Here is a 72,089-nt window from a genome sequence, read left to right on the forward strand (position 1 = left end):
TGTCTGATCTCTATAATTTGAGATCCATCACATCTGGTAAGCTGCGCTGTTTTACCTTTTTGATTAAGAGAAAAATCATTTGTTCTCTTGAGAAGTTCGCCCTTGTTGTTTGCATCGGGTCAAGCACTTTGTGGACTACAAAGCTTAATATTGTTTTCATTCAATCACAGCACATGTTTGCATTTATATATGCAGAGTTTTTTTTTTTTTTTTTTTGGTTTTATTGGTTGAGTATTTGTATTTGTTGTATAAAGAATACCCAATCACATGCAAGGAAAATTAAAAAAAAATCATTCTTGCTTGCACATGATTGGATGATGGAAGCCAGCAGAGCTTCAACCCATTTACTAAACGCTGGAGCAACCACACTTGGCAAAGTACACAGTCTATTTGCCTTCAAAAAATGAACCCCTCAAAACAGACATGAGTTCAAATGAGATGATTTTATTATTATGGTTTACTTACACATTACTACACATGAACAAGAAAGGAATGTAGGACTTTGAATGAGGTGATTGACTTGTGGCGGTAGAGAGGTGGTTAGTAAACATTATTTATTTGTGACAATAGTATGAAACAAGTAAAAAATTCATTATATATATATAGGGCACCCCAGGGCACGAATATTATTGCGCCTCATGCAATTCTCCATTTCATCAAGTCGCATAGCATGCTGTTCAGTGAGATGACAGTTAAATCTCAGGTCCCTCTGCATAGGTATCATGTCATCCTTCACTGTGCTCAATCTCCCTTCCAGGGCAGAGGCCCTCTCTCTCTGAGTTTTTGCATATCATGGCGGACAAATGTAATTTCAGCTTTCACCCCTTTTATATCAGCAGAGAGAGCAGTTATGGATTGATTGCATGAGGTAACCACAGAAACTATGTCTCTCAGCGTGGGTTCTGTCACATCAGCTTTAGGGGAGTGAATTTGCGACCCAGGGATTTCGCCATTGGGGGTACTCACTGTGTTCCATACCGTTGGCAATCCATCTGCATCCTCCAAGGGGACAGTATCATCAGTGTCCGGAGACCCTCCAGGGGTAGCCCCCGATGTAGGCTGGCCAGCCAGGGCATCCTTGTACGATTTTCCCCCATACAGGAGTTTCTGTGCGGTCTCCTTGTAACAGTCTTTTGCCGCCCGCCGCGCCGGCGCCATCTTGGTCAGGGGGGTCCGTCAGGGCCTTGCTCCCGTTATGTCTTTTTTTTTACATTTGAAAGATTTATTGGCAAATGAAAAAACATATTACATGGGTATGCGATAGACACTATACAAACAAGACTATGTTTAACAAGATCAAAACTGTGTCGGTAACATTTCTTAGTTGGCTATTGGGGAATCCTCTAATACAATCAAGTCCCTCCATTGCAGGCCCTACCGAACCTAGGAAGGTAGATCATTATCCAACTCCGGATTCCACCAGGAATCATTCGCTCCCAATGAACCACTGAAAGATATATCAGGATAAACTAGTAGTTTACTAAAGAAACCAAGTTTAGGGATAGACAGAGATTGGAATGGAGAATGTAGAAGAAGAGAAGGAAAAAGAAGAAGAGCGCCTTATTCCAGAAGCTCCATTAAATTAACAGGAGCAGTGTTAGTGTGATATTAAAGCGATAGAGAACGTATTGTCAGGATACCGCCTCGTATCAAGCTGTCAGGCTTCGGCCTGTGTATTCCCTAAAGGACTGAGAGTACTTGAAGGCAAGCCACGGAGACCAGGTCCTATGATACCCATCCACCCGCTCATCAGATTGGGCCGCCGTGTCTTCCATTTCACAGATAAAAGCAATTTTGAGCAGCCATTCTCTTATAGTAGGGGTTGTTTTGGATTTCCAATATAGTGGAATTAGAGAATTGGCTGCATTGATCATATGTCTGGTGAGTGACTTCTTGTATTTCTTAAAGGAGGTATTGGTAATGTGGAGTAGACAGCATGCCACATCCAGCCCTAGGCTGGTCTCCGTGATTCGCCCAATCAACTCCCTCACCCCTGACCAATATGGCTGTAGTCGGTCACATTGCCACCAGATGTGGAGTAGAGTGCCCTCCTCCAGCTCACATCTCCAGCACCTATCAGATGAGTGCGGAAACCATTTGTGAATTCTCTCCGGAGTGGCATACCACTGGGTCAATAATTTGTAGGACGTCTCCTGCATTTTCGTGCTCAGTGAGCATTTGTGCGCCAAAATGCAGGCCCTGTCCCATTGGTCATCCGAAATCGGCGTGCCCAGAGCCCAAGCCCACTTCTCCCTGAGCCTGTGGTCCTCACGTGGACCCAACGATCTCAACCAGGCATATGCAAGCGTAGTGGATTTAGGGGTGGGTTCACCTTTCAAGCAAACTGATTCTAGGTCTGTCACTGTTCTCGTTAAGTGCGGTCTACGCGCTGCATCATTGCAGTAGCTTCTAAGTTGGAAGTATGTCCATAATGGTAGTCGTGGTAGTTCATTGTCAACTTCGAGGTCTGAGAAATCTTTTATCATGTTGCCGGCAAAACAGTCCATCGCTAGGAGCGGCCTGTTCGGTTGCTGTAGTCTGAGTAACGGATTCTGTAAACCCGGCGTAAAATCCGGATTATCACGAATTGGGGTCAAGGGGCTCAGAGGGGTGGAAAATTCAGGTTGTTTAGCTAATACATGAAAAATACTGAGAGTAGTACCTATAGTGGGATGTGCTAGCATAGATCTAGGATATCGAAGCCGAGGGATCCATGGAGAGAACTGAAGATTAATCGTGCTGGCTTCCTCCTCCAAGAAAACCCAATCTTTGACCTGGGAGTGGCAGTGCCAATCTATAATATGCGCAATATGTGCGGCGTAATAATAAAGTTTGTAGTCAGGCAAACCCAGTCCCCCCCTGTCTTTGGGCTTTGTCAATAGGGACCTTTTCAATCTGGGGGGCTTTCGCGACCAGATAAAGCTTGTTTGAAGGGAGTGCAAGGATTTAAAAAAGCTCATGGGTATCCTAATGGGCAAAGTGCGGATCAGGTAAAGTACCTTTGGCAGTACAGTCATCTTACAAATGGCCGCCCTGCCAAACCATGAAAAGTAGCCCGCTCCCCACCTCTGAAGATCCTGTGTGATGCTTTTAAGTAGGGGGGGAAAGTTCTGCTCATACATCAGTGAGAGTCTGGGGGTCAGCCAAACTCCCAGGTATTTAATAGCTGAAGCTGTCCAGTTAAAGGGCGTACCGGCCTTGGCCACCGACAGTCGGGCCTCGGGAAGAGACACATTCATGGCCATCGACTTGGAGTAATTTATTTTAAAGTTGGAAACATATCCAAATCGTGCAAATTCGTGTAGAAGAGAAGGAATAGAAGTGAGAGGTTCCGTTAAAAAGAACAATAAGTCGTCGGCGTAAGCCGCGATTTTGAAAACTCTCTCTTTGAGTTGAAATCCCTTAATCGATGTGTTCATGATGGTGTGTCTTATAAATGGTTCTAGTGCAATAATGAAAAGCAGGGGCGACAGTGGACACCCCTGCCTTGTGCCATTTTTGATATGCACTGCACCTGAGAGTGAACCATTCACTTTAAGCCTAGCAGAAGGATTCCAATACAGTGCTGAAATCCAAGCCATCATGCCGGGGCCCAAGCCAGCACGCCTCGAGCATATAATCCCAAGCTACTCGATCGAAGGCCTTCTCCACGTCGGTTGACAGGAGAAAACCCTCGATCTTTCGCTGGTGCGCCGTATGTATCAGGTTTAGGGACTTCGTCACATTATCTTTTGCCTCCCTACCCGGCATGAATCCAGCCTGTTCGGGTCCGATCAAGTCGTGGAGTAGGGGTTTCAATCTGTTAGCTAAGATCTTTGCTACCAGTTTCACATCCGTATTGAGGAGGGATATGGGCCTGTAACTGGAACAGTACAATGGATCCTTCCCCTCCTTGGGAAGAACCGTAATAAAGGCGGATAAGAAGTCGTTTGTACTCGGTCTCTGGGTTGTCAAAGAGTTCATTGCTTTTCTAAAGGGATTGAGTAAAATTTCGGAAAATGTCTTATAGTAAATTGCGCTAAACCCATCAGGCCCCGGACTCTTGCCCGTTTTCAACTCTCTCATAGCCGTCTTAATTTCAGAGTCGTCAAAGGGCCTGTCTAACTGGTTACTGTCTTCTTCTTCGAGTCTGGGGAGATTAACTGCATCTAAGTAATTCCGAATCACTCGGGCCCTGTCTCCTCCCAGGTCCGGCGGTCTCTGCTGGTTTGGGAGGTTGTATAAGTTTGTATAGTATTTTTGAAAGTGTTGGGCAATCTTTTCAGTTTCAATATCTGTCTTCCCTTCCTCCCCCCTAATACCCCTGACATGATTGTGTGTTATTCGAGCGTTCAGGGCCCTCGCCAGGACTTTACCCGTTTTGTCCCCATGCTCATAGTATACTTTCTTTCTAAAAAATAAGAACCGTCTGGTGGTATTGTCTAAAAGCTGTTTAAGAGTTTTCCGTGTCTCAAGTAATGATTCTGCTGAGTGCACCGTGAGTGAACGTTTATGTAACGATTCAAGGGATCTTATTTTCGCGGTCAAGTCATTAATCATTTTATCTCTCTCCCTTTTTTTCCGAGATCCCATGCGTATCAGCTCTCCCCTAATGTGACATTTGTGGGTTTCCCATATCACTAAGGGGTTCATCCCGGGTGTGTCATTTAGCTTGAAAAATTCAGACAATGAGGAGACCAAGTCCGGTAGTAGCGTGGGGTCTGTAAGTAGTGACGAATTTAGTCTCCACGTATTATGTCCGACCGGGGCATTCGTCCAGTCTAGTGTCATAGATATTGGAGCATGGTCAGAGATTGATTGTATCCCGATGTGGGCATCGCTCAGCTGTGACAAGTCTCTCTGAGAGACGAACATATAATCTATTCGCGAGTGGCGGTTATGAGGAATTGAAAAAAAGGAATAGTCCCTGCCCTCAGGATTCAGATGACGCCATGAGTCCACAAGACTCAAGGAGTGCAGGAGCTTCTTAATGCTCTTTAGAGCCCTGTAAGGAATGGCGGTTTTGCCACTAGAAGTGTCTTCAGTCGGTATGAGGGGTACGTTGAAGTCTCCACCCAAAATCAGTCTACCCGAACCGAAGCCTTTCAGTTCATCTGTCAATTTCCGGCAAAAAGTGAGTTGAGCCGAGTTGGGGAAGTATACGTTTGCTAGAGTCAAGGGGGTCCCTCTGCATTTCCCCTTGAGGAAGAGAAACCTCCCCTCTGGGTCGACCAGCGTTTCTGTGACCTCAAAGTCAGCATCCCTGCTCACCAGTATTGAGACCCCTTTTGATTTGGATCCAGGGCTGGTGGCATGGTATGCGTCCCTAAAGTAGGAGTCAGTCAGTCTTGGTGTGTGTCCTGTCTTGAAGTGAGTCTCCTGTAAAAAAACAAAACTGGGCCTACCTTTTTTAAGTTCTCTTAGTAAAGTGGTTCTTTTTTCGGGGATGTTAAGCCCTTTAACATTGTGGGAGACTACCGTTGGGTTACGTCCCAAATCAGAATATGCCATGGTTCAGACTCAGGGAGGTGCGGGATCCGACACCTGCAAAAAACAATCTTGACAAGATTTTAGAAGGTTATAATACACACAGTAAGCAATAGCATACAATATATTTGCACTGTCGCTTGTTTTGTGGCAAGGCGAAATAAAGAGAAAGAGAGCAGTGAAGAAAATAAAGAAGATGAAGTGAGATGAAGACGGAGTTATAGGGTACACCCCCTTTAGATCAAATACTGCCCCAAGGGGGTCAAAACTAGTGCGTGAGACTGGTCCTTCAGTAACCCGCCTGGAGCACTATTGTGGGGTTCGGGAAGGCCCTCCCCGGAGATAGCAACCCTCACCGTACAGACCTCCTCAGGTCAATGAACCTGACGTCTGCACTGAGAGGGTAAGTATCTAAAGGTACCTCGCCGTCGTCTACGGCAACGGTAACTCAACTATGAGTGTAAGGGACCGTCGTGTGCGGCCCCATGGAGCCTATGGCAAGTGCTAAATGGTCTGTAACAGCAGCAAACCTATAATGCAAACTGGTATCCGATTGATAAAATGAGAATACAATAAACTAAATCCAGAACCGAACTGAAAACCTAAGATATAACAAGCAGGCCTATCAATTAGCGATAAATGATAGATTGATTAAGGCACTTTCGACCTCCTAATGCCTCCTACCCACCCACCGCCCGTTTGAAAACCTGCTGAAGGGGCCATTGCAACCCCCTGCAAGCATTCCCGCCCATAGGACACAGTTCCTTGAATGCCATCACCCTTCCAGGGCTGCCTTACTCAGAAAGTCAGCCATTGTCCCACGACCTAGGAATCCCAATGTAGCGATTGTTTAGCACTGGTGTGGCAATTTCCTATGGAGCATCTGTGAATCAGGGGTAAAACGAACGGAGCATAGTCTCTGGTAGATTAGTTTATGCGACACATATGCATACTCGTAGAAACGCTCTGTGGTTGGTGATGGTGGAACATAGACCGTGGAGCCCCCAGGGACTAAATGGTGATCAGCTGGAAGAGGAGCATCATTGATGTGTCTGGGCAATAGGTAGATACGAGAGCACACATATTCATGCTTCCATCAGGTTCCTGGAGGAGTGTGGACGACTTCGGGGTGTCCCCCTTGGCGAGAAGTCCCTTCGTCCCTGCCTCTGTCGTTTGGGGAGGTGCTTTTCCGGCGAAGCGAACGGTGAGAAAGGTGGACTTCTGTCCTTAGTTGGCAAGGAGAATTCCTGATACCAGTCGGGCAGTACGATCGGTTCAAGCTGAAGAGCAGCGCAAAATTCCGGGAGTTCTGCAGGCGTTCGTAGGATATGTTGTTTGCCACCATACGGGACCAGCAAAGCGAAGGGAAAGCGCCAAGAATAACGCATGTCTTTCTCCCTTAGCTTATCAAGCAGGGGACGTAGAGCCCTTCGGTTCCGCAGAGTTATTTGGGACAAATCTTGAAAAAGTTTGATATTCTCCCCATTGAACACTATTTGGTCGTTCCTGCGTGCCTTGGCCATTACATCCTCTTTAAGTGCGAAGCTCTGCAAGCAGCAAATTATATCACGTGGGGGCAGTGTATCAGGGCCTCTCGCTCTGAGCGCCCTATGTGCTCTGACGAAGTCAATGTCGGTGTCTTCCGGACATTCGAGTAAAGTATTGAATACTCTCTGTAGAACTGAGGTGATTTGATCGGACGCAACGGACTCTGGTATTCCGCGCACCCTGATATTGTTACGTCTCCCCCTGTTATCCAGGTCTTCTAAATGTCTGTTCATCTCTATGAAATGTAGGGAGTGAGCTGTAACAGCCTCGTCAAGTCTATGTATCGACCTGTCTCTCATCTTCCCCGCCGTCTCCACAGCCGCCATTTTTTCCTGCATGACCAGGAAGCTAGTCTTTAAGTCAGTGATTGCTGCAGAGAATGAGGCCTTAATGTCGGCTGCAAAACCGGACATATCCTCGTAGGTAAGTGGGTGAATGGAGCGGGAGCTGTGCCTACAGTTGTCCTCGGTGGCTGATTGCGAGTCCTCGCTGTAGATCTCGTCCGCATGGGCCGGCGCCATCTTGTCTTCCTCCGAGGCCTGTAATGCTGAGGCCTGGTTCTTAAAAATGTCAGAGATGTCCCGGCCTGAATTGATTGCCACCGAGCGGCGGGGTCGGGTTGGATGCTGATGCTTGTTTTGTTTGCTCATTTTTGTGCCGTTGCTGCTGTAATCAAACGTGCTGGGGCCGCTTTCCGACGGAGCTCTCCCTCTAGGCTGCCATCTCCGTTGCGCGCCAAGCCACGCCCCCCCCGTTGTGTCTTTTAGACATGCTCGTGGTCTTTCAGCGGGTGGTGGCAGAGCCCGCTCGTCTCCCGGTGTCCGGTGGAGCAATCCTGGGGTGTACCGCTGTCCGGAGGAGGTCTGGGGAGGATAAATGCACGGATGGCCGGCGGAGCCCCCGGGAACACACATCCTTCTACATTCACTCAATACATTTTGAATGTATGAAGGTATATATGGGCCATTGAATAGGTAATGAGCCAGACTTGGCTGAGCACCCCATGGAAACTCGACGCGCTTCATAGCTATATGCCATTCATCAGGAGTTGGATACAGAGATAAACTGTAAATACAAATGGATATATAGTATTTGTTAATATAGTCTACTCCTAAGGGGAGAAAATATCTCATGGGGAGAAAGGGATCTATACTCACAGGTTGGCTAAAACACTGTGCTAGCATCGAAGAAGATGGAACCCAAAACATTACAACATATAATTTTTACAGCACAATTGTGATTTGACTCATCGACATCAACAGATGAGGGTGGCTGTGGATATGGTATACCTGGATTTTTCATAAGCGTTTGACACAGTTTTCCACACACGGCTCATGTGTAAAATCTAAAGGCTTGTAAAGATCAATTTGTATTGGATAGAAAACTGGCTAAAAGACAGAATTCAGAGAGTAGTGGTTAATGATCTTTACTCTGAATGGTCTAAGGCTATCAGTGGTGTACCCCAAGGTTCATTGTTGGGATCCTTACTTTTTAATATATTTATAAATGATATTGGGTCTAGGATTAAAAGTCACATTTCTCTCTTTGCAGATGACACGATTCTATGCAGTGGAATAACGTCCTTACAGAATGTATCCAACTTACAAGCCAACCTCAATGCACTAATTTGGCAACTATGTGGCAAATGAGGTTTAATGTTGATGAATGTTAAGTTATGCACTTGGGGGCTAAGAATATGTATACATACTAGGGGGGATCTGTAGTGAAGAAGGATCTGGGGGTTTTGGTAGATCATAAGCTCGATAATAGCATGCAATGCCAAGGTGCGGTTTCCAAAGCGAGCAATGTCCTTTCTTATATTAAAAGAGGTATGGACTCCAGAGAAAGAGATATCATTTTGCCCCTGTACACATCATTAGACGTCATCTGGAATATGTAGTTCAGTTTTGGGCACCAGTTCTCAAAAAGGGAACTGGAGGAAGTGCAGAGAAGGGAAAACAAACTGATAAGAGGCATGGAGGAGCTCAGCTATGAGGAAAGATTAGAGGAACTGAATCTATTCCCTCTTGAGAAGAGAAGATTAAGGGGGGGATATGATCACAATGTACAAATGTATAAGTGGTCCATATAGTGAACTTGGTGTTGAGTTATTCACTTTAAGGTCGTCACAGAGGACTAGGGGGCACTCTTTACGTCTAGAGGAAAAGAGATTTTCTCTCCAAATACAGAAACGTTTCTTCACAGTAAGAGCTGTGAAAATGTGGAATAGACTCCCTCCAGAGGTAGATTTGACCAGCTCAGTAGATTGCTTTTTAAAAAGACCTGGATTCTTTCCTAAATGTACATTATATAACTACATGGTACTGACATTTATAGATAAAATTGATCCAGTGAAAATCGAATTGCCTCTTGGGGTATCAAGAAGGATTTTTTTCCCCTGCTGTGGCAAATTGGAGCATGCTTTGCTGGGGTTTTTCACCATCCTTTATATCAACTGTCGGTGAAGGATTGTGTATATTTTTGTTCAACCTAACTATCTAACATGTTACGTTTGTTTTGCTAAAAGCAAATAGCAAGAGAAAAATGTCCCTGTGTAAATGAAATAATTAATCCTATGACAATATCAATAAACACCTAGGACTTCAAATGATTCCATATAGTCCATTCTAGTTTTCTATAAAAGTAGGGATGCTCTGCCTTAAATAAAATCAAATACTGGACAGACATCTCTGTGTGTGTGCTGGTTTATTCTAGATTATTACTTGCTGTTTAAAGTATCTATTAGTTTATTTGTTTTCAACACTGTCAGCAAACAATTATATAAAAGGATTCTTAAACTATTATATATAGAATCATTGAAATAATCTTTATGAGATATATATTTAAAGCACTGTATCTCCCTCATCAGTTTCTTCTTTTTACTTTTTAGATTCTTTTGAATGGATTTCCATATCATTATGATACTTTTACTACTAGTAAAATGTGGTATTTGATCCTGGCTAATGTAATGCAATTATATTTTTGCTTCTATTCAGATACAATTAATGCATAGTTACCCATTTCAAACTTTCACAAGGCACATTTCATTTTCCAGTAGAGTGATATCTAATTAGGATATTTGAAGATAGTTGCGTATTGCCTTTTAACCTTTTGAGTTTGCTTTTTGTTTTGTCTTATGAAACAATCTAGAGAAAGAACAGAGGATTGCCTTTGGATTTTTACGCTTCTTCCCTTAATTGTTTCCTCCCTTCCTCCTTTGCTTCCTTCCTTCAGTGATTCAATTAAAATACTTTACATAAGTTGCACAAAGCTAGTTTGTAAAATTCTACTCTCCTGTCTTCAGGTTATGGATCAGAGAAACTTCTCTAGAATTACAACAATCCACCTCTTAGGATTTCAAATCCCTCAAAATATTAAATTTTTGGTGTTTTTTCTTTTCCTTTTGATTTATTGTGTAACAATATGTGGAAACCTCTTGATCATCACAGTGGTGTCCTACAGCAAAATCCTCCATTCTCCCATGTACTTCTTCCTCTCCCAGCTCTCTGTGTTGGATATCTTGCTAATAACTGATATTCTTCCTAACACGATGCGCACTGTTTTGGTAAAAAAGACTATCATGTTATTTTCTGATTGCCTCACTCAGTTTTGTTTATTTATTATCTCAGAGTCTTCAGAGTGTTGTCTTCTGACCGTGATGAGTTGGGACAGATATTTGGCCATCTGTAAACCATTACATTATACTTTGAAGATGAACTACAAGGTATGCTGCATTCTTGTTATCCTGTGCTGGATTTTAAGTATCGTTGTAGCTTTTATTTACATGTTAACCTTATCAAAATTACAATTTTGTGGTCCAAATATTATGGACCACTTTTTTTGTGACCTCGAACCAATCCTACAACTCTCCTGCTCTGACATCACAGCTGTTCAATTTGAGTTGACAACTTTGATTGTTATATTTGTTGTCACCCCATTCTTAATCATCATTGTATCATATGCTTATATTATATCCACCATTTTTAAAATCCCATCTATTACTGGCAGACAGAAAATGTTCTCAACATGCAGTTCACATCTGACTGTGGTTTGCATCTATTATGGTACCCTAATTTGTGTATATTTGACACCAAATAAGGGACAAACAAAGGCCATGACTAAGCTTGTTTCATTATTGTACACTGTAATTACACCAATGATAAATCCACTTATATACAGTCTGAGGAATAAAGAACTAAAAAAAGCTGTAAGAAAATGCATTCAAAACTGTTTATTCAATACGTTTTATTGAACAATTTCATTTAATTGACATACAAAGTTACAAATGGGACACATTTATGTAAAATGCTATACAAGTTAGAGTGCTTAATGAGCACGGCATTACAGAGGGCAATGGTTATCTTTTTTTAGGTGGAGGCATCTTTCTTATCCTTTGCATGGTGTTTTGGATGTTTTGGATGTTTGATCAAGTTTTTCACATAATGCATGTAGCAGGAGCTGCTGGTTTGATTGGGCTTACCGTTACCTTCTCCTCCTCGATTTGCATCTAGGGGTTCCCTTGGTAGATTGCCCAGAACTTTAGAGACTGATGACAGATCCGCTTAAAGGGATTTTATTTGCAAAAAGCATAGTCAACGAACAGTCTCTTAGTATAGGATCAGAGGGTTATGAGGAAAGTTCAGGTACTCTTAGTGTCAAAGTCAATAATGAAGGACTTGCTTACTTCGATTAAATCCAGAGAATAGCCATTCACAGCTGGATGTTCACTCTAGTTAGATAGTCCCTCTCTCACAAGGCCTAACAACCAACAAGGTGCTTAAATCAGGAACAAGTCTCTGCCACAGACGTTGTTGTAGAACATGTAGAAATAAGTCTCTGCCACAGACGTTGTTGTAGAACTTGTAGGAAACTAGAACTTGTAGAACACTCATGTGATACCTGGATCTTTCAGCCAGTTTGGCGATACCCACGAAATTGGATTCACTTAGGTCCCTCAGCCTCACCAGGCTCTTGCTAAGAAGCCAACCCGTACGTGGCCTTCTTCTGAAGAGTCCTCCCCTGGATAGCTATGAAGTTGCTGGGCCGCTTCACAATCGGAGACAGCGCTGGACCACCTCAGAATCCTTCCTTTAGTTTCCCTGTCTCCGGCTAGCCAGCCCCTAGACATAAAGTCAGGTGGACCCACACCCCAGGCCATAGACTTCCTGGGGGCTGGTCAGGAGGACCAGGACCATGGAATCAGAACATACTTCTGGACCGGAACCCTGAACCATGTGACATCTGCATCTTAAGTACCCTCTCCCAGAAAGCACAGCAAGAGTGACACTCCCACTAGGCGGGCTCTGAGAGAAAGTAACCTTAAAGCACCCAACCAAACTGTAGTTTTATGCCTGCCAGAAGAGACAGTGCTCCACGGTGGTCAGGCTGAACACCCTATAGTCCAGTCAGACTGATACTGAGGTCAAAATTTTGAATAATTATACCCAAACCAAACTGCAGTTTAAGTACAACATTAAATTTCAAAAAACGTAGTGCGACCCATTTTGGATCTGTTTTTTCATCAGATATCACATGTTTTTGGACTCACTTTTTTGTTTTTTTCTGTAAATGTTTTTTTCTGTAAATCAGGATTCACTTGTTGATTATTAAATTTTTGTCTCTTATGTTTATTACCATTACATTTTTTGCCATCAACCTTTTGTCATCACTGTATACCCTTGAGACTAGATCTCATTAATCCATTTATATATACAGGCAGTCCCCTAGTTACAATCATTCGACCTACAACTCCTACTTACAAACGGAGGGAGACAACAGGAAGTGAGAGGAAATCTACCCTTAAGAAGGAAAATTCACTTCTGTAAAAGTTATTATGGGAAAAAAGGTACCTCCACTGATGCTTTATCACCAAGGTGTTTCTCCACAACAACCTCAAAATCCAATTGTCATTGGGACAGAAAGTGAGGTGGAATCTTCTGAACATGGGCACAGACAGCAAAAAAAAAAATGTTACAGGGGTGTTAACCCTTCTCAATGCTATCCAAAAAGCTTAAACATAGTTTTTTGGCTGGAGCTACACTTCAAAAATATACCTGTTCCCGACTTACAAACAGATTCAACTTAAGAACAAACCTACAGTCCCTATCTTGTTTGTAACCCAGGGACTGCCTGTATATTCAGTGTTATTTTTATAGTTTTTTTTTGTTTTTTTTTACTTTTCTCATTTTTTTTTTTTTATTTATTAGTGTTCTCATTCACACGGTATCATGTTTGTTTTCATCTGCCTTTGTATTAATAATTTGCATTTACCGTTTGCCATTGGTAAGCGCATTAGCTTATTTCCAACGGTTTGTGCCTTTTAAAATCAATCCTTAGTGCAGCTTCATCATGTTTTATATCTGTTTGGCGTCTTAAAACGCCTTGAGTTGCAGCTTGACCCTTTATAGATAATAGCCCAGTCTTCTTTTTAACATAATGGTTATCTGCACCCTTCAGCACAGATGACCCACATGGTGGGCTTCCCATCATTGTGACACTGGAGGGGTGGGGTTTGTCCCAGCCTATATATATATACAGGCATACCCCACTTTTAAGTACACAATGGGTATTATTTACTAAACCTGGAAAGTGCAAAATCAGGCTCACTTCTCCATAGAAACCAATGAGCTTCTAACCCCAGCTTGTTCAATTAATCTTTGCCAATAAAATCTGGAAGCTCATTGGTTTCTTTCAGAAGCGAGCCTGATTTTGAACTTTACAGCTTTAGTAAATAAATCCCAATGTGTACTTAAAAATGGGGTATGCCTGTAGTCTGTTAGGTCTGAAGGCTGCCAGCACCAACACTATTGTTCTGGATCTGTGGGCATCTGTTCACCATGAAATTCATACTTTTACATCTTGGATGGTAAGTATCAACGATATAGGAAAGAATATTTCGATACATAGCACTAAACTTTGTTTCCTACCCGAAACCTATATGGAACTTGTTTCATTTATTACCACTTACTATCATCACAAATCTTGGCACAATTTCTTGTAACTCCCTTCCTATTGGAACCCTAAATGGAATTCTTGTTAAATATGGCTATTCACCATTATCACAAATCTTTGGAGTACACAGTATTTCTCTTTCAGCTATCTGGCACTCCTACAGTAAAATAACTGTAATCAACCTTACCACTCCATTTATCTATATACTGTATTGGGTGGGCTTAATGCCCGTTTCCTTACTTGTTAATATTCACATTGTGACCTTCCTGGTAGGTATTACCAGGTCATTTTGGCAATCTCCAGTATGAGAACTCTTGTCTCACAATACACCTTACTTTTCACCTCACTTCTCACCCCCATTCATGTGCACTTGGGGCTTCATCTGCTCATATCTTTTTTGGCCTAATGCCTTCACTTATGGGTTTTCTTTGTTTACCCAATTTCCAGACGTATTACCGCCCCACCTCCATGAGACAGCAGAGACATCTCAGGAAATGATCTGGTCTCTTCACCCACCCATCACAACTCCTGGAGTGAACAGTGCGGACCATTGGTCAATTCCCCCTGTTTTTGCTGAGCCCTCACCCATGCTTGTGAGGTTTATGCTACAAAGTTACCCCACGCATTATCAAACATGGATCAAAATTTAATATTTTGCCTGAATTGTAAATATGTTTTTCACTACGCCTGTTTAAACAGGTATGATTGTTTTTTTTTTGTTTTTTTTCTCTTCTAACAACCTGGTCTCTGCTTTCAGATATTTAGATATAGCTCTCCTGAAAAATCGAGAGCTATGTCGCAAAATGTGTTGAGATTACATTTTTCTGTTCCCTGGATCAGCAGCCATGTCCTGATTCATGCAATTATTGATCTCTTGTGTGCATAAATCTGGAAAATGTGTCCTAAGACTTTTTAATGTGACTAAATATTTTAGACATTTTATTTGAATAAAAATTATACTTGTAAAAATATGTTTAGTGTCCATTAAGGTCCCATGGCCACTCTTGGGCTGTATTTCTCTTTACAAGTCTTCACGATAGAGTCAATAAATAAGTCATAGTGTTATAAAATAATAGTCTCCATTAGTGGCTGTTATTTTTTTACTTTCAAGCACTGGGTCTCAATATTCATTCTTCTATGACTGTTAGATACTGTCACTTGCTTTAGTGTTACAACACTAAAAATACAAAATTATCATCTTGTGGAAAATCAACAATGACATAAGAGGGGGATAAGTTTATCCATTAACCACTTGCCGACCAGCTGCTGCAGTTGTACTGCAGCAGAATGGCACAGCTGTGCGAAACTACGTTGTTACTTCGCTTCGCCCTGTGGCCACTAGGGGCTGCTCTCCCTGGAGCCAATGCGGGTGCCCGGTAGTCACGATCACCGCCGGGCACCCGTGATCGCTGCTGACACACCGAGAACCTGGATCTGTGTGTGTAAACACACAGTTTCCGGTTCTCTGAGGGGAGAAGAGACAGATCGTCTGTTCATAGAGCAATCTGTCATCTCCCCTACACAGTACCCTCCCCCCTTCAGTTAGAACACACACGAGGGAACACAATAAACCCCTTGAGCGCCCCCTAGTGTTAACCCCTTCCCTGCCAGTGACATTTTTACAGTAATCAATACATTTTTATAGCACTTATCGCTGTATACATGTCAATGGTCCCAAAAATGTGTCAAAAGTGTTCAATTTGTATGCCATAATGTCGCAGTCCTGATAAAAATTGCAGATAGCTGTCATTACTAGTAAAAAAAATAATAAAAATGCCATAAAACTATTCCCTTATTTGTAGATGCTATAACTTTTATGCAAACCAATTAATATACGCTTATTGAATTTTTTTTTACCATAAATATTTAGAGGAAAACATATCGGCCTAAACTGAGAAAAAAAAATGCATTTTTAAATATATTTTTGGGGTATATTTATTATAGCAAAAAGTAAAAAATTGCTTTTTTTTTCCAAATTTTACGCTGTTTTTTGGTTTATAGCGCAATTTCTGGGAAGAAAAGGACATCAATTTTATTTGGGTAAATGTCGCATGACCGCACAATTGTCAGTTAAAGCGACGCAGTGCTGAATCGCAAAAAGTGCTCTGGTCAGGAAGGGGGTAACAACTTCCAGGGCTGAAGCAGGAGTAATAATGAAATGAAGTGTCTGGAATAAAGATTGAAGCGTAGACTGGTGAGCATAAATATGGTAATGCTGTGGTTTTTTGGGGGTTTATTTTAGGTGTGTTTGGGTGGGGATATATGTGGGAATTGTTTTGTGTGTTTTTTGAATTGTTGTTGTATTATAAAAAAAAATGAATAAAAATAATTTGATTGAAAAATAAAAGAACTCAATGATGGCACGAAAAAATAAAAATAAAAATATCATAAATAAGGGAAAAGTACGAAAAAATATAAGATGGGATATGAAGATTTACACAGCTGGGGGGAATCACTATTTTCAAGAAGCAATCAATGCCCGTATTGTTGTAAGATCATGAGAACTTGAATTAGGAGCTAAGTAATATTTGGCACAAGGTTCCCATATTTTGAACAAATCAGGCATGGCATCAGCAAGTTTAACATTTAATTTTATAAGATCACATCACATTCCAAAAAGGTTAAGTATCTATACCCTGTTTCCCCAAAAATAAGACCTAGTGTGATTGCCGGTGATGGCTGCAATATAAGCCCTACCCCCCAAATAAGCCCTAGTTGAAGTCCTTGTAGATCTTATTTTCAGGATAGGGCTTATTTTTGGGGAATAAGGCTACAGTTTTCTTTATCTGATCAAATACTAAACTGTAATTAGTCAAAAAAGTGACTGATTAAAAAGAGTCATGGCAATTATTGGATTTATGTCCCAAACATTCCTTAAAGTGTTAGTTCACCACTTAAGGACCAAGCCTTTTTCTGAAATTTGGTGTTTACAAGTTAAAATCATTTTTTTTTGCTAGTAAATTACTTAGAAAATTGCAATTGCAATACTTTCTGTCAAACCGTATTTGCGCAGCGGTCTTACAAGCACATTTTTTGGGGAAAAAATAATTTTTTTAATTAAAAAATAAGACAACAACAAAGTTAGCCCAATTTTTTTTATATTGTGAAAGATGATGTTACACTGAGTAAATTGATACCCAACATTTCACGCTTCAAAATTGCACCTGCTCGTGGAATGGGGCTAGATTTATTGCTCTTGCTCTAAAAATTGCGTGGATATCTCACATGTGTGGTTTGGACACCGTTTTCATAGGCGGGTGCATCTGCATGCGAACTGTACATCCCTTGTAATAGAAAGCATGACAGGACCTCTTAAATATGAGATATGGGGTCAAAAAGACGCCAGAGCTCATATTTACACTAACATGCAATAAAAATAAAGTCATTTGAAAAAAAAATATTCCCTTTAACAGCTATGGGCGGAAGTGACATTTTGACATTTTTGAATTGTTGCTCTACATAAAGATAGCCTAGGCTATAAGAAGATTGACAACACCCTGAAACTGAGCTGCAGAATGGTGGCCAAGACCATATAGCGGTTTTACAGGACAGGTTGCACTCAGAACAGGCCTCGCCATGGTCGACCAAAGAAGTTGAGTGCACGTGTTCAGCGTCATATCCAGAGGTTGTCTTTGGGAAATAGACGTATGAGTGCTGCCAGAAGAGGCTGAAGCGTTGGGGGGGTCAGCTTGTCATTGCTCAGACCATACACCACACACTGCATCAAATTGGTCTGCATGGCTGTCATTCCAGAAGGAAGCCTCTTCTAAAGATGATGCACAAGAAAGCCCGCAAACAGTTCACTGAAAAAAAGCAGACTAAGGACATGGATTACTGGAACCAAGATAAACTTTTTTGGTTCAGATGGTGTCAAGCGTGTGTGGAGGCAACCAGGTGAGGAGTACAAAGACAAGTGTGTCTTGCCTACAGTCAAGTGTGGTGGTGGGAGTGTCATGGTTTGGGGCTGCATGAGGGCTGCCGGCACTGGGGAGCTACAGTTCATTGAGGGAACCATGAATGCCAACATGTACTGTGACATACTGAAGCAGAGCATGATCCCCTCCCTTCAGAGACTGGGCCACAGTATAATGACCCCAACACACCTCCAAGATGATCACTGCCTTGCTAAAGAAGCTGAAGGTAAAGGTGATGGACTGGCCAAGCATGTCTCCAGACCTAAACACTATTGAGTATCTGTGGGGCATCCTCAAACTGAAGGTGGAGGAGAGCAAGGTCTCTAACATCCACCAGCTCCGTGATGTCGTCAATGAGGAGTGGAAGACAAAGTAATGTAAAACAAAACAAAGTAATGTTTAGACATTAATGGCTGTGTGTTGAGTTATTTTGAGGGGACAGCAAATTTACACTGTTATACAAGCTGTACACTCACTACTTTACATTGTAGCAAAGTGTCATTTTTTGTCACATGAAAAGATGTAATAAAATATTTACAAAAATGTGAGGGGTGTACTCACTTTTGTGAGATACTGTATATATATATATATATATATATATATATATATATATATATATATATATATATATATATATATATATTGTAACATTGGGGTGTTTAGCTCAATTGGTAGATGCATTTTTTTAGTTCACATCAGGCAGGCGTTTAGGGTTAAGGGCCTGGTAGCCCACGTTTATTATAAGAAAACAAAATATTAGTCCATCCGGAAATCCCACGCAGGGGTCCAAGCTTAAATTAAATACAGAAAAATCCAAACGAAAATGCTAGCCCACCTGGCTACTCTTCAGCAGTAGTGCTGCTATAGGTACTTGCCCCTCAAACGAGCTGCTTGGATACACACAGTCTTAGGCTCCTTGGACGCACACAGCTTCAAGCCCTTCAACACACAGCTTTTGACTCCTTGGACGCACACAGCTTCAACCCTTCAAAGCACACAGCTTTGGGCTCTTTGGACGCACACAGCTTCAACCCTTCAACGCACACAGCTTTGGGCTCTCTGGACATGCACACAGCTTCAAGCTACTCCACTCCACCATCCCTCACACTCTACTTCCAACAGCCCCTTTGTTTTATGGCCTGTGTGCAGCTGGGCACACACCCTGCTCGTTATCACCAAGACCTGGACACAGGGTTGGAGATCCCTCTTTCCTCCAATTTCACAGGGACAGAGCCTCGCTCTGTCACAATATATATATATATATATATATATATATATATATATATATCTTTTTTTTTTTTTTTTTTTTTTTTACATACTGTAATCAGTCATTGTCCCTGATCACCACCACACCAGTCATATAATAGCACTGTGCTGCTGTAGTGGCAGTGTGTAAAACATATATATTCTGTATTAGCTAAATTAATCAGTTATATATTTCCTAATGTTATTACTATAGAGGAGATTTTAGGGATGGTTTAATTAAGTATTTTTTATTCAGGGAATAACAAAGCCACATGGTTGGATCTTGGCCCTGAATTATCTACTTACCTCTCTATACCTTCCTGGTAACAACCTTTCTTTTACCCTATATTATAAAAAAAATCTCCTCCAACCCTAAACTTTGAAACTACAATTTTTACTATGTATCTAATCCAGTTATTAAACGTTATACATGTTTATCTTTAGCTAAAATGTGTTAAACTAATATATCCCAAATTACATGACTGTTATTATAGTATTCACCTCCTTTTAATATACTGAGAAGCCTCATTTCACACTTTTATACATTCTACTTAACTATAAATCTATTGTATGACTCTTTTTATTGCATTATATTCAATAAAATATTTGAAAAAGAAAAAATATATATTCAATGTCTTTGTTTTCTAAAAAATTGTTACAAAACATTACAATTTAAAAAAAAAAAACTCACCATGCCTCTTACCATATACCTTGCACTGTCTACTTACCAAAAAGGGCCTTAGGAAATGAGATAGGCAATTAGTACATCAATATTGATCATTTTTAAAATACAGAAAAATACAGTAGCATACACTTATCTGGGTTGTTTTTGCCAAGGGAATGTAGCAGAAAATATGGTGGGCTAAATGTATGAATAAAGATTATTTATTTGCAAAATTTTATAACAGAAATTATGACACTTTTTTTTTTAAAGTTTGGTATTTTTTTGTTTATATAGTAAAGTATACTTTCAAAAGAAGTCTCTGTCTTGAAAAATATAAAACTTTTATTTGGGTATAGTGTTACAAGTAGTAGTAATTGTCATTCAAAGTAAGACAGTGCTGAAAGCTGAAAATTGGCCTGTGCGGGAAGGTGGTAAAAGTGTATATTATTGAAATGGTTAACTTATTAGGAAAATGCAATGTGAAATTGTGAAAAAATAATTTCACAAACCATACTACAACTTTTGTGCCATGAAAGGTCTACCAGTTTCTGTCCTGGTCTACTTTTTTTTTTTTGCTGTGTCATCTATAACAACTGCCTTTCCTATAGGGCTACTATGCTTTCCAATACTTGGATGCCCATAGTACTTAATTGCTTCAAGATGTGGAAAGGCACTTATCAAAAGAGAACCAAACCCCCAAATCAACTAAATTGTAATTGTCAAATCCCTTAGTAGAAAAATATCAACTCAAAACACCTTTTATGAAAACACTACTGTTATAGGGCTACAATGAATAACTAACATCTCAATACCAATTTTTTTTTTTGTTTTTTTTCTCTTAAATTTTTTTTATTGGTTTATTAAAAAATTGCATGGAATAACAAACATTTGAACCAAAATAAGAAAAAAACAAAATACAAAATACAGAGTACAAAGAATTCCAGTACAGCTTAGAAACAAATGCATTGCATATTCTAGTGGGAAAACTTCACTTATTTATTTTTGCATATACTCCACAACTTGGCAAAGGTGGCATATTGCAGGGCATTAATTGCCAGGAGGCGGTCAAACATATAGATTTGGTCCACCATCTTCACCACATCAGAGAGGTTTGGGGCAAGATTAAATTTCCAATTTCATACCACTAAGAGATGGGCTGTGAGAACCACAGATTAGAACTCTGCTGGATATAGATCTATTCCTATGTCGAGTATGGCTAAGGCAGGGTTAGGTTTTTTTAAGGATCCCAGGGCAACGGACGAGTAATTGGAAGACTTGTTTCCAAAAGCTGGTGAGATTGGGGCATCCCCAGATGGTGTGTAGAAGGTTACCTACCTGTCCACAACTACACCAGCAAAAGGGGGATAAGGAAGGAGAAAAGCTGGCCACTCTAGCTGGGGCAATTTTTTTTTTAAGATAGAAGAAGAAAATATTCGAAGAAATCGACCAGCTGTTTTATACAAACATAATACATAATAATACTACAAACACAAAGGAATACCTTCTAATCCTAAAACAAGACCCTATCTTTGAATTTTTCAGTATGACCAGAAATCTTCCTAGATCACATGCTTGACAATAATCCTTTATGTCCAAAGAATGAATATTTTACATAAATTAAAGGTTTCTTCATACATCAAAAAATAAAGATGAGCCTCTCAAAAAAAAAATATTTTACGTAATAGTCCATTAAAGTAACAGCTCTTTAAAGTCTGTAATTAACCAAAAATATCAACTCAAAAGGCTTTTTATGAAAGACTAGTTTTATAGGCTAAAAAGGACACCTAATATCGCTATGCTAATGTAGCACTAACCCCTGAAGGAGTTGCTGGTTATTTTTGGGCTTACCGTTACCTTTCGTTCTCCTTGTGACACGTCTAGGGGATGTCCTGTGGCAGATGACCCAGTAACTTGAGACTGACAATAGATCCAGTTGAATGGATTTTTATTTGCAAACTTCAACCATTGAACAGTCTTTAACTTGGGATCAGAGGGTTGAAAAGGAAAGTTCAGGTAGTCTTAATGTCAAAGTCTATAAACGTTAAGGAACTTGCTTACTTTGACTGCATCCAGAGAATAGCCATTCGCAGCTGGATGAGCACTCAGGTTGGACAGTCCCTCTCTCACAAGGCCTAGCAGCCAACAAGGTGCTTACTCAGGAACAAAGTCTTTATCACCGACGTTGTACCGACATTGTAGCAGAACACATAGGGAAACTAAGAACACTTGTAGGATACTTGGATCTTTCAGCCCACTTGGCAATATCCCCAAGACCGGATTCTCTCGGTTACTTCAGCCCCCCCAGGTTCTTGTTAAGAAACCAACCTCACGCGTGGTATTCTTCTAAAGAGTCCCCTGGAATGTTTGCAGTATACTGGGTCTCTCCTGGACCAGAGACAGCACCCATCTACCTCAGAGTCCTTCCTCAGTTCCCTTGCCTTGAGCTAGCCAGCCCCGAGGCATCAAAGTCGGGTGGAACCACACCCCAGGCCATAGCCTTCCTGGGGGCTGGTCAGGACTAACAGGACCATATACTCAGCATAGCATACTGAACCTGTATTAACCCCTTGCCGACCACCTCACATATGAGTACAGCAGCAAAGTGTCTCTCCTGTGCCGGATCATGTATCTAGTATGGCATGTGGCCATCCTAGAGCACAAAAATGGAAGGATTTAGCTTTGGGTGCAGGGCATCTATGTACACATCTGATGACAGGGCATGCAGTGGTATGCCAAAAAACAAGGTACATACTGAAGGAGGGGTATAAGGTGGAAGATAAAGAAAACCAGATTGAGGCCATGCCCAAAATATGAATTGGGGGGCTTATCCACGGCTCCTCACAAATCACAGGGCGGAGTGGTCCACACAACGCATCTCTTTGGAGAGACCAATAAGTCCATTTATTCCAATGAACATAACCCAATAGCACAAAAAATATGGCCTGGACTAACATGTGGGGAACAACAGTCGGATGGACAGGAGGACATGAACGTTGTGAATTTTTCTAGTATATCATTGTCATCCGCCCAAATGTCCCTTCTTTTAAAGGGCATGTCCTTCTATCCTAACTTGAAAGATAATATCTTTGACATAGTCAGGAATATACATTTATTCATGAGAAAATTGGTACTACAGGTTTTGCATGCCAGAAAGGCTGGCCAGTCCCCCTTAGTGGACTGATCTAGCCTACGTAGAGGGGAATATAGGACCTTGCGGGGCCTTATTGATTTGTAGGAGGAGGGACATGTAGATGGACCTCTTACCAATGATGACAAACCTACTGAACTCATGTTGGACTTGGCTCTAGAGGTTTATGGTGAGTCACTGTAAGGTACTATACCACCGGTGGAAACTACATCACTCAAAGACACTAAAATGTATAAAAGATCTAGATCAGCAGTACCAGGAATTGTGTGATTTGTAAGAGAAGTTGTACATAGAACTTTAAATCCCAGCACACCAACACAAGAAAACCTGAGCTCCCAGGAGCGTGAGGCTCTGTGAGAATTATGTAATAATGTAATGCTGGCTATTAAATCTGCCGACCATGGGGAAAACATTTTATTTATGGGCCGAGACAGATATTTGACCACGTATGAACGTATTCTGTCTAATAGGACCTGCTACACTTCCTTTTCCCATTTAAATATGGAACAAGATAAAAAAATATTGTTTAATATCATTAACAGGGCATACTGTGACAAGGTTATTGACAAGGAGACAGTTGAATATATAAAAGTAGAGTTTTCAAGGACACTAGTTTTTTATACAATGCTGAAGATCCATAAGTCTGCCTTGGACCCCCCCAGGCCATCCTATCATTTCTGGACAAGGTTTACTTACAGAATGTGTTAGTGAATATATTGATCACATTTTTCAACCATTTGTTATAAACCAACCCTCCTATGTGAGAGACACATTGCATTTACTTACATTATTACATTTACTTACATTATTGTGACCTTGTTACTTACCTTGGATATAGAGGCCCTATATTCTTCTATAACCCACGGTAGTGGACAACGGGTGATACAGAAGGTACAGAGTACACAAGCTTTAAACAAAATTAGACATAATGTGTTTGTGTTGGAACTCTGGAGTGATGATTAAATACCACCAAAAGAAAACTCTATTTGTGTGTACAAAATTATAAAAATGTAGTTTGGTTACAGTGTCACATGACTGCATAATTGCCATTCAAAGTGCAACAGTGCTGAAAGCTGAAAATTGGCCTGGGCAGGAAGGGCGTAAAAGTTCCTGGTATTGAAGTGGTTAATTGGTACATGTGTCAGGCTACTTTACTGAGTCTCTTACATGTAAACATCCATTCAGGGATACATAAGACATTTACATATTGAGGTTGAGCTTTAGTCTGTTTTTTATGTATTTTTTTTTTTTCTTATTTCATATACTGTATGTACGCACCAACAGTTCCCTGATAACACATACATATATTGTAGCCTTTTTTTTTCTTCTCTGTCTTGAGGACCCATATTATTTGTTTCTTTTTGAAAAATATGCATACCCAAGCTTGAGCTTTAAAATGTAGGCAGCAGGTCACCCAGTCGTAAATGTGCCACAAATGTTGAAAGTGTCTGCTAGAGCTGCAACCTGTTTATTGTCTTCAATCTTTAGGGTTTATCACTGTTCTGTTGTTAAGCATTTCACAGAGGAGCTACCTTTTGTACTGACTAACCATAATACACATCACAGGAGATCTTTACAAATCCAAAATAAACAGCAGGTGATACAATTGTGTTAAAGCAGGGCTAAAGTATCTTTTTTTAGTGTAAAATGTATGAAATTTCAAGTTAAATTTGTGCATGCATGCATTTGTGCCTTTCAAATCATCCATATTTCACTAGTTCTAAAGCACTAATGGTGATAGGGGTAGTGCTATCTTCTAAGTGAAGGGATGCCATTATTCCAGCACAGGAAGTTTTCTGTAGGAAATATTTTAATACTTTGTAACAGGATAGTTCTCTCCCTGTCCTAATCCTTCCTCGTGCCTGCTCTTTTTTATGCCATTTATTGTTGCTTGTTTTTTTATTTTTTTTATTTCATGAATGTTTTTATTGAAAATGGCTGCAACAGGTTGCAATGTAAGGAAACAGTTACAGGTCCAGTATATTCTACAATGTCAAAATGTCATATACACCAGAACCTCAAAAATCACATTGAGATTCAACATTCAATTATACAGAGCCACATGTGGGGCAAACAACGTGCAATGTGGAACAATACAACAAAATCTTAGAGAGTCATGTTTACAAGTCCCTTCTATAGTGTGTTTCTGGAATATCCAAAGACAGTAAAAGGGAGAACAAGAGAGAAAAAGAGAAAAGAAAAATGGAGGGGAGGGAGAAGGATGGGAGAGGGAATAGAAAGGGGGGGGGGGGTGAGGGAAAAGGGAAGAGGAAAGGAAGGGATTTCTCCACTCCCTTTCCACAGACCATCATCTCTATGGTAAGGAGAAAAGCCGAAAATCTACTTTAATCTTTGCCGATGAGGGCATTCAGGCAGTCCATGTGAAAGAATCAGTGTATTTCTTTAAATATAACTATTACTTTGTTCAGTAGTTTAAAAATAGGACCAAAACACCACTTAGTCATGAATTTATGTAAACGGTTTTGGGGAAATAGAGCTCCTCCATTTCCGCTAAAGGCATACCCCACTTTTAAGTACACAATAGGGTTTATTTACTAAAGCTGAAAAGTGCAAAATCAGGCTCACTTCTGCACAGAAACCAATGAGCTTCCATGTTTTATTACAAAAACTTAATTGAGCAAGCTGGGGTTAGAAGCTCATTGGATTCTATGCAGATGTGAGCCTGATTTTTCACTTTTCAGCTTTAGTAAATAAACCCCATTGTGTACTTAAAAGTGGGGTATGCCTGTATTTTATTCACTCTGGAGAATCATTCCTTGGCCGGTGGGATGTGAGTAGAGCACCTGTGGACAGGAATGCATTTATCATATGCATGGGCAGTGATGTACTGTAATCTTTTCTTGGTAGGGGCAAAGGGTAAAAAAGATATTGGCCTGGGGTAAAGTCTAAGGTGAAAGTAGTACTTTGTGAGATGATAGCATGAAATGACCACCAAAAATGGTGGAGTGCTTCACAGGTCCACCAAATGTGGAGCATCATGCCTACATCTTTACCACACCTACAGCAAATATTTGGTATAGAGATGGATTTTTTTGTAAAAGATATGGGATTCTATAGCATCTCATCCAAATTTTGTAGCAATTTTCCTTGAATTGCCACATTCAAAGGACCTTTATGGTAGACATGTGCAGAGTAAAATATTTCGTTTCGGAATTTCGTTTTCGTCCGAAAACTTAATTTATTTAGTTACTCCCGAAATTCGTTTTTATTTATTTCGTTTTTCGTTCAAAAATTGCATTCGTCCGAAAATCCACATGAATTACGGTCGAATCTGTCTTTGAAGGTTTATAGTGTCTGTCGAATGTATAAAGAAGATTCGACGGAGCTAGTATATATAGCATACTTTAGAACCCTATTAAAGTCTATGGGACTCCAACGTTCAAAATCTAAAGTGCTAATTTTAAAGGCTAATATGCAAGTTACTGTCCTAAAAAGTGTTTGGGGACCCGGGTCCTGCCCCAGGGGACATGTATCAATGCAAAAAAAAGTTTTAAAAACGGCCGTTTTTTCGGGAGCAGTGATTTTAATAATGATTAAAGTGAAACAATAAAAGTGTAATATTCCTTTAAATTTCGTAGGGGGGGGGTTGTCTATAGTATGCCTGTGAAGGGGCGCATGTTTCCCGTGCTTAGAACAGTCCCTGCACAAAGTGTCATTTATGCAGGAAAAAAAGTCCTTTAAAATCACTCGCAGCTATTATGAATTGTCGGCTCCCGTAATACAGAGAACACTCATTGAAAGTCATTGATAAAAAAATAAATAAATAAATTTAAAAAAAGCGTGGGGGTCCCCCAAATTCAATTACCAGGCCCTTCAGGTCTGGTATGGATATTAAGGGGAACCCTGCCTCAAATTTAAGAAAAAAATTGACGTGGGGTTCCCCCTAAATATCCATAACCAGACCCTTCAGGTCTGGTATGGATATTAAGGGGAACCCCGCGTCAAATTTAAAAAAAAATTGACGTGGGGTTCCCCCTAAAAATCCATACCAGACCCTTTATCCGAGCACGCAACCTGGCAGGCCGCAGGAAAAGAGGGGGGGACGAGAGAGCGGCCCCCCCTCCCTCCTGAACCTTACCAGGCCACATGCCCTCAACATTGGGAGGATGCTTTGGGGGTCTGTGACCCCTCAAAGCACCTTGTCCCCATGTTGATGAGGACAAGGGCCTCATCTCCACAACCCTGGCCGGTGGTTGTGGAGGTCTGCGGGCGGGGGGCTTATCAGAATCTGGAAGCCCCCTTTAACAAGGGGACCCCAAGATCCCGCCCCCCCCCCTGTTTGAAATGGTAAGGGGGTACAAAAGTACCCCTACCATTTCACAAAGAAAGTGTAAAAAATGGTTAAATAAAACAAAAACACACTTTTGAAAAATTCCTTTATTAAAAATAAAAAAATAAAAAAAAGATTCCAGCGGCGGTAATCCACTCTTGCTATCCAGCGACGGACGGTCATCTCTCCAGCGATGTCTCATGTCATCCAGCGCAGCGAATCCTCCGTCCTTCTTCTGTCTCCGTGGAGGAGACACTACAGACATTCCGGCGGCTTGACGTTTCTTATATACGGTGGGCGGGGGCCACCCGTCACCTGACCCCGCCCCCCTCTGACGCAAGGGGAAACCCGGGGTTCCCCGTGACGTATGGGTGACCCCGCCCCCCTCTGATGTAACACAGGCAGGTTTCCGTTACATCAGAGGGGGGCGGGGTCACCCATACGTCACAGGGAACCCCGGGTTTCCCCTTGCGTCAGAGGGGGGCGGGGTCAGGTGACGGGTGGCCCCGCCCACCGTATATAAGAAACGTCAAGCCGCCGGAATGTCTGTAGTGTCTCCTCCACGGAGACAGAAGAAGGACGGAGGATTCGCTGCGCTGGATGACATGAGACATCGCTGGAGAGATGACCGTCCGTCGCTGGATAGCAAGAGTGGATTACCGCCGCTGGAATCTTTTTTTTATTTTTAATAAAGGAATTTTTCAAAAGTGTGTTTGTTTTATTTAACCATTTTTTACACTTTCTTTGTGAAATGGTACCATTTCAAACAGGGGGGGGCGGGATCTGGGGGTCCCCTTGTTAAAGGGGGCTTCCAGATTCTGATAAGCCCCCCGCCCGCAGACCTCCACAACCACCGGCCAGGGTTGTGGAGATGAGGCCCTTGTCCTCATCAACATGGGGACAAGGTGCTTTGAGGGGTCACAGACCCCCAAAGCATCCTCCCAATGTTGAGGGCATGTGGCCTGGTAAGGTTCAGGAGGGAGGGGGGGCCGCTCTCTCGTCCCCCCCTCTTTTCCTGCGGCCTGCCAGGTTGCGTGCTCGGATAAAGGGTCTGGTATGGATTTTTAGGGGGAACCCCACGTCAATTTTTTTTTAAATTTGACGCGGGGTTCCCCTTAATATCCATACCAGACCTGAAGGGTCTGGTTATGGATATTTAGGGGGAACCCCACGTCAATTTTTTTCTTAAATTTGAGGCAGGGTTCCCCTTAATATCCATACCAGACCTGAAGGGCCTGGTAATTGAATTTGGGGGACCCCCACGCTTTTTTTTAAATGTATTTATTTATTTTTTTATCAATGACTTTCAATGAGTGTTCTCTGTATTACGGGAGCCGACAATTCATAATAGCTGCGAGTGATTTTAAAGGACTTTTTTTCCTGCATAAATGACACTTTGTGCAGGGACTGTTCTAAGCACGGGAAACATGCGCCCCTTCACAGGCATACTATAGACAACCCCCCCCCCTACGAAATTTAAAGGAATATTACACTTTTATTGTTTCACTTTAATCATTATTAAAATCACTGCTCCCGAAAAAACGGCCGTTTTTAAAACTTTTTTTTGCATTGATACATGTCCCCTGGGGCAGGACCCGGGTCCCCAAACACTTTTTAGGACAGTAACTTGCAGAATCTTTTCTCTCTGTCAAATCTTTTTTCTCTGTCGAATATTTTCTCTATATAATCTTGGACTAATAGAGGTAAGGTTAGGCACATTCGACCACAGGTTCTATAGACACAGATTGTTGTCAGAGTCATGTCGAATCTCCTATTCTATATCGAACTGTTGTAACAATGAAAACGAAAATAAAGCATTTATTTATGTCAGATCTTTAGTTTTTCGGATTTTGTGCTTTCGTTATCGTTTGTCAAAACGAAAACGAAAATAGCTGAAATTCGGACGAAAATGCATTCGGACGAAAACGAATGCACATGTCTACTTTATGGGCATATCCATTTATAGTCTCCCATTCCTCATCTATAAGCATGCTTTTCCATGCCACTTGTCTTTGGTCTAGAGGCAAGGGGGGTCTTAGTAATAATAGGAAAATTGTAGAGATCAGGTGGCACTAAGGAGCCCTTTTTAGTACTTAGGTTCTTGAACTGCATAAGGGGCCTAGCCCAAATGTTGTCAGAGTGTTTAGGTTGTAGATAAGCCCAGAAAGGAAAATATCCTGTGTGGGACAGGGAGTCTTGATTTTTGTAGGTAAGGAAATTATCTTTTGAGAAAAAATGGTTAGCAAGGAGTTCCTTATGAGGCCAAGCAGAGGCTAAAAATTTGTCAGACTTTCCTTGGGGGAAATCCGGATCATTTTCAACTGTCACCAGGGGTTTCAGTCTTAATGAGAAAATATGAGATTTGCAAGCCTTATTAAAACTTAGTACAGTAGGGCCTATGAGAGAGTGTGTAAGAGCTGATTTAGAAAAAGGATTGGCAGAAATGCAAGGTAAGGCCAACACAGAACTTCCCCGATGCACGCCTGCGGCGGCGCGCATTGGGAAAGTAAACAGGAGGACGTCCAGGGACGGCCTCCCGGCAGTTAGCGTTCGCGCTGTAGCCGTCTTTTGGCTATAGCGCGGGCACGAAGTGGTTAAAGTCTGGGTTGTCTTGAAGCCTATTCAGGGAGGATTCTAAGGTCAAGACAAAAATCAAAGTGAAAGGAGTACATCCTTGGTGCATGCCATTACCAATGTAAAAGGTGTCGGACAGATGACCATTGACTCTTACTCTAGCAGGAGTGAAGTACAATGCTATAATACTAGCACACATGTGTGGCTGAAGGCAAATAGCCCTTAATACTTCACGCATATAGTCCCAGGCCCCTCTATCAAATGCCTTTTTTGTGTCAAGTGAGAGAAAAAAATCCCTGTTTAGTACTTGTGGATAACCAGCGATGCAAGGTAAGTGCTTTCATGATGTTGTCTCTCACCTCTATGCCCAGGATGAAACTGACTTGGTCTAGAGAAATCAGAGAGAGAAGCAATGGTAGTAATCTGTTGGCCTACATTTTAGAGTATATCTTAATGTTTACATTTAGCAAAGAAATAGGCCTGTAGTTTGAGACCTGTGTCGGATCTTTGCCCTCCTTTGGGTTAACTGTAATATGAGCTTCTAGTAATTGACTCTCTGCGGGGTGGGCAGGGCATTAAAGGTCCACAGAAGTCTTGGTAACAGTACATCAGCAAAACTCTTGTAGTATTGAAATGTGAGTCCATCAAGTCCAAGGTTTTTGCCCAGTTAGAATTCTTCAAGAGTAAGTGGCCGTTCCAAGTAAGCAGCTACAAATTCTTGAATCAAGAGAGTACGTGTTTCCTGGTTGAGCTAGTCAGAGTGATTGAGGCTCAAATTATGGAGCTTTTAATAATATAGTGCCTCATTTTTTAATTAATTTTGCCAGAGCAATAGCATATGTGATGGATGGTAAGTGAGGTTATAATTACCTGAATGGCTTGAGCCAACAGCCTGACACTTTTATTAACGTGCTCAAAAACACCTTTTAGCGAAGAAGGTATTGTCTCTTGTTGGCTTACCTAGCTCCTCCAGCAAAAGAAAGCGGGTGTGCAATATCTCCTGAAAGGTATTTTGTGCATGAGACTGCTTGTGTGCAACTTCCAGGGTATTTATTTGTTTAGTCAGGGACTGAATCAAGGCCTGGTGTCCTTTATTGATCTTCATGGCTAGAGACAAGAATTTTCTTCTAACCACATCATTTTGTGCTTTCTAAACTATGGTGGGGTTAACATCAAGGTTATCATTTGCTGCAAAGTAATTCTAAAGGCATGGGGGGTGCCTTTAGCCTCTAAATTTGGTCCCAGCGAATATTTCAAGGAAAACAAATGTGATTATGATTTGATGTTGGTCTGAGAGAAACATGGGCTCTATTGTGGCCTGCTGGAGAAATGAGAGGTCAACTTGAAAAAAGAAACAATAATGAATCCTTGAATATTTTTGGGTGCAGAGGCGAAAAGAACCTGTAATCCTTATCGGTGAAATAGAGGGTGAACCAAGTGTTGTGTAAGGACAAATTGTGAAATTGTCACCTGATTTGATGCAAGGCTCTGTAGAGTAAAGCTGAAGTACCTGAGGAGGAGTCTACCAAAGGGTTTAGTGGAATGTTCAAATCCCCCTGAGATCAGAACACCAGATTGGAACTCAAGTAGAAGTTCACTTATTTTCAAAAGAAGGATAGCTGGTAGATGTTAGCTAGAGTTCTCACCATGGAGGCTAAAGAGCCTTTGATGAATAGATATAAACCCTCAAGGACTGGGCATGGCCTGGCCACAGAAGTTGGCTGCAAAAGCAACAAACTCCATTCCTCCACAGCAACCCAGAGCGACTTCCAGCAAACCAGACCAGCTCCTCTCCTACCATCCTTGCAGAGAATCTTGCCCCATCACGGACTATGTCTCGCAAGCGTGGCCAGCACAGAGATCCCGTCAGCTGACCAAATTCTTCATACAGCCCACACAGCTTCAACTTGGCGTGGTGAGGGGAGAGCCGGAGCTGCCACCAAGCAGCCTGACACTGAGGGAGATCCTATCTCGGACATGGAAGAAACATATGACTTGGAGACACAGTAGGCTCCCTCACCCATGAACAGAGGGCTGGCAACTCCCCAGCACAATCCCCCCACAAAGCTCCCACCAGTAAAGAGGCACCATGGTGCTGAGACCTGTTGTCCTACAACTGGCAATCTCCCTGCACAGTCTCTAGCAGCATTCCCTACATTTGACAACCCAGTATCACAACATTCATTGAAAGCTATGTTGCTTTCATTACAGGCTGACATGCAGAAGGAACATCGCTCCTCCATTACACATGTACATGAATGTATTGATCTATTGGAAGAACGAACCGAGTATATTGAACAGCACTTGTCATCAGCCACCACAGCCCATAATGTAGTTGTGGACATCCAAGACAAACAGCCAGAAGCCATCAAGCAACTATGACTAAAAGTCACAGACCTGGAGGATCGCTCCATGCTTAGCAAACCTAAAACCTCAGCAGGACTGGGAGCTCATAATGTTCAGCTTTACTATAAACAAAAGGGAATTTCCATATTTATAACCTGCTATCCCGTCCTGACCTGAACACAAAGCCTCTCCTGGTGACCTTCTGGGAAGCAACACTTCAAATCAACATGCCCCTTAACACCCGTTATGAAGCTCTAGGAAATCCTTCTCTTTTCTCCAAGAATGTCTCGCACTGGGAGACAGTAATGAAAATGTATTACCAATGGTACTACACACCAAGTAGATTGGCCCAAATGTTCTAATCCCACTCCCCGAAATGTTGGAGGAACTGGGATGCTGATGGTAACAAATTCCACATATGGTGAGAATGCCCCCACATAGCCTCCTTTTGAAAGAGTGTCGCTAACCTACTACATAACATTACTGGTATCTCAGGTATATTAACACCTCAGGTAGCTCTCTTTTGTCAAAGCCTATCATTATGGCGATCTAAATTTCATTCCATTTTTACACATATCTTGATGGCAGCCCGTTTAACAGTAACATGCTCTTGGAAAAATCCCATTTCCCCACCACTCTCTACTGTTATCTCATCTATTAACAACCATTGCCACATGGAATTTCTCTTTGCCAAAACACATTTAACAATGAGCAAATTCACCACACTTTGGCTCCCCTGGCTGTCCGATACCAGAAGCATCCCACTCGCATTCTGACACCCACTAAACATGATACACCTGTGTGCAGATAACTTTGCTCTCCACATAAGTGATGCTACCATACCACTACTAGACCAAACAGAGCCGCCATTCCTAATACACCCGTTTAGGTTCATAAAAAGCTATGCTATCACAGACATTCAAGCTTCTTTCCATACTTTTACTCCTCCTACCTTTTCTCTTTTCTCCCCAATTCTCGACACTGGCTCTCCTCTGAGGAGCAGTGTCCTCACTGACTATCCCTTATAGACTTTTGATTATGAATATAACCATCAAGATGTAACTGTAAACCCATGTTCTTGTAAGATGTATACTATATCATTGAGGGAAGGACTTCCCACCTTCCTATGTCATGACGTTTAATTTTGTGAACTTTTATTTTCACAATAAATATGTTAAATAAAAATAAAAATAAACTCTCAAGGACTATTAGTGCATCTGAGATTTGTATCTGGTAATGTTTGGAAATCAAAATTGATCCTCTGGGGGCGTGGTCGGAAGACGAAGATGACGGACGTGTCTGGGGAGAGCTCCGCCGAGGCCTAGCTCCATCTAACCCCATCCTCATCCACCGCAGCTTTTTTCTGCCCGCCGGCCTCTTCATCCCACCGGTGGGCCATCACAGCTCCCGACGGAGCTGATATTTGTGCCGGATCCGCCGCCGTTTTTACTCCGCGGCGGCAGGCGGTGAGACAGGCCGGACGCCGCCATCTTGCGGCCTACACCGCTCCACGAAGCCTCCGGACGGCGCATCCTGGATCCCGTCCCGGCCGGGACTGCGGGAGACTCTCAGCGCGGACCCCCAGGACAGCCTCTCCTGCACCGGACCCCCGCTGGTCGCCGCTCGGATGCCTGCAGGGAAGCCCAGTCTTCAGCTGGAAAGGTGAGCTCCGGCGGCCATCTTGCTCCACCCGAGGCCTCTAGCAGCATATTTGCTATCCCTCTTCTGTGGCCGGATTGCTGCCCCATCCATCACAGGCATTAATCCCTGCCTCAACTGAGCCTACCAACCCTCCTGAGTGACTGCCTGCATACATCAGTCACACCCTCCTACCCTGCATCTACCCTCGGCCTGCTCAGCAGCCATCTTGGTTCACCCATCTCCTTCTCCTGCTCCCTGTGGCCTGCACCTGCTTGCTATTTGCCCTGGTTTCTGTCCGAGCCGGTGCCCTCTCCCCTTATACAACCCAGTGGGGCAGTGGTATCTGGATCTCCCCCCCCTGACTGTTTGGGACTGCTGCGGCCTGCTCTTCTGCTCCACCTCCGCTCCCCTCACAGTTGGCTTGTGTTCTCTAACCGACAGCGTACTTTCTTGGGGTCTCATCTTGGGTCCCTCCCTGTTTGACAGCCATGTGATCATCCTACATAGGCCTTAGCCGCCTTCCAATGCTCCCGTGCTGCTCACAGTCGCTACACCTCTATGGGAAACACCACATGTAACTGAATATACGCCTAGTCCCAATGCCTCATGGTGAAATATGGACCGAAACACCTTCCTCAGTCTTTGTCCCCAGATTTGCGGCCATCACAGACTCAGGATCGATTTTTAAGCAGACCGGCCTCCCCAGCTCCTTCTCCAGGTTCTTCAACGTACGCACAAGTAGTCTCCCAAGTACCGGCACAAGACAGTCCACATTCCTTGTCACATAGCCTCTCAGACGCGATGTCCGCCCCGGTCACAGTCGATGTACTTGATGATAAACTACGAGCTCTCCTGCAAGACTTGACAAGTAATGTTTCTAAGGAAATGGGTAAACTGGCCCATGAATTACGGGGGGAGCTTGCCCAGATTGGAGAACGGATTGATGTCCTGGAAACCAAATTTGATGACCTGATACAGTATGTCCACGTTTTGGAAGAAGACAACGCCGGTCTGAAACAATCTGTCTCTCAGCTCACATCCCAACAGGAAGACCTGGAGAATAGGGAATGTCGCCAAAACCTTCGGATTAGAGGCGTCCCTGAGGCCGTTAGTGAGGGGGAGATCAAATCATACCTACTTAGTCTCTTTAATGTTGTTGCTCCTAAAATCCCAGACATAGACTGGAGAATGGATAGGGCCCACAGATCCCTGGCCCCAAAGCCTCCTGCCGGACCCAACCCTAGAGACATTATCGTACGTTTTCACTACTACGATAGCAAGGAAGCTTTGACCATGGCCACCCGGAACAAATCCTGTTTGGAATTTAAAGGGGCCAAGATACAAATTTTTAGTGACTTATCCCCTATCACTCTTGCCAAGCGTCGTAGCTTCCGCCCTATGACTGCCCATCTGCAAAGCCATCAGTTCCCCTATCGTTGGGGGTTCCCCTTCCACCTCTCTGCTACTAAAGATGGGATTCAATACTCTATGAGAGATCTTCAGGAGAGTGAAGCTTTCATACGTAACCTGGGCCTACCACCGCTTCCAGATGAGGATCCCATGCCGCTTCCGACGACGCCCAGACCCTCCTCCATTCCTGCTCGGATCTGGACCCCTGCTCGCCAGAAGTCGCAGAAACCCTTTTCTACCCCTCAGCGTAACTTGCACCCTAGACTCCCTCCCTGATAGAAGCTTCCTTGTGTAGTGTTTGGCTGGCCTCGGCCTCGGCCCCTATCTCACCATGTTTCCTCTTTAACAAGGGGTGTTTGCAACTTTAGTTACAGGTTATATTTCTTATTGCCCCTGTTTTTTTCTGGTTGTTGGGACTACAGTGTTCTGCTCTTATTCCCTGTAACTATTGCTGGAAGGTGGCGGGGTCTCTCCAGATGAGCTGGAACCCCTGATGTGCCTCCTTTTGTTCCACGGCTATGGCTGTGGACTCCTGGGTGGTTTTCACCCCCCAGGCCTTTTTTCTAATAGTAATGTTTTTTTTATTTATTTTTTAGGCCTTTTTTTCGGCCTTTTTTTCATTTTTTGTTCAATTTGGATGCACTTTTCTACGCTTTATAATCACAATGTTGTTATTATATGCCTTCATCTGCCTTTCACTTCTAGGACACACCACAGGTCCCAGTATCTTCCTGGTTGGTATGGTTATATCCGTTTTTTGTATGTATACTATGGGTATCTTAAGCTTTCACTGTTTTCTACACGATGGCTTTGAGGGTACTTACTTGCAATGTTAAGGGCCTGAACTCAATCCATAAGCGCTGGTTAGCTTTGAAGGAGTTCAAGTCCTCAAACGCAGATGTGGTCCTAGTCCAGGAGACCCACTTTCGCCCAGGGGGATCGCTTAAATTTGCAGCCAAACATTTTCCGGTCTCTTTAATGGCCTCTGACCCCTCTGGTAAAGCAGGGGTGGCAATACTGATTAAAAAGACCTGCCCGCTACGGGTTAAGTCCTCATTTATTGATCCACAGGGTAGATACATCCTCCTGGACTGTGACTACTTATCTCGTTCTCTTACTGTTATTAATGTCTATGCCCCCAACTCGGGCCAGATTCACTTCCTTACTGAGGTCTTGGATAACCTGGGCACCTATGCTCAGCCATTCATGATCCTTGGCGGGGACTTCAATATGGCCATGTCTGCTAGGAAAGATAGGCAGACCCTGTTTTCAGACAATCCCTCCTTAAAAACGGAACGTCAATCTACTGCGTTTCGCAAGCTCATTAGATCCCATAACTTCTTAGACATCTGGAGGATTAAACACCCTACGCATCGGAAATTCTCCTTCTACTCTCCCCCACACAAGATGTATTCCAGATTGGACTACATCTTTGTTACGGCGCCTCTTCTAACGTCGGCAGTGGCCTCGGAGTTAAATCCCATAACGTGGTCTGATCATGCATCGGTCCAGCTTGACCTCGCCCTCACCCTCTCTACACCTAAGACCTGTCACTGGAGATTCAACGAGTTTCTCCTCCGTGATCCGGTTACCGAAAACCCATTTATCCCACGGTTTAGCCAAATTTTTTCAACTTAACGAAGGGTCGGTGCGGGACGTGTCCACTCTTTGGGAGGCCCACAAGGCCGTTTTTAGAGGATTGTGTATTTCGGCTGGCTCCCGCCTTAAACGAGACTCGGCTGCGCAGAAACTAGACCTCCTTTCGCAACTGCAAAAAGCTGAAGCTCTGCTTTTGTCCTCCCCATCGGTGCCACGTCTTCGCACAGTGACCGCTCTCCGCGAACGGCTAAAATCTTTAGAAATGCATAAGTGCTCTAAAGCTCTGCTTTGGGCTAAACAGAGGTTCTATGAATTTGCCAACAAGCCTCATAGGATGTTGGTGAACAAGCTAAAGCCCCGTCCATTTCACTCCTATCCTGACCTCCTGCTGCAGTCAGACGGCACTCCGACTTACTGCCCCTTGACGATGTCTAAAGTATTTGGTGCTTTCTACAAAAAATTATATAACTGCCTGGCTTCAGACCCTAACCATGTGTTCTCCCAAGACAGCTTTGATGATTTCTGCGCTTCCTTGAAATTGCCAGTGTTGTCTTCCCCACAAGTAGACACCCTGAATGCTCCCGTTACACCAGAAGAATTGGCTGTGGTTGTAAAAGACCTTCCGTCCCATAAGTCCCTGGGCCCCGACGGGCTTCCTTATGTTTATTATAAAACTTTTCTCCCGACGCTGAGCCCTCATCTGCTTAATCTCTTTACCTCCCTACAGAAGGGCATTATACCGCATTCTCAATTTCTCCATGCACACATCACAGTTATCCCGAAACCGGATAAATCCCCTACCCTACCAGATAATTACAGACCCATAGCCTTACTCAACTCCGACTATAAAATTTTCACCAAAATCTTGGCTAATAGGCTTTCCTTATTGATCCCCGCCCTGGTTCACAATGACCAGGTGGGATTTGTACTGGGCAGACGGGCTGGGGACAACACCAGGCGTACCATTGACCTCATAGATTTACTCGATAAAACGTCTCACCCGGCCATCGTTCTGAGTTTAGACGCACAAAAAGCCTTTGACAGGCTGGGATGGCCTTACATGTTCGCTACGCTCCAGCGTTTTGGCTTTTCTGGTTCTTTCCTGTCAGCCCTGCAAGCCCTATACTCATTTACCACATCCCAAGTCCAATTGGCATCTTACAGATCCCCGCTCTTCACACATAGTAATGGTACCAGACAAGGATGCCCCCTATCCCCCTTGTTGATTATACTATGCTTAGAACCCTTGGCCGCAGCTATACGGGAGGATTCGGACATATGTGGAATTTCCCTCAGACTGAAAGAATACAAGCTGTCTCTTTTTGCAGATGACATACTCCTCACCCTGACGAAACCTCTAACCTCCCTTCCCAAACTTCACACTCTTTTAGACTCATTCGGTAGACTCTCGGGTTATAGGGTTAATACGACAAAAACCGAAGCGCTCCCTATTCATATTCCCCCCACACTTCGAGCTTCCTTGGAATACACATACCCCTATCGTTAGTGCCCCGTTTCCCTTAAATACCTCGGCATTAACCTGACCGCCAAGTACAGCTCCCTCTATGAAGCTAACTATATATCTTTAATAGCGGAAACGCACAGACTGCTCAGAAGTTGGTCGTCATGTCCCCTATCTCTCCTGGGCAGGATTAACGTATTGAAAATGGCCATACTCCCTAAATTTTTATATCTTTTTGAAACATTACCAGTTGCTATCTCTATGCCTCAGCTTAGGAATATTCAGCGAGCCTTTGCTAAATTTATATGGGGGAATAAGTTGCATAGGATAGCCCAAACAGTGGTTTTTGCTCCACGGTCTCATGGAGGACTGGGAGCCCCCGATATAGTGAAGAGCTACTATGCAACACACCTTCTGGCGGCTGTCTCCTGGTCGTCGTATTTTGCTACCAGTAGATGGTCAGAGCTAGAAATGAGTGTGGTCACCCCTGTCCATCCCTGCTCCATGCTGTGGTCTGATCTGACCTCCTCTATGGCTCAGCTTAGGCGCATAAGCCTTGGACCAATGCTTTTTACTCTCTCCATATGGAAACAGTGTCACAAACGGTTCTCTCTCTCTTCTCCATGCTCACCCCTGTTGAATGCCATTTTTAATCCAGATATGCCTGACAGCCTCTCGGTGAAGAATATGTTTCCTTGGTATAGGTCTGGCATCTTCCAACTTCGCCATCTGGTGCATCCGGTATCTCGCAAACTCCTATCCTTTCCTGAGCTTCAGGATAAATATGACATTCCAGATCGACTCTTTTTTTCATACATTCAATTTAAACATTATTTCCACTCCAGATCCCCTCACCTGACTTTGGCCAACCCTAACACCTTTGAAACTTTGTGCTCCCAAGGTCCATGCCAGAAAGGACTTATATCCTCTATATATAGTGTCCTCCACAATTCAACCTCGCCCACCACGGAAACACATCTCTACATGAGAAGATGGGCTACAATTTTACCGTCCCCCTTAACCATTTCTCAATGGCAGGACATTTGGACTTCTACTTCTAAAGTCTCCAGATGTGTGGAGCAGAGAGAGACGGCCTATAAGATACTAATGTTTTGGTACAAGACCCCTGAAATGTTACATAAATATGATCATTCCATATCTAAGCTGTGTTGGAGATGCCTAAGAGATGAGGGCACCCATTACCATATTTTCTGGAGCTGCCCTTTGATTATACCTTTTTGGTCTATAGTCCAATCTCTACTACAATCTGTTTTAGAGGTAGATATCCCGTTAGACCCTAAACATTACTTGTTAGGCCTACCTATCGCGGCGTTATCTAAGCACGCCAAGAAACTGACAGCCTATATTCTCCTAGCTGCCAAGAGAGTGATTCCTGCTCTTTGGTTGTCCCCCTCCCCTCCGTCCCAGCCGCAGCTAATTTCTGCAATTGCATACATACGCAGGATGGAACGTATGACTGCGCTGGTACAAGACTCTCTACCTAAGTTTTCTAAAATATGGGACAGGTGGGACAATTCCACGTTTAACCCGGAGACGACGCCTTAATTTATGGCTCTTTACTCTCGGGAATGTTTTTCTCAGGTTTGATCTTGGGATTCATACTCCACAACCCCTCCCGCAAATACAAATACATCTCTTGGTCTATTTACATATCCTTATTGGCAGATTCGTGGTGTGTCCTTTTCCCCTTACCTTTTGACATGCTGTATTTAACTGTTAGCGTTTTATATCCCGCCTGCGGCGGTTTTCTTTGTTGCTGTTACATTGTCAATTTTGATTATTTGTATCGGACTGTACAAATTCATCTGTTGTACAAAAACCTTTTTCTCAATAAATATACATTTAAAAAAAAAAAATTGATCCTCTAGTCTTGGAGTGGGGGTTCATAGCATGCACAGCAAAGTGAATGTTTTGTTAGTACATTTTGGAATGGAATTTGAGTGTAAAGCCCCATTCACACTATCAAATTTTCTGCAGATTTTTATCTTCAGATTTACCAAAACCATATAATATGAGGTCAAACCTTGGGGGTTTCAATTTGTATGCAATCAGGCAGGCCCTTGTGCTACATGGTTTTGGTAAATCTGAAGACAAAAATCAGCAGACAATCTGATAGTGTGTCTCCTGGAAGAATATTATTTGAGTTTTGTTTGGTAAGAGCAGACAGCATTTGTAATGGCTTCTCCAGAATATTGAGTCCTTTAGAGTTCAATGAAATGCATTTTAGTAACAAATGGCTCATGACTTAGGCCCCTTTCACACTGGGGCAGTGGGTGCATTGGCAGTAAAGCACCACTATTTTTATCAGCACTTTACTGTCAATTTTGTGGCGCTATTCAGCTGCTAGCAGGGCGCTTTTACCCCCATTAAGTGGCCGAGAAAGGGTTAAAACCACCCCCTAAGCACTGCTGCAGCAGAGCTTTGCCGGCAGTATAGCCATGCTGCCCATTGATTTTAATGGGCAGGAGCGATGGAGGAGCGGTATACACATCGCTCCTTCACCGCTCCAAAGATGCTGCTAGCTGGACTTTTTTTAGTGTCCTGCCAGCACACTGCTCCAGTATGAAAGCCCTCGGCTTTCACATTGGAAACACAAGAGTGGTTCTTTCAGGGCACTTTGCAGGTGCTATTTTTAGCACTGTAGCACCTGCAAAGTGCCCCAGTGTGAAAGGGGTCTAAAAGCAAATACAAGAGTAACTGTATGGCATAAAGAAAATCACAACCCAAGATAGATTGAGAGCTCTGAGGCCTGTGAGAACTCATGGCCATCAGAGAGCTGGATGCGGAACAGATACAGAATGTTCCAACTCAGTTGAGTACAGGTATTTAATGGTGTCTGTGAGGCAGAGGCACTCTGTCCTACTTTTCTCATCATGGATAGTAGCAGATGACTACCAAAAATGTCAACGGTTAATCAGAAGCTCTCAACTTTAATCGTCCATCTTGGACCATGGTCAAACTATGCCACTGTTGTTGCTTGTTTTATTAAGTGCAGCTAACATTTGAGCATTTACTAACACTGGGGAGTGTGAAAATTGGTACAGTTGTGCATAGTAGACAATCTTTTAGCTTCAACTTTTTCAATTAAGCTTTGAAAAAAAAACCTGGACAATAATTGGTTTCTATGCAGAGCTGCACCAGAATTTTCACTCTCCAGTTTTAGTAAATCATCCGCCATAGGATCATAGAGACATACTTAGCCCTTGTACACACGGTCGGAGATTCCGTTGGAATGTGTCCGATCGGAGCGTTTTGTCGGATATTCCGACTGTGTGTGATCTGCATTGGACTGTTTCCGTCAGAATATCCGTCGGAATATCTGTCGGATCAACTTTTCCAACTTGCCGGAAATATTTTCCGACAAAATGCTCCGATCGGACATACTCCAATCATGTGTAGAGAATTCTGATCGGACAAAGTGCCACGCATGCTCAGATCAAATTCATACACCAAAGCTATTGGCTACTAGTGTGAACGTAGTCCCGTCGTGACCAAATAACGCCATCACGTCGGATTTTCCGACAACTTTGTCTGACCGTGTGTATACAACAGTTTCAGACAAAATCAGACGGATTTGGTTGTCGGAATCTCCGACCGTGTGTACAAGGGCTAAGAGTGCGGTTTGTAAAGTCTATGACCTTTAGCACTGTGCCTACACAGCACTTGAAAGAACTGGAAAAGACACATTGGGGTTCATTTGCTAAAGGCAAATAGGCTGTTCACTTTGCCTGGAAAGTTGCACTTTACAAGGAGTTTTTCTCCAGAGCTTAGTAATGGCTGCATTTTGCTTTGTAAAGAATAACCAAACATGTGAAAAGAAAAAAATCTGGGATTTTTGTCCAACATAATGCAATTAACAGGTCTGGCAGTTGACATATAGGGATTTATTTACTAAAGCTTTATTTATACTACACTATAAGCTCTTTTCTGTTGGTCCCTAGGTGTGATGTGGTGGAATGTTGAAGAGACATGAAGAGGATGAGCTGTTTAATAAAATTTCTGGATAATTGGGCAAATTTGGGAGCAGGAGTAGGATCAAACCCTAATTGTAAATAAAGCTCACGTGACCTTCTTTTCACTTTCCCACTTTATATTTTCTGAACAGCATAGATCCACTAAGCAAAAAACATTACCAATTTACATTTGAAGAAATCTGAGTATCAAGTCCAGCACCTCTATTTTTTCTGGGGTTTTTGACCAACATAATCCAATTAACAGGTCTCCTGGCTGTCAACATATAGGGGTATTCACTCAAGGAGTAACTCATGTTTATTTTACATAGTGAATATTAACTTTGCAATGAATACCCAATCAAAAGCAAGCAAAACAAGAAAAAAAATAGTATATTTGCTTGCATCTAATTGGATGATGGAAGTCAGCAGTGTCCACTTCATTCACTGGGCAAAAAGGAAAATTGACTTGCAAAGTGAAGTGAACAGCCTATTTGAATTTTGTAAATTAACTCCATACGGTCCTGAGACTAAGAACATATTATTTACCAGAAGAAACACCATTGTCCATTATTTGTAAATTAAAATGGTTAAACTGTATCTAATGATACAACTTTTGTTGTTGTTTTGGATGGAGTAGGGAATAGACAAAGTTGTTGCCATGCCTATTATATCATCTTACTCACAAAAGGGAGGTTTTCAGGCTTAGTTTATGATGATCATGAGCCAAATCTTCTATTTCCTTTCTGCCAACTTCCAACCACAGTCAGTATCGTTCAGAGATTTTCATTTAAATCACTTCATAGAACACTATTTTAGGCTCTCGGGTGGCCCTTTACTCTTGACCTGGTTCGAGCAGAGGTGCTGCATTGACACACACTCGCTGGTCATGATCTCACTAATATATACCTTGCTGTTAACCCCTCTGTATCTTAGCTTCCAACATATGCTTGACACTGGGCAACAGACTTAGGGATGGCTTTAGATGAGGAAGGCTGAGCTCAAATATGGGCCACAGCGAAATTATTAATTATGATATGTTGGTACTTATTAGTTACTGGAATACCTTGTTTTGTACCCAGATAATCTCCTCAATGTATTCAAGGCTGTGAACAAATGTGGACATGCTCTCAATTCTGGTCTGATGTTCTATTTGTTTCTTCTACACTAATGGTACACAAAATCCCTTCCACGGTGGAATATGTTCTCCTCTGTGTCGGACCACCTGGGCTCCTTAAAGTATAATTCAAATTTATGGTCCATGCCTTTGTTTCCTCTTTTGAAAATGCCTGGAAAAGCACAGAAAACATCCACCTTTTCTATAGCTGATACCTAATCCAGAAACATGCAGACTATGTTGCATGAGAAATCAGAGGCCAGGCTGTCTGATAAAATGAAAAATGACTCCACTATTTGGTACCCCTGGTTCACACACTTCTCCTATCTGGAAATTATGTTGGCATGCTGGAAATTTAGGCCTGGTTTGACATTGATCTCCTTTGCCAATACTCCTTTTCCCCTATGCCTACTCCTCTCCCTTTTTTTATTTTTTTATCCTCCTCCCCAGAACCTCACCAATCTGACTGAGCAGATCTAGAGCATTCAGCAAACAGTGGCTACTTATTTATTATTGTCTATATTATTTGTAATGAAATGCAAAAAACGAATGGAAACCTACTGAACCTAAATAAAATCATGCTTTACATAAAAAATAAATAAGTTTCCTATTTAGAAACAAAACAATGAATCCGAAGAAAATAACAATAAGTACTGCAGACTCATAGAGTTTCTATGCAATTAATTCTAGTTATTGATAAATCATTAAGAGATAATTTCCCAGTGTAGTTAAAAAAATAAATCCCAAGAAAATATTAATAAGCATGACAGACTCCAGATGTGTCCAGGGAATTAATTCCTGTTATTTATAAAAGCACGACTCATTGAAAAATATATAACATTCAGTAGACAAACATCTTTGGGTATACTGATTTCTTTATTGATTATTATGTACTGTAAGTAAATATCAATGCTTTCATCTCTGTAAGTATATTTTAAAATAATTCCTAAACAATTGTATAAAACAAAATAAATCACTGAAAAGATCATATACTGCAGAAATACAATCATTGGAAGCACTAGTTTGCCATCATTATCCCCTTCATCAGTAAGTATGGTACATTGTAAATATGTTGGGGTGTTTTTTTTATAACATTTTGATTTACCATTACTAGTATTTGGAGAATTTGGTATTTGTTCTTAACTAACATGATGGAATTTTAGTTTTTTCTTCTGTTAAGAGATTAATCAGCTTGCAGTAACTCATATCAACCATTCACAATGCAGTTTTTAACATGACTTGTCTCCAGAAAATTGAAATCGAATGAGCTATTGCACTTTTATTTAGTTTGTAAAAAACCCTATGCATCAAAAACAATTGCCAATTTTGTTGCATTCAGTACTGAAGATTTACTGTACAAAATACATATTTTAAACTTTTTTTCATATTTTGTTACATCTGAGTACAGCTGATTTCCTGTAGCCATTTCTCATCCACTTTCTTTCTACATGCCCTCCAGTTATGGCTTCTAGCCATTTCTCAGGTTGGCATCCTCATGGTGACAACAGTAGACCATGCCAGGGTAATGGGTCTAGTAACACGGCAACTTTTGTAATGTCGATTGGAAGCCTATGTGACAAGGAGACAGTGCAGGTAAGGGTAAAATGTTCATGAACAAGGATCTTCGCAATGAGATAGGTATTATATTATTAGAAAGCTGCAGACTGAGAAACATTAAAATGATGTTTGAAAATACTGTAATGTGTTAAAGCTTTAATTATTGGGTCTACATTAACTTTCAATTCAAACTTAACTCATTTACATCAACTAGGCAAATCTGATTTGTAAAATTGTAATCTTCAGCTGATGGATCAGAGAAATGTGACCAGAATTACCACAATCCGCCTCTTAGGATTCCAGATTCCTCAAAGTATTACATTTTTGGTGTTTTATATTTTCCTTATGCTTTATTGTGTGACAATATGTGGAAACCTCCTGATCATCACATTGGTGTCCTACAGCAAAGCCCTCCATTCTCCCATGTACTTCTTCCTCTCTCATCTTTCTGTATTGGATATAATACTGTCAACTGATATTCTGCCAAATATGATCAGAACTGTTTTGGTAAAAAATACTACCATGTCATTTTCTGATTGCCTTGCCCAGTTTTCCTTCTGTGTTATCACAGAATGTTCAGAGTGTCTTCTACTGACAGTGATGAGTTGGGACAGATATTTGGCCATCTGTAAGCCATTGCATTATGCCTTGAAAATGAACTACAAGGTTTGTTGGATACTGGTTATCCTATGCTGGATTACAGGATTGTTTTTAGTATTGATTTACACTTTAACTATGTCAAATTTAGAATTTTGTGGTCCCAATATTATTGATCATTTTTTCTGTGACTTTGATCCCATCCTACAACTCTCCTGCACTGACACCACCATTGCTCGTTTGGAACTAACAATTTTGGGTGTTATTGTTGTCATTGTCCCATTCTTTACCATCTTTGTATCATATTCTTATATTATAGTCACAATTTTAAAAATCCCATCAATTACTGGCAGACAAAAGGTTTTCTCAACATGCAGCTCTCATCTGACTGTTGTGTCCATCTATTATGGTACCCTAGTTTGTGTTTACTTGACACCTAATAGAGGACAGACGCAGACCCTAAATAAGCTCTTATCATTACTGTACACTGTTGTCACCCCAATGATTAATCCAATTATATACAGCCTGAGGAACAAAGATCTCAAAAAAGCTGTTAAAAATGTAATCAAAAACTTGATCATTTGTTTCAATAAAGATTAAAATGTGTATGAATTTACTATCACACACATTTTTATAAGAGTTAAATTTGAGGAAATATTTATCAGTAACACACAAACCTATAAAAAAAACAACTTGCTTCTGCATGAGGGACCTGAGGAAAAAAAACAGAAAGGACCTCATACAGCCGATCAAATGGAACAATGGAACAAAATTCAACAGGGGTCTGGCTGAATTTGAATCCATGTGGTTGTACAGAAGTTGATCTAACAACTGTCTTTCATACAACTAGCCTGTCTGTTTTGTCCTGATTAATCAGTGCTGCCAGCTATAGATGGCAACACTGATCAGTGTATTTTGAACGTAAGGAACTCAGCAAGAGTGAGTCCATGTCCACATCAAATGGGTAGATGGGGGAATCAGGTCACTTTTTTCATTCAAACTTCAGGTTGAAGAAAAAAATTAGGCATGCATGGGCTGCCTTAGACTATCCTCCAGATTCAATTAATGTAAGGCAAACATTAAAAGTTCACCTCATTCAGTGACCAGGATGACACACAAAGTGTTTATCAGAAAACCGACTTTATGAAAGCGGGGTTTACAATTAGTATATGACTTCACATGTATCTTCAAACTGGATACCCAACAATAGGACTAAAAGGAACCATTGCATCTAAGTGCATCCATAAGATTCCTGTAGGACTCACCCTCAACAAAGAAAGACTCACCTTGAATTAGTGCTGGGTCCAAATCCTAAACAATGCTGTTGAAATAAAATATTGCACTTTTTTTTATTATTATACAGGATTTATATAGTGACAACAATTTACTCAGAACTTTACAACATGATACAAAATAAGACATGCCTTTATAATGAAATAAAGAGATGTGGCCCTCAGAAAATGAGTAGCAAGGACAGTCAATAATTGTAATTAGTAAGCAGGTGTAATTATACAGTTTAAAGTTAGGCAAGCCCATTTCACTTATCAGGTGGGCAAAGTAAGAAGAGCATGTTTTATTCTTGATTGTTTTCTTCCAAATTTATTTGGAGATAAGGCCTTGCAAGAGTTCCAAATAGGGGCTGGGGAAATAATGGGTATTGTTTATTATTATTATTATTATACAGGATTTATATAGCGCGAACAGTTTACGCAGCACCCTGCTCAGAAGAGCTTACAATCTAATAGAGTGGGGCAGGTGGCACAAAAGATTGTAACTGTGGGGAATGAGCTGATGGAATTGGTAAAAGATTAGTTAGCCGGACAGGTGGAGGTAGCGAGTTCCAGAGGATGGGAGAGGCTCTGGAGAAATCCTGGTGACCAGCATGGGAGGAAGAGACGAGGAAGCTTGAGAGTAAGAGGTCTTGAGAAGGGCGGAGAGGACGAGTTGGGTGATATTTGGAGACAAGATTGGTGATGTAGCTTGGGGCAGAGTTGTGAATGGCTTTGTATGTTGTGTTTGGTATTTTGAATTTAATTCACTGGGTGATTGGGAGCCATTGTAGGGATTGGAGGAGAGGGTTGGCAGACACTGAGTGATTGGTAAGGTGGATAAGTCTGGCAGCAGCATTCATGATAGACTGAAGAGGGGGTAGCCTACGGAGAGGTAGGCTAATGAGAAGGGAGTTGGAATAGTCAAGGCGAGAGATAACGAGGGAGTGAATGAGGAGCTTGGTGTTGTTGTTGTTTGAAGTGCGTTTGAAGTGTGAATACTAGTCAAGGTAATTATGGTCACCTGACCAAACCAGAAGAAAATTGTGAGGTACCACTGGGAGGGCTGGGATGTGGACACTCAGATATTTAATTGATATTGAAATGGAAAACAGTTCTATAAGTGGACTAAGAACTGAACTGTTAAGAGCCATATATTTTACCATAAATTAATTCTAAGTTACACAGGGAACTGAAGGTTTTAAAAACTTCCATGAGATGAGTAATCATGTGATTCGAATGAGATATGTATAAAAGTAAACCATCTACAAAAGCTGAAACAAGGTATTGCCATCTTCCCCTCTGTACTCCTTTGTAAATAAAAGATAAATTAATAGTGTGGATAAAATGAATCAGAAGGAAATAGATTAAGGGGGGCATGTAGCAGCACTGATGTGTCCTATTTTTATTAGAAAAGGGATCTGACAAGTGACCAATAATTTAAAGTAGTACGATTGGGACAGTTATTAATTCTAGAATGTTATATATTTGCATGTCTGCAGAATAGCCAACATGTGAGCCTTGACAAAGAAGACTGGAAGTAGAACGCCATAGATGATTGTGTAGAAGGCTTTCAGAAAGTGTTTTGCGGGAGTTGATTGACAAAAGTTTTATAATAAAGTGTGGTAAAGTTATTTGGACCTAGATTCTCCCCTGGTCTCATGAGAGACCAGGCTTGGAGTAACTCATCAGGGTTTTTTCTAACACTCTTGTCTGGTCTTTACTTTTGGAGGGGAGTCCATTGTTTTCAGAATGTGGTCAATGGTCCCCTGGCTGGAGTTTGAAGGTGTATGCAGGTGATAGAGCTTAGAGAAGTACTCCTTGAATATATATGCTATAGCTGCTGGATTGTGATGGGACCTATTGTGGAGGCTTATGTTCTCAAAGATATTGTTTTCTCAATTGTGATCGCAGAGATATAAGCAGATATTTACTGGATTTGTTCCAGTGATAATATATTTCATCTGGTCTTTGAGATTGTTTTTAATTCGGCTCTTTGTTTCTTCATTCTGCTACCCGATGAGATAAGTCCCCCTGCAGAGTACACTCTTGGGCTTTTCACATAGTAAATAAAGATATATTTTCCACTCGTATAATTGCTTTGTGGATGGATAGAGTATCAATCTTAGAGGGAGGGGTTTAGAGGTTTTTTCACAAACATCATTGTTTAAGCTGGCATTAATTCATAGATGTGGTGATCCTAAGGGCAGTGTGGTCTGAGAAGGTTTATAGGATAAATACACAAAGTCCTAAGGAGCGGAAGAGCATCTTGCAAAATGAAGAAACGGATGCAGAAGCTGCAGTGTGTCAACCAGATGTAGTGCACACAAGTGGTTCAAGATATGTTTAACCACTTGCCAACCAGATACCGTCATTATACAGCGGCAGGTCGGCACATTCCTGCAAATTGTCATAGGTGTACAGCGGCTCCTTTAAAGAGCCATAGTAAGCGCTCGCACTCGCCCGCTGTACGGCGGGGGACCCGATGCACTTGGCCGCCAGTGGGAACGAGAGCCAGAAAAGGGATCTGTCAATGTAAACAGACAGATCCCCGTTCTGACAGGGGAATTAGAGAGAGATCTGCTGATCCTAATTAAAAAAATAATAATAATAATATTAAAATAATATAATATAATAATAATAAAAATGCCATAAATCTATTCCCTATTTTGTAGAGGCTATAACTTTTGTACAAACCAATCAATATACGCTTATTGTGATTTTTTTTTTACCAAAAATATGTAGAATACCTATTGGCCTAAACTGATGAAAAAATGTGTTTGTTTTTTTTTATTTGGGTTTATAATTATAGCAAAAAGTAAAAAATATTGTTTATTTTTTTTCAAAATTGATGCTCTTTTTTTGTTTAAAACGCAAAAAATAAAAACCGCAGAGGTGATCAAATACCACCAAAAGAAAACTCTATTTGTGGGAAAAAAAGGACATCACTTTTGTTTGGGTATGGCGTCATACATCCGCACAATTGTCAGTTAAAGCGAAGCAGTGCCGTATCGCAAAAAATGGCCTGGTCATTAAGGCCGCGTACACACGGGTGGATTGTCTGCCCAACTAAGTTCGTCAGACAGTCCGACAGACAGTCGGTTCAACTTTTGAATGAACGTACTTGACCACACACGATGAACAGGCAGTCCGCTGAAAACTTGCGCGATGACGTGTACAGCACGTACGACGGGACTAGAAAAACAACGTCCAATACACTGCAATGCAACCTTCGGCCGTGTAAATCCTTTCTGAGCATGCACCATACTTAGTCCGTTCAACTTGCCTACACACGAGCGGACTGTCCACTGAAACCAAGTTTGGACGGACAAAACCAAGTTTGGACGGACAAAATTACGGAAATTCCGAAAGACTAAGTCCGTCAGATTGTCCGCTGAAAAAGTCCGCTGAAGCCCACACACGAGCGGATTGTCCGCTGAAACACGGTTCAGCGGACTAAGTTGGGCAGACAATCCGCCCGTGTGTACGCGGCCTAAGAGGGGAAATCTTCCAGTCTGTAAGTGGTTAAAGACTCTATAAGGCATGGATGATTTCCTATCTGAAGTAGTTAGTAGGAAATCTTAGGTTAAAATCTCCCAAAAAATTAGAGAATCAGTCCTAAATGTTTTTAGTTGTTGTATAATATTGTCTAGGAACAAGACATGGTTAGTGTTGGGGAAATAAAAATTCACCAGATTGACAAGTCTGTGCTCTTAAATTCCCTTTAAGAAGCAAAATCTGCAAAATCTGCAAAATCAGAGCTTGCTGCAATCTGAGATGGCAGTCCGAGAGAAAAGCTCCGGCCAAGCAGGGGATAATTATGGCTCCGCCCAACCTCCAGGACCCGCCACAATTCATCCCACTCCTACGGTTTACACCCCAGACCGCCTTCACCATGATGAAGAAGTGCAAGGAGGAAAAAAAGCCTCAGAAAGCACGGCTTTCTTTCCTCAACAATGAGGCAGCAGACAAAATGGCACCGCCAAGCCTTCCACCTCGACTCCCAGAATGGCATCATGAGCGTCACAGCAGGGCATACATGCCTCCTCCGGCAGATCGCCACACAGCCCTCAATCAAGCTCCTCCACACTGCTATCTGGCAGCCCTGAAAAGTCCAGATTCAAGATGGATGCAAAGAAAAAAGGACATGATGTAAGCTATTTTGTGGATTCTGGGGAGGACACTAGGGAGCTGCCTGACTCCGTTGAGGAATTTCCAACTTCTAATCAACCTGTGCTAGTGCAGTTATGAAAGACATTGTCAGGTGCTTGTATGGAGATTGAGATGCTAAGAGGGCTCCTCTTGTGGCTAAGTGCAGCATGTTCCTGAAGTTGGAAACAGGAAGCACGGAGCCCAAAGAAGCATGGTTGGCCGGGTACTTGTTTGCAGTTCGATGAGTGGCGGAGCATAACTTTCAGTGTTCGGATGAATGGAGAAACCAGGAGCCAGGCCAGGGGTCATACACAGATAGATCAGTCCAGAGAATACACAGGGGTGAGCCAAGGTCAAACACAGGCAGGGTCCAGGTACAAGCTGAAGGTCAAGCTGGGAGATCAGGAAGCAAAAGCATAGTAAAGGAGCAGGCCAAGGGTCAGGCAAGGAGATCAGGAAGCAAGGTCAAGGTAAGCTGGGTCACAACGGGTATCTCATATCAGGGAGCAAGGTCAAGATACACAAGGGAGCTGAGGAGATAATCCAGCAATGTCCTGTGGTGCAGGCTGGCTTAAATAGGGCCACTGGCACCAGCGTCTGTTACGCCACTTGTGCACTGGCGTGCACGCGCAGTATTGCCAATGCACACTGGTATGCGACAATGCACACTGATGCAAACTGGCATGCGCCAATGCATGCTGGTATGCACCAGCATGCGCCAATGTGTGCTGATTCTCGGCGAATGCTCGCGCACGTCTTGGGACCCTCCATGGACATCCATGAGTGTTCTGGGTGGCATTGCCAGCAACGTGACAGCCATGTTAATGTTTATAAGAAGCTCCGTCCAAGCTGATCTGATGTCCTGTATGTACAAATTTAATAAAGAGTTCAAATCTGTTAAATCCAGGGTAGATCACATAAAAAATAAGATGGGGAAATTTGCTACCACCATTAATGATCTAGTGGATGACTGAGGGAAAGAATGAGGAGATGGAGTGGGTGAAAGCAAAAATGGCAGACTTTGAGAACAGATCCAGAAGGAATAATATGAAAATAAGGTCCCTAAATCAGTTACACAAACTGAACTGTGTTCCATTGTTACCATGATGTTCAAAGCCATACTTCCTAAAGCTTCTGATATGGACGTCATAGTAGACAGAGTCCATCACCTTCCAAAACCTCCCCACCTTTCAGACCACATCCAAAGAGATGTGATTCTGCTCCTACACTTTTTTCATATAAAAGAAAAGTTCATGTCTGCAATGCACAAAAAAGATCACATTCCCTCCCAATATTCGTCATTGCAATTCTATGCTGATTTGTCCCAGTATATAGTACAGAAGAGAAGAAATCTCAACACCAGTATGAAAGCCTTATGAAATCATGACATCAGAAGGCTCCGCTCATGTCATAGACTCTTTGGAAAAAGCCTGCTCAAATCCTGGCAGATAATCCCTGAATCATCTGCTCCTTCCTCCTCACAAAAAAACACAAACCATCTAGTTCATCTAGTTGGAAAAGGGTGACCAATAAACTTGCAGAAGCACAACTGACCTGTTAAGGGTTAAGAAAAGGTAATCAAATTCCCTGCAAGACGGAGGGTGAATTTTAGTTCAAAACACCCCCACTTAACCTGAGCAGCAAAAGGCTGCAAACGGGTTCATTATCTAATTTCATGCTATTATTTTTTTCAGTTATCGATTAATGTAATTTCTAATCGCACATTTTGGTTCTTCAACTTACTTTTCTTTCTTCCCTTTTGAGCATGATTTTTTACCTCTAAAATGACTCGTATCATCAAAAACTTCCTTAGCAGTACCTACGGTGAACACCACTGAGATATGGTCATTTCTGGATTCAGACACTAGAGAGCGCCCACAGTCCACAGTGAGTAAATGTACTTTTCACTTCACACTGCAACTTCTCATAACTAAACAGTGGTATTGACCTTTCTGTCTATTAACTAAAATTGCCTCAATCACCCTGTCAAACGCAAATCCTTATGGCAAGAAGCTCTGCATTTCCGCTGTGATGTTCTTTGTGTTTAGGAGTCACATTTTTGTTATAGCGCACCACCAAAATGTACTCATACAAACTTCTCTCATGTCGTCACTGCCAATGCTAACACAGAAAAGAGAGGTGTATAGACGGCCATTAAAGACACAGTTAACTTCACCTTATACAAGGAAATAAAGGATCCCCAAGGCAGGTACTTAATATTAGTCTGTGATATCAATTCCACAACACATACTCTGGTGAATGTATATGCGCCTAATGCACATCAAATACGTTTCTTTAACAAACGATTAAAATCCATCTGGAAACACCAAAAATGAGGATTGCTCCTTTGCAGGGATTTTAATACCACTCTGGACCCTACTATGGATTCTACATCCTGTAGAGGTAGACACACCCCATCATTGCAGCACTACATTCAAGCACAAGAACTGCATGATCCTTGGCATTTTTTCCATGCCAGTGAGAAAGATTTTACTTTTTTCTCTAACCCACACCAATCATACTCCCGCGTTGACTTATTCCTAATGGATAAATGACTATTGGAGAAAACCACTACCACCAGTATCAACAACATCACATGGTCTGACCAAGCTTCGATCCTATTAACAATTCAGCACCCCATGTCATCCCATGCCACTCATATATATAGAACCATCTCTTGTCTACTCCGACAAGCAGACACTAGAACCGAACTAGAGAGAAATATTCTTGAATTTTACTAAACCAATGACACATCTGTGGACAACCCTTTTACACTTTGGAATGCCCATAAGGCATGCATTAGGGGATTCTTTATTAAATTAGGGGCAAGGGCAAAGAGGCAGCGACTAAAACATGTCTCATCTTTGAATTCCCCATTCACATCCTTTTAAGTACAGCAGGTCATAGACTCACTACCCAATACCAAATCACCTGGACCAGGTGGTTTTACAGGGGATTACTACAAAACATTTAAGCACATCCTATCACAATACATGATTCAAATGTATAACACTGCAACTGCCTCTTCGCCCTTCCCATTCGAAATGCTTATAGCTTTATTTATAACTCTACCTAAGCCAGGGAAAGAATCTACTTTACCCCAGAAATTTAGACCTATCTCTCTCTTAACCAGTTGAGACCCGCGCTATAGCCGAATGACGGCTACAACGCCGATCTCCTTTGCCGGGACTACGTCTATTGACGTCGTCCCGTGCACGAGCGGCCTGCGCGCCCCCTGAGGGGCGCGCGCAGCACGCTCTGTGATCGGCGAGTCTATGAGACTCGCCTGATCACCGATCCGAGCAAGGGGTCGATCCCGACCCCTTATCATGTGATCAGCTGTCAGCCAACGAAAAAAGAGCCGATCACCGGCGGCCGTGCCAGTGCCCACCTGCCCCCTGCTTTGCCACATCAATAAAAAATGTGTCCCCCCTGTCAGTGCCACCCAGCAGTGCCCATAGTGCCACCCAGCAGTGCCCACAGTGCCACCCAGCAGTGCCCATAGTGCCACCCAGCAGTGTCACCCAGCAGTGCCCACAGTGCCACCCAGCAGTGCCCACAATCTGCCTCAACAAAGGTGCTGCACCCCAGTGCCACATATCCATGCCCAGCAGTGCCGCCCATCAGTACCCTAAGAAAAAGGTTTGGCGAACATCGCCGATCAGTAGAAGGGGACTCCAATCTCACTACCCCACGACACTTTAAAGAACACCATCAAGGGTCCACAGAGGGCATGCAAGTATGGGCCCTTGAACAGATACCTGGATCCTTCCCCCTCGCAGAACGTTTCAAACGTCTCTGCGAGAGGGAAACTTTTTGGATATATACGTTAGACACCCTCACGCCTGGAGGCCTCAACGAGGACATAGAAATCAACTCAGTTGTCTAATTTTTACCCATCACACTTTTTCCATGAGATTTTTTAATGAGACTAAAAATTGCTTAGCCGCCCCCGCCCCCCCCTCCCCCCTCCCCTTCCCCCCTTCCCCCCCCCCGCCCTCACCTCCACAAATCAGTATCCACGCGCCTTTTTCTGATCCCACTATAAGTGGGTTCACACACGTACGAGTGCGTGTGCATGCGTATGTATGTATGTATGTGTATGTATATATATATATATATATATATATATATATATATATATATATATATATATATATATATATATATATATATATATATATATATATATATATATATGTATATATGTATGTGTGTATGTGTGTGTATGTGTATGTATATATATATATATATATATGTATGTGTATGTTCTGCTCTAACATCCACGTCTCATTTTAACACCATTTTATTGTATTTTACAGTACCAAATTCTCACAATATCAAATCCTATCGATATACATGTCTCTCACCATGTTATGTCATAATACCCACCATAGAAATATACCTTCAGCAATTTAATTAACAATTTTTTGCCCCTTTTTCATTTTAATTTTATTTTTATTCCTAGTTCTATTTTTATTTTTATTTTTATCTTTATTTTTATTTTTATTTTTATTGTTTTTTTATTGTTATTTTTATTTTTATTCCTATTGTAATTTTATCCTTATTTTTACCTCTATTTTTATTGATTCTTTATATATTTTTTATATATATTTTTTATATATAAAAAATTTCTTTTTTATATATATATATATATATATATATATATATATATATATATATATATATATATATTCTTTATATGTATTTTCTATGTATTTTTTCAATTTTTAACAACCTTCTTGTAATTCTTGCAAAATCCACTTCTATTTTATACCTTTAACAAGTATTTTCATAATTTTTTAAAACAATTTTTAAAACAATTAAATAAATAAAAAAGTTCCAACTCTTATCACTTTTTCCCACATCTTGTCCACACTATCCAACTTGTATCCACATACATTGATGGACACACACACAATAATCACATACAACCAGCCTGCAACACATGAGCAATCAACACCATGCTTTGGTCGGAACAGCTCCGCCCCATAAGGTGGAACCTAAACGACTAATTAGAACTGCCCCCTTTCCCTATTTAAACCACTCCAAACATAGTAACCCAGATGCCTGATGAAGGAGCACGCATGCTCCGAACGCGTGCAACGTAAACCACAACGAAACGTCATCGCAGTGCGCCCCTCAACATAACAACGAACGGACGAACGGACCTCCCTGACGCTGTTACACCAAGCCGTGCAACGCTGGGAACCACCGGCACCACCGGACGAGAGATACAGCCGAACGAGTTACCGCTTCTCCTCGAGAGCCCTGCGATGCCCTCTAGATACATGATGTGCCTGAAACCTTCTGGTAGAGTGTGAGTGCATAACTTCACAAATTAAATGTCTTTGATTCAACAATACTGCACTTAGATTGGCGCTGTTTTTTCTTCTGTTTATGTGCCGCCCATCAGTGCCCATCAGTGCCCAGTAGTGCCGCCCATCAGTGCCCAGCAGTGCCACCTATCAGAGCCACCTATCAGTGCCACCTATCAGTGCCCATCAGTCCCATCTATCAGTGGTACCTATCAGTGCCCCTTAGTGCCACCCATCCGTGCCACCCATCTGTGCGACCCATCCGTGCCATCTTATCTGTGCCCATCTTTGCCCATCAGTGCCGCCTTATCTGTGCCCATCGGTGCCGCCTTATCTGTGCCTATTAGTGCCGCCTTAACTATGCCTATCAGTACCCACCAGTGCAGCCTATCAGTGCCCACCAATGCAGCCTATCAGTGCCCACCAATGCAGCCTATCAGTGCCCACCAGTGCAGCCTATCAGTGCTGCCTCATCAGCGCACTTCAATGAAGGAGAAAAATTACCTGTTTGCAAAATTTTATAACAAACTATTAAACATGATTTTTTATTTTTTTTTTGCATCTTTTTTTGTTTGTTTAGCAAAAAATAAAACTCCCAGCTGTAATTAAATACCACCAAAAGAAAGCTCTATTTGTGGGAAAAAATGATAAAAATTTCATTTGGGTACAGTGTTGTATGCCCGCGCAATTGTCATTCAAAGTGCATCAGCGCTGAAAGCTGAAAATTGGTCTGGGACTGAGGGGGGTTTAAGTGCCCAGTAAGCAAGTGGTTAAACAACAATCTGAAAATATACACAAAATGAATTGCTCACAGTTTGTTCGATACATTACCCTCCTTATCCATCCAGATCAATCTGGATTCACTAAGGGACCTCAAACCACCGATGCAACCCAGCATTTAGTGAACTTAATTCACCTAGCAAAAGACCAATGAACATCTTCTCTGCTCCTTGCGTTGGATGCAGAGAAGGTGTTCGATAGAATACATTGTAGGTATCTTGCTCCAGTAATGGAGGCCTTTGGTTTTTCTGGTCCAATATTCACTGCTTTAATGACTTTATACACCAACCCATCAGTCCAGGTGTATTCTTCAGGTGTGCTCTCGACCCCGTTTTCAACTGCCAACGGTACTTGCCAGGGTTGTCCCTTGTCACCACTGATTTTTAATCAATTAATGGTGTTATTGCCATCTTATATCCGCTCCCACCCACAAATTTCAGCCCTCCAAATCCAGAACCCCAAACATGTCATTAGCCTTTTCGCGGATGACATTATTATGATCCTAAACTTCATTGGCTTTGGAACCTTCGTCCCTGATGTTTTCAATAGTATATGTTACTATAAGATCAATGAGACTAAGTCACACATCATGGGTTTGAGAATTTCTCCCACAACATATCTATCCTTATGTGTGGCAAAAAACAGGTATCAAATATCTAGGGATTACACTTACCTCTGATGTTAATCAACTGGTGGCAGCAAATTACTTTCCCTTTCTACATGGTCTCTGCCATAAGTTACAGGAGATAGGAAAATCAAAGCTATCCTGGCATGGTAGACTAGCGGCCTTCAAAATGGCTGTGTTACCCCAACTACAAATTCCAGTACTGGTATCCTTTTTCCAAAAGCCTCAATCCGTAATCAATAGTTTCTTTTGGAAGGGTAATACGGCCATATGTGCATTTAGCAAACTTATAACAACGAGAAGGGCAAATGGAGTAGGACATGTAGTAATCAGAGACTACCATTTGGCATCACTTCTAACTCAGCTGAAAGCTTGGTTCCCACAATCACATAATACCTTATGGACACAGTTGGAAAGTCATCTAGTTTTGGGTAATAACCTACAACATTTCCTGTTGAATAGCTGCCTCCTACATAGTAGCGACCATAAACTCTCTCCTACCATGACACAAGCATGGAGTACACTACTACACACCACCCTAGATGACTCGCTAGAGATGCTGTCCAACTTCCCATCATGACCCCTCCCTGTCTCATTTCAGACATATCGATCACTCACTGGAATTCAAAAGGGTTAAAAATATTGGACGATATCATGGTAGGACTCACTGTTAAAAACTTTATAACCCTGCAAGTAAAATATAATATATCCCAAGATTATTATCTTACATACCTGCAAATAACCCATTTCTTATGCTCCAATCAACCACTCAATATTTCCTTGCCATGGAAAATTGTCCTATTTCTTACCAACCCTAACACCAAAAACAAAGGCATTTCCTTAATGTACAACTTGTTGAACAATATGGGCAATTTTATAAAATCCTCTTATCAGGGCCTGGGAACATAAATTAGGGGATGTATACACCTCTGAGCAATGGCAGTATGCACTTACCTCTACTTATTTCTCTACTAAAAGCATAAACCTGTGGGAATTGACTCCGAAGATTTTATGGTGGTCACCTAACTGCTGGAGAGAGTGTGGAGCAGTAGGTACTCTTTACCACCGGAGTAGGCAACCTTGGCCCTCCAGCTGTTTTAATACTACGAGTCCCATAGGACATTGCAAGAACCTTACAATCAAAGGAATAACTCCTAGAGGCAGAAGAATGATGGGATTTGTAGTTCCAACACAGCTGGAGGGCCGAAGTTGCTTACCCCTGCTTTACCACATTCTGTAGTCCTGCCCAAAAATATCATCTCTATGGATGAGAGTATTTAGACTAATAAAGGAGATCTTTGGGATTTCGATCTCTATCTCCCCAGGGACAGCCTTGTTCTCTCTGGGTCTAGATACAGTACCATCCAAAATAAAAGTACTGATAATCCATATATTATCAACTCGCCTATCTCTGGACAATGGAGGCACCCTCACACACCAACTATAGAGGAAATTGTTCAAATAATCCACATCCATGCCACATATGAACTATTGTTTGCATTCTTGATTGGCAAACAACAAACCATTGGCTCATCTCATCTTGGGAGCCATGGAATAAATGGTTATATCGAACCCAGCGTCCTTAAACATACACCTCTCAGGTGGTCACACATGACTTTTGATACCTACAATAAGCAAAAAGACTGTGTAAACCTTCATGCTCCTTTCTTTTACTTATTATTAATTACTTTATGTTTTTGAAATTCGTCATGTTTCTTTAAGTATTTTTAATACTGGTTATATCTTATACTAATATAGACTGTTCAAATACACCTTTATTATATATCCATTACAGGGTAAAATTCATTACTGGAATTACAAATATGAGCTATGCATTACTATGGTTGTGAAACAATATGTTATACAAATTCACCAATTGGTGTCTTTATTGTACTGTCAGTAACTGTGTTCTTTGTTACTTTTATAATTTTATAATCTTCAATAAAAATGTATTGAAATAAAAAAAGCAAAACCTGCCCTCTTCAGCTTTAGGTTCTTTCTGTAATGTAGGCAGCAGCATGACATGTCTGGGAAAAATAGTAATCAATTATGCAAGGGATTTGGTTACAGATGCATCTACTGTGTAAAAAACATTCTAGCATTTTCTTTATGAACCTATATTAGGTCCTAACCTAGTTGTAAGCTGTTGAATCTCAGTGAGATGTTCTCTGGTGTCACGGTGAAAAGGGATGGGAAAGGAATCCAGAAAAAAAAATTAAAAAAGGAGGGGTTGTACGAATGTAAGTATGTAATAAAATGGGTGAGGGAGGTAAAATTGGGCAATTGATGTGGTTCAGCCTTCAGAAGTCCAGGAAAAAAAGCAGTTGGGTTACTATAAAGTCCAACAATTAGGGTTCAAAAAGAACTGTTGGGGAAACACATGTGCTTAGTGTTAAGAAAGATTATGATTTAGGGAGATCATCATGTCACGTATGCAATATTAAATATAGGGTAAGGGAGAAAAACATTTCTTGTGTGTCCTAAAAGACCAGAGAACAACAACATGTGCAACAGATGGGTGTTACCATTAAACCAACCTCTACTAATAAACTATACCATCAAGCATAAAATGTAATATCAGTGCCATATTTTTCTAAATAGCAACATCTGTCCTTGGCAAGTATACAATCATGAAGGTAAAAACAAGTAAAAAGGTGCAATAAACTTTTCCATATGATATTAAATAAGTGACATGGTCCATATACTCAGGGCTGCCACCAGGTAGAAATAGAAGCAAAAGTTCCAGCGAAGCTGAGGATAAAACAAAAAAACAAGGAAAAACAAAACAAAAACAAAAACAAGGAATAAAACAAGGAAGAGAGGAGCCTCTAAGTGTAGAATGTAAAAAAATAACTTTTAACAGTAAGCCCTTGTACACACGGTCGGAGATTCCGACAGCCAAATCCGTTGGATTTTGTCCGTCGGATTTTGTCAGACGGATTTTGTCCGAAACTGTTGTATACACACGGTCGGACACAGTTGTCGGAAAATCCGACGTGATAACGTTATTTCATTACGACGGGACTACGTTCACACTAGTAGCCAATAGCTTTGGTGTAGGAATTTGATCTGAGCATGCGTGGCACTTTGTCCGATCGGAATTCTCTACACATGATCGGAGTATGTCCGATCTGAGCATTTTGTTGGAAAATTTTACCAACAAGTTGAAAAACTTGGTCCGTCGGATACTCCAATGGAAACAGTCCGATGGAGACCACACACAGTCAGAATATCCGACAAAACGGTCCGATCAGACACATTCTGTCTGAATCTCCAACCGTGTGTACAAGGGCTAAGAGTAACATGAGCGAAGATAAAACTTGCATATGAGTGAAGATAAAACTAGCACATCTGTGGATGTAAAACGTCCCAGGAGCAGTATGGGTAACCAGGTCATGGTTCCTCCACTTCTCAGCTGGTCTGTTGGGGAGAAGTGTAGCAGGCACATCAGTGTAGATTTCCCAAGAGGGTTGGGACGGTGAGCTGTGAGCTGATCACAGTAAAGATTATACGCTCTGCAGTGCCACTAGGGAGGATTTTTCACAGCTCAATGCCCCCACCCTCTTGGGAAATCTTCACTAATGTGCCTGCTACATCTCTCTCCAACAGACCAGCTGAGAAGTGGAGGAACCGTGACCTGGTTACCCATCCTGCTCCTGGGACATTTTCCACCCACAGATGTGCTAGTTTTATCTTCACTCACGTGAGTTGCCCATTGTCTGTTATGTAGCACTGACCGCCGAAGGAGCCGCTGGTTTTGCTGGGCTTACCATTTACCTTCTCCTGGTTTATGGATCCTGGTTTATGGATCTAGCAGCTGACAAGTGATTCAAATTTAACAAAGTCTCTGCCACAGATTTGGTTGTAAAACTTTAGATGAACACAGAAAGTCTCTCACAGGAACTTAGTTGTAACTGAAGGATGAAATTAGGAACTTTCTTACAAGACCAGAATCTTGCAGCCGGTCCGGCGATACCATAAGAATGCAGATTTACTTGGTGTCCTTTCAACTCAGCTTCCAGGCTCTTACCGAGCAGCCAGCCTCGTGCATGGCCCACTTCTAAAGAGTCCTCCCCTGGTTGTGTTTTGAGTTGCTGGGCCTCCCCAAACCCGAGATGGCATCAGACCACCTTGAGTTCCTACTTTCAGTCACTGCGCCTCGGACTAGCCAGCCCAAGACTACGAAAAAAATATGGATCTGCACCCCAGGCCATGAGGGCCTCTGGGGGCTGGTCAAGAGGACCAGGACCACAGAGTCAGAACATACTTCTGGACCGGAACCAGAACCACGTGACCTCAGCACCTTAAGTACCCTCTCCCGGAATGCAAAGCAATACAACGCACCCATTGATTGTCTCAGAGAGAGAGATTGGTACCCAATGCGTCCAACCAGACTGCATTACAATGCCTGTCAGAGATGATTTATGCACCTATGACCATGCAGAACATAGTACAGTCCAGCCAAACTGATGCCAGAATCACAATTTAGTGAAATTAACCCCAACTCTTCAGGAGTACCGGCGCTACAGTTGCTATTAAAATTCTACACTTAGAGGCACCTCTCTTCCTTGTTTTATACAATCATGAAGGGATCACCCAAATGTCTGTGCTTCCTGTCACGGTCATATGCACCTGGCATGCAGGACAAGGATACATAGCAATCGAGTGGAAATCATCTCCCATTAATCCCGTTCTTTCAATAAAAATGACTCATCGACTCAACCATAGAAAATTCCCAGCTTAAATCACCAACCGGTTTTCTACCAACCAAATTATTTGCCAGGAAAGCCTGTAAGACGTGGCTCATGCAGATAGAAGAGGAAGGTATCAGACAGAAAGGGGACTCAGTGCTTTGGATTGAGACAAACACACTACAGTGGAATATGCTTTTCTCACACAGTATCTCACAAAAAGTGAGTACACCTCTAACATTTTTGTGAATATTTTATTATATATTTTCTTGTGATAACACTGTTGAAATTACACTTTGCTACAATGTAAAGTAGTGAGTGTACAGCTTGTATAACAGTATCAATTTGCTGTCCCTTTAAAATGACTCAGCACACAGCCAATAATGTCTAAACCGCAGGCAACCAAAGTGTGTACAGCCCTAAGTGAAAATGCCCAAAATTGGGTCAAGTTAGCTATTTTGCCTCCCCTGTGTCATGTGACTCATTAGTGTTACAGGGTCTCAGGTGTGGATGGGGAGCAGGTGTGTTAAATTTGGTGTTATCGCTCTCACTCTCTCATACTGGTCACTGGAAGTTCAACATGGCATCTCATGGCAAAGAACTCTCTGAGGATCTGAAAAAAATAATTGTTGCTCTACATAAAGTTGGCCTAGGCTATAAGAAGATTTCAAGACCCTGAAACTGAGCTGCAGCATGGTGACCAAGACCTACAGTGGTTAAACAGGACAGGTTCCACTCAGAACAGGCCTCGCCATTGTCGACCAAAGAAATTGAGTGCACGTGCTCAGAATCATATCCGGAGGTTGTCAGTGGTAAATAGACGTATGAGTGCTGCCTGGCATTGCTGCAGAAGTTGCAGGGGTGGGGGGGTCAGCCTGTCACTGCTCAGACCATATGCCGCACACTGCATCAAATTGGTCTGCATAGCTGTCATTCCAGAAGGAAGCCTCTTCTATAGATTATGCACAAGAAAGCCCGCAAACAGTTTTCTGAAGACAAGCAGACTAAGGACATGGATTACTGGAACCATGTCCTGTGGTCTGATGAGACCAAGATTAACTTATTTGATTCAGATGGTGTCAAGTGTGTGAGGAGGCAACCAGGTGATGAGTACAAAGACAAGTGTGTCTTGCCTACAGTCATTCATGGTGGTGGGAGTGTCATGGTCTGGGGCTGCATGAGTGCTGCCGGCACTGGGGAGCTACAGTTCATTGAGGGAACCATGAATGCCAACATGTACTGTGACATACTAAAGCAGAGCATGATCCCCTTATTCTGGAGACCGGGCCGCAGGGCAGTATTCCAACATGATAATGGCTCCAAACACACCTCCAAGATGACCACTGCCTTGCTAAAGAAGCTGAGGGTAAAGATGATGGACTGGCCAAGTATGTCTCCAGACCTAAACCCTATTGAGCATCTGTAGGGCATTCTCAAATGGAAGGTGGAGGACTGCAAGGTCTCCAACATCCACCAGCTATGTGATGTCATCATGGAGAAGTGGAAGAGGACTCCAGTGGCAGCTAGTGAAGCTCTGGTGAACTCCATGCCCAAGAGGGTTAAGGCAGTGCTGGAAAATAATGGTGGCCACACAATATATTGACACTTTGGTCCCAATTTGGGCATTTTCACTTAGGGGTGTACTCACTTTTGTTGCCAGCATTTTAGACATTAATGGCTGTGTGTTGAGTTTTTTTGAGGGTACACTGTTATACAAGCTGTACACTCACTACTTTACATTGTAGCAAAGTGTCATTTCTTCAGTGTTGTCACATGAAAAGATAGAATGAAATATTTACAAAAATGTGAGGAGTGTCTTCACTTTTGTGATATACTGTATTTCACGTCAAAGGTTTATAACCACTATAAAGGAAGAAGTAGGAAAGTGGGTGGATTAAAAAAAGGAGATGGTACTGAAATGAGGGAGGTGTGGTCCAGAGAGGTAAAATGTGCCTTATTCTGTGCTGCAGTAAGGCAGTGCATGATGGGATATAAAGTTTCCTGGATGGTCACATGATGCTACAGGAAGCCAGGGCCAAGATGCGTATTATGAAATTTTAAATAGAGAGGTGCAACCTGAAGGCTGCCATGGACTATGTGAGTGAGAGATAAGCACGTTGGGGTGGCTTGTGTAGAAAAGACATTAGAAAAGGCTTCTATTTATTTGAAACATAAAATTCTGCCCGAAAAAAGGAGAACTCAGCCTTTACCGTCCTGCTCTATAGACCCAATGGAAAGTTATAGAATATATTTCCAATTGTCCACGTTGAAAGATTTCTGATTTCTCCTCTGTTAGACCTTGTACACACGATCGGAGATTCTGACAACCAAATCAGTGGGATTTTGTCCATGGGATTTTGTCCGAAACTGTTGTATACATACGGTCGGACGAAGTTGTCGGAACATCCGATCATGATGACGTTATTTCGTTACGACGGGACTACGGTCACGCTAGTAGCCAATAGCTTTGATGTAGGAATTTGATCTGAGCATGTGTGGCACTTTGTCCGATCGAAATTCTCTACACATAATCAGAGTATGTCCGATCGGAGCATTTTGTCGGAAAATATTTCCGGCATGTTGGAAAATTTGGTCCGACAGATATTCCGACAGAAACAGTCCGATGCAGACCACACACAGTTGGAATATCCGACAAAACGCTCCGATCGGACACATTCCGTCGGAATCTCTGATCGTGTGTACAAGGGCTTACTGTTCCAGTGCCAACTCAAAAGTTTGGATTTTTATCTACTGCCAGTCCTAGGGATAATGGTCACCAGGATAAGCATAGTGAGTAAATCTCCCCAGAGGGGACACAGACAGAAGTAAAAACTTGACTGAGTTTCTAACGCTACTCTATCTTATCCAAGATCACCAAAACATTTTGACTTTAGATATAGGATTGTACTAGGTTTATTTCCTAAATGACAAAATAATCAATAAATAATTGTTTCTATGTATTAAAACGAATCACTTAAAGACATTAATAAGCACTACATGCACTACAGGCTCCCAGTGTGTCCATGTAATTAATTTTAGTTATTTATAAATCATCAAGAAATCATTTCCCAATGTAGTAAAAATAATGAATCCCAAGAAAATAATACTGAACACTCCCAGTGTTTCCATGTAATTAATTCATGTTATTTATATGAGCAGAAATGCTACTCACTGAAAAAACATTTCGCATTCGGTGGACAAAGATCTTCATCTGTGATTATTTGTTTTTCTTAACTATTACATGCTGTAAGTAAATACCAGTATTTTTCCTACTGGTTTGTCTTCAAAATAATTCTAAGCCCTTGTACACACGGTCGGACATTCTGACAACCAAATCCGTCGGATTTTGTCCCTCGGATTTTGTCCGACGGATTTTGTCAGAAACTGTTGTATACACACGGTCGGAAAATCCGATCGTTCAGAACGTGATGACATTATTTCGTTACGACGGGACTACGTTCAGGCTAGTAGCCAATAGCTTTGATGTAGGAATTTGATCTGAGCATGTGTGGCACTTTGTCCGATCGGAATTCTCTACACATGATCGGAGTATGTCTGATCGGAGCATTTTGCTGGAAAATTTTACCAACAAGTTGAAAAACTTGGTCCGTCGGATACTCCGACGGAAACAGTTCGATGGAGACCACACATAGTCGGAATATCCGACAAAACGGTCCGATCGGACACATTCCGTCGGAATCTCCGACCGTGTGTACAAGGGCTTAAAGTGGTTGTAAACCCACTTTGAGAAAAAAAAAAGCTAATACCTGCAAGACAAAGGCATAATGAGCATAAGTGCATAGCATACTAGCTCATTATATAATACTCACCTAAGATCATGCGTGTGGGAGCCGCCGGTAACGACACACTCACTGAAGCAAATGACATGTACGTGCCTTTGCTTCAGTTTGTTTCAGTGCGCAAATACAGGGGATATCTTCTAAACCGTGCAGGTTTAGGAGATATCCTGGTTAGATACAGGTAAGCTTTATTATAGGCTTACCTGTAGCAAAAAGTGGTCTGTAATGCCGCTTACACACGATCGGAATTATTGTCGGAAAAAGCTCTAATGGTTTTCCCGACAAAATTTAGACGGAATTCGGCTCAAGCTGTCTTGCCTACACACGGTCACATCAAATTCTGATCATTATAACGCGGCGACGTACAACACGTACGACGGGACTAGAAAAAGGAAGTTCGATAGCCAGTAGCCAATAGCTTCTGTCTCATAGTTGAATCTGAGCATGCGTGATTTTTGGCGTGTCGGAATAGCTTACACACGATCGGAATTACCGATAGAAAGTTTTTCCATTGGGAAAATTGAGAACATGCTATAAATTTTTGGCTGGTGGAAATTCGGACAGCTAAATTCCGATGGAGCATACACACGGTCGCATTTTCCGATGAAAATCTCTCCTCTGTCTTTTTCTGGCTGGAATTCCGATCGTGTGTACGCAGCATAAGGGTTTACAAACACTTTAAATATTTGTATATAAGGAATGGATCACTGAAAAGAACACATACTGTATGTAACTGGAAATGCAAATATATGTTGTAATATCTTTCCTTTATCAACCCCTTGGTCAGTATTAAATTGCAGATATTTTTGGGTGACTTTTGATAATACTTTGATTTACCACTAAAATTACTTAGATAATTGAGTGTTTGATATTAACTAACATTTTGGAATTTATTTTTTGCTTCTGTTCAGAGATAATTAGAATGCAGTAACTCATATCAAACATTAACAATGCAGTTTTTCACTTGACTTGTCTCCAACAAAATATAATCTAATTGAGCTATTGTACTTAAATTTAGTTTGCTAAAACCCTTGCCCTTATAAACAATTGCCTTTAAAAGAAAAGCTTATTTATTTTTTATTTTTTTTGTCGCATTCAGTACTGTAGATTTACTGTACAAAACGCTTATTTTCAACCTCAGTACTCAAATTTAATATCATCTTTTCTTGGCAACTTTCTGTCTACGTATACTCCAGTGATGGCTGCATGGTATTTCTTGCATGGGTTTCCTCATGGTGACAATAGTGGCAAAATGTGTAGAAATGGTAATTTATATCATTGCTAATTGAAAGTCCATGCGACAGGTCGACAATGTAGGTGGTAAAACAGTATCTCACAAAACTCACATTTTTGGAAATATTTTATTCTATCTTTTCATGTGACAACACTGAAGAAATGACACTTTGCTACAATGTAAAGTAGTGAGTGTACAGCTTGTATAACAGTGTAAATTTGCTGTCTCCTCAAAATAACTCAACACAGGGCCATTAATGTCTAAACCTCTGGCAACAAAAGTGAGTACACCCCTAAGTGAAAATGTCCAAATTGGGCCCAAAGTGTCAGTCTTTTGTGTGACCACCATTATTTTCCAGCACTGCCTTAACCCTCTTGGACATGGAGTCCACCAGAGCTTTACAGATTGCCACTGGAGTCCTCTTCCACTCCTCCATGACGACATCACGTTAGATGTTAGAGACCTTGCTCTCCTTCACCTTCCATTTGAGGATGCCGCACAGATGCCCAATAGGGTTTAGGTCTGGAGACATGCTTGGTCAGTCCATCACCTTTACCCTCAGATTCTTTAGCAAGGCAGTGGTCATCTTGGAGGTGTGTTTGGGGTCGTTATCATGTTGGAATTTTGCCCTGCGGCCCAGTCTCTGAAGGAGTGGATCATGCTCTGATTCAGTATGTCACAGTACATGTTGGCATTCATGGTTCCCTCAATGAACTGTAGCTCCCCAGTGCCAGCAGCCCTAGACCATGACACTCCCACCACCATGCTTGACTGTAGGCAAGACACACTTGTCTTTGTACTCCTCACCTGGTTGCCTACACACAGGCTTGACACCATCTGAACCAAATAAGTTTATCTTGGTCTCATCAGACCACAGGACGTGGTTCCAGTAATCCATGTCTGCTTGTCTTCAGCAAACTGTTTGTGGGATCTCTTGTGCATCATCTTTAGAAGAGGCTTCCTTCTGGGACAGCAGCCATGCAGACCAATTTGATGCAGTGTGCAGCATATGGTCTGAGCACTGACAGGGTGACCCCTCACCCCTTCAACCTCTGCAGCAATGCTGGCAGCACTCACATGTCTATTTCCCAAAGACAACCTCTGGATCTGACGCTGAGCATGTGCACTCAACTTCTTTGGTCCACCATGTTGAGGCCTGTCCTGAGTGGAACCTGTCCTGTTAAACCGATGTATGGCCTTGGCCACCATGCTGCAGCTCACTTTCAGGGTTTGGCAATCTTCTTATAGCCTAGGCTATCTTTATGTAGAGCAACAATTCTTTTTTCAGCTCATCAGAGAGTTCTTTGCTATAAAATGCCATGCTGAACTTCCAGTGACCAGTATGAGAGAGTGAGAGATATAACACCAAATTTACCACACTTACTCCCCATTTACACCCGAGACCTTGTAACACTAATGAGTCACATGACACTGGGGAGGAAAAATGACTAATTTTGCCCAATTTGGATATTTTCACTTAGGGGTGTACTCATGTTTGTTGCCAGAATTTTAGACATTAACGTGTTGAGTTATTTTGAGGGGACAGCAAATTTACACAAGCTGTACACTCACTACTTTACATTGTAGAAAAGTGTAATTTCTTCAGTGTTGTCACATGAAAAGATAGAATAAAATATTTACAAAAAAGTTAGGGGTGTACTCACTGGCAGACAAGGGCAGGGTGTTTGTTCTGCCTCCAGCAGAAAATTCATTAACTTATTTTGCCTGCAATATCAAATTTTATCACACGATGGAACCAGTGGTAAATGTATTATTATTATTATTATACATGATATATATAGCACCAACAGTTTACGCATCGCTTTACAATGTAGAGGGAAGACAGCACGATTACAGTACAGTTCAATACAGAAGGGACAGGAGGGCCCTGCTTGTAGAGCTTTTATTGTAAAGGAAGGGGTGGTGGTACAAAAGGTAATATATGCAGGGAATGATTTGATGGGGGGGGGGGGGTGGCTCGGGGACAGTTGTTAGGTGGGTTTGGAATAGGCTGTCCCAAATAAATGAGTTTTCAGGGCTCTCCTAAAGGTGGACAGGTTAGAGGCCGATCGGATATACCAGGGTAGGGAGTTACAGAGGAAGCGAGAAGCTCTGGAGAAGTCCAAGCATGGGAGGAGGTAACAAGGGAGTTAGAGAGCAGGAGGTCCTGGGAGGAGTGGAGGGGACGATTTGGGCAATATCTGAAAATGAGGTTGGTGATGTAGCTGGGGGCAATGTTGTGGATGGCCTTGTATGTTGTGGATGGCATTTTGAATTTTATACGGTGGGGTAAGGGAAGCCAGTGAAGGGATTGGCAGAAAGGGGCAGCAGTCACAGATTTATTAGTGAGGTGTATTAGTCTAGCAGCAGCATTCATAATAGACTGAAGGGGGGATAGCCTGCATAAGGGTAGGCCATTAAGGAGAGAGTTGAAGAAGTCAAGGCGGGAAATAATCAAGGAGTGAATAAGTTATTTAGTGGTGTCATTAGTCAGGAAGGGTCGAATTCTGGAGATGTTGCAGAGGTTAAGGCGGCAGGATTTAGCCAGTGATTGGATGTGGGGGCTGAAGGAGAGGTCAGAGTCAAGGATTACACCCAGCACTCTGGCATGTGTGGAGGGACCAATGGTTGTGCTGTTGATCTTAATGGTAAAGTCATGGGAGGGGGGGACCAGTAAAGAGGAAATATTACAAGCTCAGTTTTAGAAAGATTGAGTTTGAGAAAGTGGTGTGACATTCATACCGATATGTCATTCAGTAAGTCTGAGATCCGTGTGGAAATTGAGGGGGTGGGTTGAGGTGTGCAGAGATATATTTGGGTGTCATTGGCATAGAGGTGGTATTGAAAGCCATGGAAGGTTATCAACTGGCCCAGGGAAGAGATATAGAGCGAGAATAGGAGAGGCCCAAGGACAAATGTACTGTTTTTGCAGAAACTAGAGACTGTTCACCTTTAACAAAAGTTCTCATCATTATTCAGCCTATGGAAGAGAAACAGGTGCATCCTGGGAACTCAAACTCCATCTTAGAGACTGAAAGAAGGAAGTAGCTATCAGAGCACATGTTGGACTAAAACTTGCATCTGCCTGCATCCCCTAAATGCAGCATCGCTGGTGAGAATTACTTATCACAATCTACAGCCTAGCTTATACTGTATTTCTGTATACTTTATATAAAAAAGCGGACCTCTACCCCTGCCACATCCTATATATCTAGTACAAATACTAATAGTCTTTACTGGCACCCACCTGAGACAGAATCAAATTTGTAAAAAAAATATCACAACTTTATTGTACAATTTTCTTAAAAAGTCACTCACGCTGCATTAAAGTGGTTGTAAACCCTTACAAACCACTTTGACCTACAGGTAAGCCTAGATTAAGGCTTACCTGTAGGTCCAAGAAATATTTCCCAAACCTATACGGTTTAGGAGATATTTGCCCGAAGACGGGCACCACTGTCTATGGCGCATGCGCCGTAGACAGTGGCGCGCAAGCGCACTGAGCGTGGCATCGTCAATGATGAAGATGCCGCGTGTCTCGGCTCCCGTGCGCATGCGCGGGAGTGACGTCATCGCTGCTCCAGCGAATCACAGCGCCGGAGCAGCGAGACCCACCAAGAAGATGGATGCTCGGAACTACAGGGGACAGCGGTGACTTCGCTGGCTCCTGTGTCAGGTAAGTGACACATAATGGGCTACTATGCGATGCATAGTAGTCCATTATGCTTTGCCTTTGCAGGGAATGAAAGAGGAAGTAAACTCATCAGGGTTTACTTCCTCTTTAACAATCCATTAAAAACAACATTGCCGCAATATGTCACATCAGACTCATTTGAGACCACTATACATACACCTACTATTCACTTAGGAGGTGTATGTATAGTGGTCCCAAATGGGACTGATGTATCATATTACGGCAATGTTGTTTTTAATGGATTGTAACGCAGTGTGCCTGACTTTTTAAGAAAACTGTACAATAAGGCCTCTTTCACACCAACGTGCCGTTCAGGCCCGCCTGTCAGTTTTTCAGGCGGACCTGAACGGGTGCTCCATAGAGCTCTATGGAGCGTCGGATGTCAGCAAAGACATGTCCGCTGACATCCGACCCGCTCCGATCCGAAAAAGTGTGACGGAGGAAAAAGCTATTTTTCCATCCGTCTGCGGATCGGATCGGATGACGACGGGCACTGCGGTCCGTCGTCATCCGATCTCCCATAGGGGAGAGCGGCGCTGTGACAGGTCCGTCCCTGCACAGTGTGCAGAGACAGACCTGTCATCTCCCTGCTCAGCGGGGATCGGCGGAGTGATCCCCGCTGAGCAAACGGACATCCACGGGGCGGATCAGAACTGATCCGCCCCGTGTGAAAGGACCCTAAAGTTTTTTGTATTTTTAGATTTTTGATTCTGTCTCGAGTCTTTGATTCTGTGCCAGTAAAGTCCATTAGCAGGGAGATAGTTTCTTGCAAATTGTATTTGTACTGTATACTTCATATACTAATTATATGTATCTGTATTTGTTTTTTTCCTCAATAGTTTCACCCAACCTTGCTTTATTGGAGGGTTTAGCTGCAGAATAGTAGGGTTTATCTGCATGTTGAGCTACACACAGGGAAACATGTAACAGGGACAGATCAGTGTTGTCACTTCAAAACATGGAGTCCCTAAACAAAGAACCAATCACTAGTTATTATGTCCACGAAAGCTGTAGAATGAAAAATAT

At 42.1% G+C, this 72,089-nt stretch overlaps 3 protein-coding genes across 5 annotated transcripts in view; all 3 read left to right on the top strand.

Moving 5' to 3' along the window:
• The first annotated feature begins 9,674 nt into the window (after positions 1–9,674).
• Positions 9,675–15,260, top strand: LOC143961482 (olfactory receptor 10AG1-like). The gene has a single exon (XM_077470779.1). The coding sequence runs from the start codon at positions 10,151–10,153 to the stop codon at positions 11,264–11,266; it is 1,116 nt and encodes a 371-aa protein (XP_077326905.1). The 5' UTR covers positions 9,675–10,150; the 3' UTR covers positions 11,267–15,260.
• Positions 15,261–44,145: 28,885 nt separating this feature from the next.
• On the top strand, positions 44,146–46,470 carry LOC143963951 (olfactory receptor 5P55-like). Of its 2 annotated transcripts, none has more exons than XM_077473677.1 (2): positions 44,146–44,270; positions 45,119–46,470. In XM_077473677.1, the coding sequence occupies exon 2, from the start codon at positions 45,154–45,156 to the stop codon at positions 46,099–46,101; it is 948 nt and encodes a 315-aa protein (XP_077329803.1). In that variant the 5' UTR covers positions 44,146–44,270; positions 45,119–45,153; the 3' UTR covers positions 46,102–46,470. The 2 variants fall into 2 exon arrangements, with proteins under 2 accessions (XP_077329803.1, XP_077329804.1); XM_077473678.1 differs by having other exon boundaries at positions 44,194–44,270; positions 45,151–46,470.
• A 19,041-nt stretch (positions 46,471–65,511) lies between these two features.
• Positions 65,512–72,089, top strand: part of LOC143963952 (olfactory receptor 5P55-like) — an 8,121-nt gene continuing 1,543 nt past the window's right edge. The window contains exons 1-2 of one of the 2 annotated variants that reach the window (XM_077473679.1): positions 65,512–65,581; positions 71,903–72,089. The exon at positions 71,903–72,089 is cut by the window's right edge and continues 1,543 nt beyond it. The gene's annotated coding sequence lies outside the window, so the exon portion shown is untranslated. Of the gene's footprint in view, positions 65,582–70,348; positions 70,769–71,902 lie in introns of those variants that run through there. The other variant, XR_013271055.1, reaches the window with a different exon arrangement.

The sequence above is a fragment of the Lithobates pipiens genome, unplaced genomic scaffold, assembly GCF_037356315.1.
Source record: "Lithobates pipiens isolate NorthernLeopardFrog02 unplaced genomic scaffold, aLitPip1_a1.2 Scaffold_8, whole genome shotgun sequence".
NCBI classification, from domain to species: Eukaryota; Metazoa; Chordata; class Amphibia; order Anura; family Ranidae; genus Lithobates; species Lithobates pipiens.

Bases quoted from the DNA above. Each gene is read 5' to 3' on its own strand.
- LOC143961482 (XM_077470779.1), top strand. From the start codon at position 10,151: ATGAAACAATCTAGAGAAAGAACAGAGGATTGCCTTTGGATTTTTACG.
- LOC143963951 (XM_077473677.1), top strand. From the start codon at position 45,154: ATGGATCAGAGAAATGTGACCAGAATTACCACAATCCGCCTCTTAGGA.